A 72089-nucleotide genomic window follows, 5' to 3' on the forward strand; every position below is an offset into this window, starting at 1 on the left:
AAACACGGTCTCAGGCTTCCTTAATCCTCCAGTTTTGCAAGAAATTCAGAAATATCAAGTATGCTGTGAAATCTCTCAATTTCAAAATCTCAGTATTTTTCAACATTGGATTTTGGAGTTATGGGGCCCAATAAATTGTATATCTCTTTCCTACTTGAGTTTGGAACAAATTAAGAGACAAGAAAAAAAAGGATACAATCAAAACATCACCTTTCTGTTGGAGAATAGGACTTACCTGAGGACAACTGGTCTTTTTAATATTGAACCTCAGAATTTGAATTACCCCCGAGTCCCAAGCAGAAACATACTCTCTCCTGGGAATCGGCTGCAAAGAGGAAGGTAAGAAGCAGCTACTCCACTTCCCAAGGCAGGAATGAGTAAGGGAGCAAAGAAAAAATCAGTAATGTTATATGAACTGATGATTCCACACATGGGGAACCATATGAAAGGAAACATCATGAGTGGAAATTCAGCTCCGCTCCCTTAACACTTGGCACTGATTCTTAGGTTTTTAAAGATTTATTCATTTATTTTAGGGGGGGAGCAGAGAGAGAGGTAGAGAGAATCTCAAGCAGGCTCCCTGCTCAGCACAGAGCCCAACGAGGGGCTTGATCCCACAACCCTGAGATCATGACCTGAGTGGAAACCAAGAGTGGGGCGCTCAACTGAGCCACCCACACGCCCGTATTCTGAGGTTTTTAAACACTGTGTAGCCTGACATTGTCCAGGCCAAAGAAAGCATGTCTGTAGGTCAATATGGCCCATGGGTCATTAGCTTTGTCTCTGTTTCATGGCCTACCAGGCCCTACCTTCCCCTTCCACGCTATCCCAGTCTCTTCCACTGTTTGGCTAATGGCCAGACTCTGCACTTGCTCCACAATGGTCAACAGGCAAGGGGAGAAAATTAAGTCAGCCATTGTCTAGACTTAAGGCCAAGTCAGTATGTCTGGGAGCAGCTGCTATTACTGCAACGTTGACGACGTGAGCTGCAGAGTTACTGCAGAGCCACTGTTCTAGGAATTGTTAGTATGCTCTCTTCAGAGGGCGGTTCGGCAGCATCTCTCCAATGTCTAAGTGTTACATCCCATGAGTACATTTCTTAGAATCTATACAACAGAAATAATAACATTAATGGATTAAGAAAAAAAACCCAAGAATTTTCCTTGCCATACTGTTTGTACAAGTAAATTTACAAAAAGAAAACAACTAAAACGTTCACCACGAGGACAAGAAATAAGTTATGGAGAAGGAAAGAGGAGGTATCACGTTGGACTTTTTGGATTATAGGTTAAAAACAAACAGTTACATATTAATTTTTAAAACTTAATTTAAATCACACATGAATACATTTTTATGTGAAGCCCTTGCAATATAACAAAAGCTTAACAAGCCCCTTGCCCTCCATCTTGTCCCCTTTCGATTCCCCACCTTGTCATCGACTCTCAAGGGTAATAAGAGGTAATAATTGCTGTAATTTTGATGTATATAACTCCAGGCTTTTTTCCACATTTATATACGTATGTGCACGTACCACTGGAAAATTGCATATAATAGATATGATTCTCCGGACTGCTCCTTTTAGGCAACAGTATATTGTGGGGATTTTTTTTCATGTTAACACACACACAGCCACCTTGTTAAGTTTAGCTGCTATATTGCATCATATGGTATGGGTAGGCCAGAGTTTATTCCTTTCCCTCCTGGTGGGCAACTGGCTAATTTCCAGTGTCCCGCTCTTACAAACAATACTGACCTGAATATCTTTGCCCAAACGGTTTTGTGTCTGTGTGCAAATATTTCTCTAAAAATATCTTAGAAATAGTTATTGGGTTTTAACATGTACACCTTTTAAATATTAATATATTGCATTTCTTCTGTAATTTAAAAATAGTCTGTCTTAAGACAGAAAACAATTCAGACTCTTGAAAATAGCAAGCAAATATATTTGCACATGGGAGGAAACTTTCCCTCCCGTGGACATCCATACAATGTACACAAATATAGTTAAAGAGATCCTGGGCCAGCTCTTAAAAGAAACTCAGTAGCAAAAAAGAAAAAAAAAAGTGTGTTACTAGGCAGAAGTAAGAAGCACATGGTGAAGAAGCCATCCAGGGGATGTAGATGGCTCCAGCAAGGGGAAGCTGGCAGTGGAGAAGTTAGGAACGCCCAGACTCATGGACTAGAAGGGAATGGGGTGAGAAGCGTTCATCATAAAGTCGTAGAATCCTAGAATTGGAGGGGACTTTGAGGTTGCCTGTGCTAACCTCCCGGCCACAACAGAAATTCTTTCTACAAACACATTTGGCAGATGGCTTATGAGGGACACTGTGTAGGACCTGGATTAGGGGGTGTCCCCTTTGAAACTGAAGTCACACGAGTAAGGAAGAGTTGGTTGGATTTCATGGAGGAAAAACCCTGGGAGGTCTTTCTCCTGAGCAAATACACACGTGCACACACTTAGGGTTGGTACAGTCTTTGGCAGATATAACATTGAAATTCTTGTTTTGCCTTTTCTTCTCGGAGGAATTTAGCTCCCTGTGCAGGTTAGCGGTGCTGCCACCAGGGGACAGAAAGATGCCACGGTTTCTGTCCTGATTATGAACATGAAAGTTCCTGCTCTCCCCGAGATTCAAACAATGGCTCTGCTAGCTTTGATCTCTCACCCAAGATGTCTAGCCACAGAGCTCCAGCTTTGCCTGGAAAACGTATCCCTTCGTTCCAATGATTAAAATCTGTCAAGTTTTAAACGTTTCACCCTGGAACTCACATTTTCCAGGCCTCCGAGTATAGAAGCAGGAGAAAGAGTGGCAGTCTGATTTGTAACAACTCTTCCTCAGAGAAGTCACTGGAATTCCAAATCCTGCTGTTCCATTGGAGGTTTCTGGACCGTGTCTCGTTTGTTTTCCTCGGTGGCCCTTCCAAGCCTCCTCTTGCCAGCCTCCCAACGCCTGTTCTCCTTCCCCTTCTCTTCCCCCAACGCATCACGGGGAGAGGTCAGTAACTCCTGCGGTAAAGGTTTGCTTAGCGTTCCCTACGTGCCAGACACTGTTCCAGGCTCTGGGGGAAACAAACGACCACAACCCTTCCCGCGTGGAGCTGACGTGCCAGGGGAGAGGCAAACAGTAAACGCCGTCTTCGGACAGTAGTAAGTGCTACACAGAAGTCATAATAAATAAGAAGGAATGCAGGTCTTACCAGAGCACTGGTTCCACACGCAGATTCTGCGGCTCGCCGCCCGAAGGTCAACACTGGAGAGAAGAGTGATGCTCGGAAAGGAAAGGTTGCTTTACTCAGGAAGGGGGCAGCCGAGAAAGATGGCGGACTGATGCCCGAGAGCTTGTCCCGAACAGCAGGAGGCGTTTAAAGGGGAAGGCGCGGGAAATGGGGACGGCGCTGCGCGCAGGACAAGCTGGTGCTCAGCAGTTAATCATTTGTCTTTGCGAGGCTTCCAGATTCTTCCACTCTGCCAGTGATCGAGGCTCCCAGGTATCTCTTATTGAGGATACCATGGTCAGCGACAGCTGTTTTTGAGGGCAGTCAGGTCTTATCTTCCAGAAAGTCTGGTCCTCTATTCCTCAAGGCCAGCGGCCAGCAGGAGGACCTCAAGGGAAGGAGGCTTGTTCTGCTACAAACTACGGAGTTTAGGCCAGCATGCAAGGAGTGCATAAGCTTACCTCACACAGGGGAGAGGGATAGGGAGGGATTCAAGGGGGGGACGGTGGCAGGGCTGCTATTTTCGATGGGGTGGTCAGAGCAGACCTCTCTACTACAGGGAATATTTGAGCTGAGATCTGGAGGTAAGTGGGTGAGTCATAAAGATTTGTGAGACAAGATGCATTCCGGGCAGAGGGAAACACAAGTGTAAAGATCTTGAAGTGAAACCAATCTCGGTATGTTTGCGGGACAGCAAAATGGCCAGTGTGGTTGGAGCTGAGTGAGAAAGGGAGAGAGCAATGGGAAATAAGACCAAATAGATAATAGAGGACTCGATCACACAGGACCATTTCTGCGTGAGATGATACAACCCTGATGTGATGTGGTCTCTGTGGCTGCTGTGCTGAGAGGACACTGTGGGTGGACAAAGACAGAAGCAACGAGCCCAGTGAGGAGGCCATTGCCATAGGTCTGGTGAGAGACGGTGGCTCAGAGGAAGGTGGTAGCAGCGGAGGGGATGGGAAGTGGTCAGATTCTGGAAACGTTTTAAAGGTAGGGTTGACAGGATTTGATAATAAATTGCCTGTGGCACTTCGAAGAAAGAGGACTAGGGGTAGGTTATGGTTTTGGACAAAGCAAAAGTTTTCCGTTTACTGCAATAGGAAAGACTGTGAGATAGACGTCGAAGTAAGAAAAACACTACAAGAATGCGGGTTCCTGAAAGGTCAAGGAAAGAAAGTTTTGTAAGAAGGAAAGTGTGATCAACCGTGTCACACACGAATGGGGGGGGGGGGTGACATTTCTTTTGTAGCTGTGGCTACAGTTGTTGCCTGACTCACGGTCTCCCTGACATCAGTGGACATTTCTACCGCGTCCAATGCTTGCTGGGTTGGAAGATGGTCCTCCTTTCCTGAGAGTTGGAGACAATTCTCATACTTGACCTCAAAAGATGATGGTCCTCTGTGTTTCGTTCTCAGTTCCTAGTCTCTTGGAGCTCCACTAGAGATGGACAACGGAACTCTCATCTTGCATCAGGAGACAAAGGGACACACCATGAAGAGTCACATTCAAAAGGCTCCTCCCCAGCACAACCTGTTCAGCTCTTGGAGCAAGTCTAATAAGAAGAATCCAGCTCTCTCCATTCAGAGTGGTTTTTTCCCACCTAGAATGCTGCTTCAGCTTGACCATCTACCTCAGCTCCCCCTCCATGGCCGTGACACCCTCATGGCCAGTCTTCCTAGAGAATCTCAAGCCCTCCAGGGCTCACAGTGGCCCTAGTTCTGGAAACCATACTGTACTTAATTTAATGATTATGCTTTAAATATTTTGTTGAAGTAAATGGACTTACTAAAATAGATGTACATTTTTCTCAATTACTAACTATTTAACGTCATAACCTAATTTTGACTTTGTATACTGTCACTAATTAAAATTCTGGGTTTGAAAGTGGAATTCTCTTGCAAGATCGTCTTTTGAGGTAAACTCCTACCCTGCATCCCAGTGAATTTCAGTATGTCTGTCCATTCACCTTGATCACCACTGCTCTATGAAGATAGAGGGTCGTACTTAAGTTTCGTGGGAAACATACCGTCCAGAATCAAATCCTCATTCCTTTGTTTCCTAGATGTGTAATTCTGGGAAAATTGCTTATTACCTCTATGCCTCCGATCCCTCCTCTGAGAAGCAGGAATAATAACTATGAGGATTAAAGGAGATGAAGCATATAAAGTCTTCTGCACATAGTGGAAGCAGAGAGCTGGAGCCTGCCCCAGCCTGGGTCTGTAAAGAAGGAAAATGTTGAACAGAACCTCTTCTTACCCCCAACCAACATACAATGGTCATGTAGCATAGCAAGAAGTGAACTTTTATTGCTTTAAGACACTGAGATTGGGAGTTGTTACTGCAGCATAACCTAATCCTGACTGACTGACAGAAATTGAGATTGGAAGTAGGGCATACTGTACCAAAACCTAAAATTAGTGACTTTCTGCATAGTGTGGGTGGCAAAGAAAGAGATATCAAAGGTTGAAAAAGTGACGATCTCTGTTGTGCAGAGGCAAAACATGGGTTAAGAATGTTGCCTGTAGTCACTTGGGAAGAAACTCATATATCTATGAATCCTGTCCAGGTGGGAAAGATGGAAAGCTTAACGCTAATAGTGTGTTGTTGGCTGTTAGCTGAGAATTGACTGGCTTGCAAGTAGAAATTACAGTAACTCCTGAGTTTCAGCTAACGTTCCTGGACTTTGAGCTTAATGCTGTGACAGGATGGGAGGTCTTTGGGGTTGTCAACCTTGGGCAAGGACTGAGTGTATTTCGCATACAAAAAGGATGGTGAACTAGTGCTGTTTTCTAAAACTGTCCAGTATTACTTATAGGCACATGGCAGGATGGCACTTTCTAGGACCCTTAATATTAGGTATAGGGAAGGCACAGAAGTAGACACAGTCCCTTTTAAGTCTTGTTAAAAACTTGGGGCTCTAGGGGTGCCTGGGTGGCTCAGTTGGCTAAGCATCTGCCTTCAGCTCAGGTCATGATCCCAGGGTCCTGGGATCGAGCCCCACATCGGGCTCCCCGCTCAGTGGGGAGCCTGCTTCTCCTTCTCCCTCTGCCCCTCCATCTACTTGCTCTCTCTCTCTCAAATAAATAAAATCTTTTTAAAAATTGGGGTTCTATCCTGAAGCAGTAGGAAACTTTGAAGGGTTTTTAAGAGAGGGAAGACAGAAGATGGGCTGGCCAGAATTGCATTCCCCACCAAAACTTAGAATAGGCAACGTTTTGTCAACAATAAATATGCACAAATCTGATCATGTGAAAAAGCATTAAAATACTCAAAACCTAACACAACATAATGTAACATAATATAACATAACAAATATAACAAAACATAATATAGAGTAAAAGTGAGAATTCCCTTTCACCTAACCCCAAATCCCTCTCTTCTCCACACTATTATATCAATATTTTGGTGTGCACCTCTCCAGACCTTTGCCATGCGCCTAAACACACACACACACACACACACACACACACACACACACACACACACAGAGGCTTCTTTTTTTTTTTTACCTTAATGGAATCATACATATAGATCTAACTAGATGACTGTATTATAGGTATTCCAGCGTGTGGATACACTATAATTTCTTACCGTTGTCCAATTATGATGTTTCCAATACTGCATAAATACCCTTCTATACATCTAGTGTAGTTGTAAAGTCTGACTCCAAACCAAAGTGTACGCCATGTATGACTCCCTTTAAAGTATGTATGACTCCCCCTAACAAAACTTAATTTCTCTTTTAAGCCCCTTATATTATATAGAAGTAAGATTAACCAGTCTTTTAAGGGTTATGACTTTACTGCCACCTATGGAATTTGGGTTCCAGAACCTTACACAAGCCAAGAGGCCTGCAGCATTTGGACATTTTCCCCCATCATCTGTCCATTTCTCCCATCAGATCTGGTATCTCTGAGCTATTCCTGTCCCACGTCTGGGAACATGAAATACTTTCCAGGAGATTTTCCATGGGCATATCCACATATCTGGATGGCATATCCCTTTTCTCTGTCAGGTCTTGCCAATACTCCACCCCTTCTGTTGTACCTGTAATTTTATATTGTGAAGGTTGACAACTTTTCTTTCCCTTTTTTAAGCACAGCTAGTTCTTCTGTGCTTTGTCTATTAATTAATTCTAAAATTTAAAAACAATTAGACAATATTTACATCATTATGACACATATTATGTAACAATAATAATATGTATATTTTTAAACTATGAGCTGAGTTGTGTGCTAGGATTATTTTTCCTTCTCTATGGATCTAAGCTCATAATTATACCACAAAAAAGGGCATATTCCTAGACCGATGTTTGAATGCATTCCTTTTTTGAAACTCCTTTCAAATGCTCTACCACGTGCTCAAGAAGCCCAACTCTCCAACCCTGCTTATTCCATCACGTTTCTTTATTTCCCGGAGATCACGTTGGAGTGTTCTTTTCTCCTGCTTCTATCTGAAATAGCTGCTCAGCCTGAAAAACTGCATGGCCGTAATCCTGAGGCATTCTTGCCCTGCTTCCTTGGGTTAGAGACATTTCGCTCTAGATCTTATTTCCTCATTTGTTTTAGATTACTTCCTCATTTTTCAAAAATACAGCCTCAAGTGACTGCTCATGAAAGAGTTATGGGAGGTTAATTTTAGTAAACCTAAAAATCTGAAAACATCTGAGAGTTTCAACGGCTCCACGTCCTCACCGACACCAAAACTTTTCCATTTAAGTGATATTAGTGCATATGAGGTGGTATTGCCTCGTGATCTTAATGTGCATTTTCCTGATGGCTAATGTTACTGAGAATTTTTCATGTTTATTGGTTATTTGGATATGTCTTTTTGTGAAGTGGCTGCCCAAGTGGTTCTTCCATTTTTAGGTTTTTTTTTGTCTTTTTGTTATAGATTTGTACAAGTTCTTCATATATTCAGACTATGAATCCTTTATGGACATATTTATTACAAACATCTTCTCCCAGTCTGTGACTTGTCTTTTCATTTTCAATATTTTTTGATGAACAGTAGTTCCTAATTTTATTAAGTCTGATTTTAATTTTTTTCTTTATGGTTAGTGACCATTGTATACTGTTTATTAAATCTTTGCCTATCCCCAAGATCATAAATGTAGTCTCCTCTGCTCTATTCTAGAAGTTTTGTTTGTTACCTTTTCAATTTAGGTCACTTAGGTCTATTACTTCTCTAATTTTGGGGTGTGGTATGAAATAGTGATCAAGGTTTATATTATTCTATATGGATATGTAATTGCTCCAGCACCATTTATAAAAAAAGACCATCCTTTCCCTTGACTTAATTGTAACAGCACATTAATATATGCTTATATAATATTAACTTGAATATATGTAAATTTAAATATATATATATGCCGACTTTTCTATTTTTGCCCCAATACCACACTATCTTAATTGCTATACCTTCATAGTGCTAGCAGGAATATAAATTGGGACAACCACTTTGGAAAAGTCTGGCAGTGTCTAGTAAAGCTAAATATACACTTACCCTATCTATGATCTAGGAATTTGACTCCTACATATTTGCCCAAGAGAAATAAATGCATATGTTTACCAAAAGACATAGAAGAATGTTTGTACAGCTTTATTCATGATAGCCAAAAATTGAGAATAAACCAAATGTTATTAATGGAGAGCGGATAAATAAATTTTAGTGGAGTCATACAATTGAAGATTACACCACAATAAAAAAGAACAAATTCCTGCTTCCCATGACACGGATGAATCTCAGGAATCTTTTTGGGCAAAAGACACAAAACTGCATATCCTACAAGATTCTATTTCTATGAAATTCAAGAGCTTGCAAAACCAAACATATGATATTAGAAGGCAAGAACAGTGGTTACCTCTAGGGGGCAGGGTATTGACTGTCAAGGGGCATGATGGAAATCGGGTTCCAGAAATGCTCTATATATTGATCTGGGCGGTGTTACACAGGTACCTATGTATGCACAAATTTCTTGAGTTATACATTTAAGATCAGTGTTCATTATACACTTCACTTTACATAATGTCATATCTCAAATTTAAAAAAGGAAATGGAAGTCTGAAAATATTTTTGTTCTGCCTCATAGTTGAGTGTTTAGCTGGGTTAAAGGACACAAACCGTGCTTCCTCTCCGGTTGCCTCAAATGCCTCCTTAATGGCCCTCTTGGGCAGAGCCCCATCTGTGTGGGATCGCTCCTTTTCTTCCAGACCTCAATGAAATGTCCCAACACAGCACAGGAGGTCTAGTTTCTGACCTGCCACTGAGGCTGGATGAGGCAACCCAAAAGTGTGTGTGTGTGTGTGTGTGTGTGTGTGTGTGTGTTGGTGGGGGGAGTGATGAAAAGGAAGAACTGTTTTTCCTCTCAACACTGCTTCACTTCTGGTCACCAAATGTGTAGACATTTTCCCATACTGACCAAATTTCCAACGTCAGCTGGGTGTCCTACAATTCACTTCAGTTCCGACACCATCTACCTGGAGTTAACTCAGATCTCACAAGTTCAGAGCTCAGTCCCACAACACTGCTCCCATATCAGATGCCAGTCACGAGTCTCCGGTTGTCATCTGTACTTCGGACTGATTGGTTGTGAGTCAGAGTTCCCATGACCCCCTCTTCAGGTTTGGTCATTTGTTAGAGGGGCTCACAGAACTCAGGAAAACCATTTATCTATCAGATCCCCAGCTCATTACAAAAGGATACAAGGCAGGAACAGCCAGGTGGAGGAAGCACAGAAGGCCAGGCGTGTGGGAGGGGCTGAGTTTTTCTGCCCTCTGGGGCTGTGTCACCCTCTGAGCACCTTGATGAGTCCAACAACCTGGAAGCTCTCCAAACTCTGTAGCTCAGAGATTTTTATAGAGGCTTCATCACATACCCTGGATCAATTATTAACTTAGTCTCCAGCCCCTCTCCCCTCCCTGGAGAATGGGGAGTAGGACTGAAAGTTCCAAGTTTCTAATCATGGCGCGGTCTTTCAGGTGACCAGCCTCCATCCTGAAGCCACCCAGGAGCCCATCAAGAGTCATGTCATTAGAACCAAACATGTTCTTATCACTCAGGAAATTCCAAAAGATTTGGGAGTTCTCTGTCAGGAATTGGGTCAAAGACCAATGTTAGAACCAAAGATGTTTCTAGCACCTTTATTGCTTAGGAAATTACAAAGGTTTTAAGAGCTCTGGCCAGAAGCCTGGAACAAAAAACAAAGTATGTATATTTCTTATTATATCCCAATATCACAAAGGCTTATATTCCCTTGAAGTGAACTTGACCAATGGAAAACAGACAAGAATACGATGGGAAGATTAAAAAAAAAAGGAATCTATTTAAATATCACTCTAGGAATATTCCCTTTTCAGAGTTATAGTCATGACATTAGATCCATAAAGAAGGAAAAATAATCCTAGCACACAACTCAGCCCCCAAATTAAAAATAGTAACATATTATTAATATATATGTACATATATGTCATGTCTACTAGTTACTCAATGGACCCTATCAACATGATGATGTGTGTTATTTAGCTCAGATAAATTATCTTTTATTTTCTTTGTTACTTTTCTTGCACCTGCTATCTCTGTACTGTCTTTCTGGAACTTCTGTTGGTTGAATAATGAACTCCACTCTTTTCAGTTCCACGTCACTCTTCTCCTCCTTTATATCTGGCATTCCCATGTCCCTAAACTCCCTGGCATTCTTCAGGATAAGTAGGGCATCTTTCTAAGCTTTGGCCTCCTCTTCAGATACTTCTGGGTTTGGTTTCCTTCCTCCTAATTCATGAATTATCATTTCTCTACCAATTATTCAGCTTCTAGGAATATGTTGAAACCTTTTAACCCTTGAGGTCCTCACCTAGTCTCTTGCATGGGAAGTTATACTATTATCTCTTTTTAAAATGCACTTTAAGAACCTTGGGGGAGATAGAAGGAAAATTGCTTAGGGTTAGTTCGCCACCTTGAACTGGAAGCCTCTAAATGTTTATTACGTAGTTGAATCTGTGTTTGCCATGTGACTTGTGTGTTTCATGACTGCTTTACAGGACTATCTTTTTCTAAATGTTAGGCATGTTTTTGATTCATTTGGCCAGTGTAAACTTCTAGAGTCAAGTTAATAGTTATCTGCCATCTCAAAGCAGTCAGCACCACCTGCAGCCAAACTTTATCCAGCAGGTCAACACATCTCCATTTATGAAAATAACTAATTGCGTTTTTAAAATACCGTAAAGAAAAGGGCAAGTGAAAAAGTTGTTAATATATTCTGTATTTTTCACTTCCAGCAGAAGATTTAAGGACTTACTTTTAGAAAAATAAAACTCTATTTTTCTTCTTTTAATGCCTTAAACATCATATATTTTTTATTTTCCCTCCCTGATTTTAAAGCAACCTAGTTCTTTATTTTTACCTTTAATTTATAAACAAATGTTACTTATTTTTTAAAAAGATTTTCTGTATTTATTCATGAGAGACAGATAGAGGGAGGCAGAGGCAGAGGGAGAAGTAGGCTCCCTGCTGAGCAGAGACCCCCCCCCCCAAATTTGCGGCTGGATCCCAGAACCCTGGGATCATGACCTGAGCCAAAGGCAGACGCTTAAGCCACTGGGCCACCCAGGCACCCAACAAATTTTACTTATTTAGGCAGAATCTACACAAGTTCTCTTTTCCTCTTCCCCAGAAATCTGGACATTACTGTACTGGAGATGGCCATACTAATGATACGAAACTTAAGCCATCTGGGAACACCTGACACAAGTCATTCTCAATGTGTGCACTTTCCGGATGACTAAAGATTTACCTTTTAAACATGGGCGTGGGCAAAAATCTTAAGCATTATGTATGACTATTTTAGCTGACTTACCATGCTTTGTCAGTGGACTGTTCAAAACATGATAGCCATTACACGTATTCTTGTACCAAATTGTAAGTTCTAATTAATATTCTCAGTCCTTTAGGTCCTGGACAGTACACTGACCAGAGAAAAAGCTCAGTATACATAGCATTTGTTGAATAAATGTATGAATGAATGAAGCATTTGTTGAATAAATGTATGAATGAATGAATGAACGATTGAATGAATGAGTGAAGAAAGAAAGAAATGCAGTGTGATGATGCTCTTCGGTTCCGTTGAGGTAGGAGACGCTTTCCTGTTATAATGACCCCAGACTGCTGTGCTTCTGAGTCTCTGAGTCTGCTTGTAGTGTTCCTTCTTTGCCCTTCCTTTAGGTTCTCTTGTCTCTGTGTCTCTTGTTATCATTGCGTGTATACCTTCCTCTAAAACCCCTTCTCTCTTCTTTTAACTCACCACTTCTCATTAAGCACGGATTTGGGACCAAGATCACTAAGCTCGTTATGGCAAGTTGAAAAAGCTCTGAGTGAGCTTCTGACTGGTTTTGCCAGAGTTTAAGGTACTGTTTGTGGATTTTAGTTCCATTTTGGTTGCCCAGACACTTCCTCCTGTCCTCATCCCCAGTTTTTACTTCTATTTCAGATAGTAAGATTGCCAGCTAGCTTATTTCTACATGGATGAAACAATGTGCTAGCTATGGGGATAGAATTGTCTAATAAAAATTACCTCTATTTTTAGATGGCAAAGCCCTTAGGCTCTATGAGCACTGGGATTTTCAAAGCAAGTGTAACTCCATGTAAGTCACGACGATTTAGAAGATATACTGTTTTTCTCCAAATAAAGTCAATATGTTGCTTACGGTAATCCGCAGAGAAGTGTGCCACGCAATGTAAGCATGGGTATGATCACCTAAACTCTCAAACGCTGGACCTGTCCGTCTCTTTCGTCAATTTTTGATGCCATTTATATCAGTGGCTTTGTTGCATGACAAATTACCCCAAAGTTAGAGGCTTTAAACAACACTTATTTACATTTTCTACGCGTCTGCAGGTCATCTGGGCGGTTCTGGTGATGTGAGCTGGGCTTACTTATGCATCTGCAGTCAGCTGTAGGTTGCCTAGAAAATTCTCTTAATCTTGGGCTCTCTCTCAGATGTCTGGTGTCTTGGTGGGTGCTACTAGGCTGAAAATGCTCTGCCCTACACATTTCACCCCCAAGCAAGCTAGCTCGGACACACCATCATGGAAAAGGTAAAAGAGCAAAACATAGAGCAGAAGCATGCCAGGTTTCTTGAGGCCTAGCCTCTGGAACTCGCATATCAATTCTGCTGCATCCTACTGGTCAGTGCGAGTCACAAGAATAGGCCAGCTTCAAGGGGTGAGCAAACAGTCTGCTCCTCTTGATGGAAGGAACTGCAAAGTCACATTACAGAGGACATGGATACAGAGGGAAGTAGAAAACTGGGGCCAAACGGAAATCAGTTTAAGCATTATTTACTTTTTTAAAAGCAAGGAAAAATAACCGCTCCATTTTATTTTAATATTCCCTACTTTGTGTCACTCCCTGTAGTTAATGCTGATACCAGACTTATGTTTGATTTTTTTCCCTGTTCCCATCTCCATACCTTCTGGTATGTAATACCTTAAAGAAGATGTCTCAAAATGCATTTTTATATACACCAAATGGAAAGTAAAGTCTGCTGAACATTCGCTACAAAAGAGAAAAGTGCAAAAACTCCTATTCTTAAAGGGTGTTGGACAGCCTGCATCCACTGTGCGTTGGACGGAGCCAAACTTGCTGTTGCCTTTGATCTCAGTAAAGGCCCAGGCACCTCTGCCCTAGCAGAACGAAACACCAGGTGACAGAGGCAGCGCGAAGTTGACAACGCGGATATCTGAGTCTAATGTTTTAGTTGTGGGTGATGCAGAACCTCCAACTGGGAAACAGGATACGGTCAGAGAGCTCTGCGGACCTTCAGTAGCTGGACCTGGAACAGCCACCATGTGAATGGTCCGCCCTGCGTGCCAGGTGCAGTAATTTACCTCGGGAGCTGTTTAGAGAGCATGGTGGGGGTTTTTCTTATCAACCAATGCAAGGAGCTCTGAAATTTGCTCTAAAATCCCTCAGGAAGGACAAAGGTGACTCATTTCTTATGCCCAGAATTTCCCCCCATCTGACCCGAAAGAGTGATGTTTAGCTGTTTCCATGTGAGTGGGAGCTTAGAGAATTTATTGTTACTTAATTGGGAAATGCATGACTGAAAAGAGGAAGCAATGTTTAGCAATCGAGTGATCTAACATAATGGTAAACAGTGATTACTTAATCTGTTAATGCAATTCTAAAATTTATGAAGAACTTTCGAGCCCGATTTTTTAAAATATAAATCAGGTTTACTGTATTTGCAGTAGTCTTCTCTGAAGGATACATTTCAGGATAGAATCCTTTGGGCTGCTTGCAAAAGTCAGAGAGGCACAGTCTCCGGGATCGTTTAGTTCTCAGAGTAAGATGTGAAAATAAACTCACAGTGACTGCTTTTCCTGTCCAGTCTTTCTTAGTACTTCCTTTTACCACAACGCAGTATACATCAAAATTTAGTTTCTTCTTTAACTATGGTACCCCGATTCCTTGAAAACTGATACTCTGTTAGCAAGAATTAGGATTAACTGCAATATCCAATTGCTGACACCACCTCATTCCTCATCACGGTGATAAAGACGACAGTTTTAAGAAAATCTCAGGCCAGCTGGTTGCTCTTTCGTCGAATTTTTTAGAAATCTCTAGGGGCCCGACATCCTAGCCTTCATCAGCAATTTGTTTTTTACCCAACAACACACACAGCTGTGAAATTCTTTCCTTTTATAACTTAGCCTCTTCCTCATGCAATTTTATTTCATAATACCCGCACGCACACACCACATGACACGGACAATAACTGGCCATTCTCTGCCAGATAGAAACACATGATAAACAAAATACATATCAAAAAGTAAATGTCATAAATATTATTGAAGCTTCTTTTCTCCAAGCAAAATAATTTCATTGCTTGATAGGTGCGATCTTAATTTAAAGTAAAAATTAGGTTACACGGAACAAACGGTGACCTAGGAGAACCCGGCTGCCCAGTCTCCCTCCCCACAAAGATTGATAATTAGACACATGGATACCTGAACCAAAACAGCTCTGCGAGAGCTCTAGAGTCCACGTGGGACAATTTGGAAACACAGTGGAACAAACACTGAGAGTAGTCACACAAAGAGAGAAGGAAAACAGATTCTTTTTGCCTACATCACCCCATCTCCCCGGCCAGCGTTGTTTAACACCAAGAGGGAACTTCCCAGCTAGAAAGTTCCTCTCACCCGAAAAGAGCGGGCTGACTGACCAGTTTCCCCAGCCTCTTGGGACACTGCACGAAGGTTCCGCTTCAGTTTCACCCCACCCAGACCTGCAAAGAGCAGATGTGTTGAGCCAGCTAAGAATAAGGAAGAAAAGCAGAGGCTGTTATTAGCAAACGTGTAGCAGCAGCAATCAGTGTTCATAGAGACCTGCTGTGCAGAAAAACTCAGCAGATTTTGCCACTGATGAAGCCGAGGGTCAGCACAGCTGCCACGGACCCCGTGCACGTCTCCGCAGCTTCTACCCCACGGGTATTCACTTGCTGATGCCAGCTGCTTGAGTCTCTCCTGCCCCTCGCTGCCCCACGGGGGCCCGGGACCAGCACCCGCAGCCATTGAAGTCTCTGTGGCTGGGCAACTGGAAGACGCCACCCATTAGAGTCCCTGCCCACCCCCGCCAGAGCCCAGGAGCCACGCTCACAGCCAGCTTTAGCTTCTGCAGCTGCACAAATGCAACACATCAGTCTAGGTCCCCCTAGCTGACCTCCCTACCGTGCCTGCTCTGAGGGCTAGCCCCTTCAGCTGTGTACCTGCCCACCCCTGGCCTGACACCAGTCATCGGCCTCTACTGTAGAGCACAGGGGGGAGTGTACCCAGCCATGGGTGATTGCACCAACAACTGGGGCCTTTGCAGCTGCTTGCGGGCCCAGATCAAGCCCTGTCTCCCATCACTGGCCGGGACCCCCATGCCTACCTACAACTAGCCCCACCAGCTTTGTAGATGTACACCCCAGCCTGAACCTGTCACCAGCGTGCACTCCTGCGGGGAGAGTATGCAGCCACAGGACAGCACGGCGACAGTCAGGTCCTCTGCAGCTGCTAGTGAGCCCATAGTTAGCCCCAGCCCTTGCTACCTGCCCTGGTGCCCATCACTACGAGTGTGTCTGCCACTGGCCCCAGCCATGGCAAAGCGTCTGCAGCTGGCCCCCATAGTTCAGTGGGTGTATGCCACCAGCTCTGTACACCACCACTGCCTGCCCTGATCCATAACTACTAGAACTGGAGGTGCCATTTAAGACCCCAACAGCACTTGCAGCCACTGCAGACTCATAGTGCCCACAAGGACCACATAGTTATTGATGCTGTGGGTCCCCGTGGCCTGAGCCAAAGAGACAGCACACTTCCCCAGACCTGGTGCTGCCACATACCCCCACACTTGGCACCTTGCCCCCCCAGACCTAGTGGATTACATGATCCAATGTGCCCCCTCCCACAGGCGAAAGGTTTCCTTTACTGAACTCAGTCCATAAAGTCTAAGAGAGGTGACTGCTTCTTCAAATGTGCAGACACCAATGCAAAGCTACAGGGATCACAAAGAATCAGGGAAACATGACACCACAAAGGAACAGAGTAAAACCCCAGCAGCTGGCCCCAAAGATATGGAGATCCAGGAATTGCCTGACAAACTATTCTGCAGATGCTCAGATCACTACAAGAGAACTCAGATAAGCAATTTAATATCAGGAAAACAATACAAGAACAAAATGAAGAGTGCTACAAAGAGATTAAAAAAATTAAAAAGAACCGAACAGAAATTTTGGGGCTAAAGAATACAATGACTGAATCGAAGAATACAATTGAGAGCTCCAGCAGCAGACTTGAGCAAGCAGAAGAGTCAGTGAGCTAGGAGGAAAGCCAATGGAAATTCTCTAGTCCAGGAGCAAAAAAGGAAAAAAAAGAGTAAGTGATAGGACACCATAAAAAGAAATAATGTATATGTCATCGGAGGCTCAGAAAGGGAAGAGATGGGGAAAGGGGTAGAAAGCTTATTTAAAGAAATAAGGGCTGAGAACTTCTCAACTCTGGGAAGAGATTTGAACATCCAAGTTCATAAAGCTAATAGGTCACCTAAAAATTTTAATCCAAAACAACTTTCTTCAAGACACATAATAACAAAACCGTCTAAAAAAACAAACAAACAAACAAACAAACAAACAATAAGACGATTTTAAAAGCAGCAAGAGAAGGAAAACTATCTCATACTAGGAAACCCACATAAGGCTATTAACTGATTTCTCAGCAGAGAACTTACAGGCCAGGAGAGAATGGAATGATATATTCAAAGTGCTGAAAGAAAGTGCAAACCAAGAATACTTTACCCAGCGACACTTCTTTTCAGAGCTGAAGGCCAAATAAGGACTTTCCCTAATAAACAAAGCCAAAGGAATTCATCACCAATAAATCTACCCTACAAGAAACGCTGAAAAGAATCCTTCAAGCTGAAACAAAAGGATGCTGATTAACAACATGAAAACATGTGAAGATATACAACACACAAGGTAAGCACAGAGTCAGATATAGAATCTTCTAATACTGTAGTATAGTGATATGGTAACTACTTAACTCTAGAGTAAAGGTTAAAGGAAAAAGTATTAAAAATAGCTATAGCTTCAACAATTTATTAATGACTACACAATATAAAAAGCTGTAAATGATGACATCGAAAACAAAAGGAGTAAAAGCATATAGTTTTGTATGTGATCAAAATTAAATTCTTATCAGTATAAAATAGACTGATATGTATGTATATATATCATGTTTATGTAAACCTCATGGGATTCATAAAGCAAAAATTTATAATACATTCACAAAAGATAAAGAGAAGGGAATCAAAGCATAGCACTATGGAAAATCATTAATTTACAAAGGAAGGCAGTACAAAGGAGGCAAAGAAAAATGGAACTACAAAATGTCTGGAAAACAATTTCAGAGGTGGCATTAGTACATCGTTGACTATCAATAATTATGCTAAATGTTAGAGGACCGAATCTCCAATCCAGAGGCAGAGTGGCTGGATAGATAAAAAATAAGATCCAACTGTATGCTGCCTACAAGCGACTCTTCAGGTTTAAGAACACACATAGGCTGAAAGAGATGGCAAAATATATTCCACACAAGTGGAAACCAAAAGAAAACAGGTAACTATAGTTACATCAGAAGAAAGACTTTAAGCCAAAAATGGTAATAAGAGACAAAGATGGTCATATAACAATAAAGGGATCAATTAGTCAAGAAGATATAATAATCATAAATATATATGCAGACAACATTAGAGTCTCTAAATTTATTAAGCAAATGCTAACAGATCTGAAAGGAGAAATAGAAAATACAATAATAGTAGGGGACTTCAATACCCCACTCTCAACAATGGATAGACCATCTAGAAAGAAAATCAAGGAAACGTTGGATTTGAACCATACTTTAGACCAGATGGAAATAACAGACACATACAGAACACTCCATCCAAAAGCAGCAGAATAAATATTCTTCTCAAATGCACACAAAACATTCTCCAGGATAGATCAAATGGTAGGTCATAAAACAAGTCTTAGCAAATTTAAGAAGATTGAAATCCTAAGTGTCTTTTCTGACCATAATGGTACAAAACTGGAAATCAATAGCAGGAGGAAACTGGGAAATTTACAAATATGTGTACATTAAGTAAATACTCCTGAATAACCAATGGGTCAAAGAAGAAATCAAAGGTAATCTAGGAAATATCCCTAAAATGACAAAAATGGAAGCCCAACATGTTAAAATCTATGGGATGCTGCAAAATCAGTTCTAAGAGGGAGGTTTACAGCAGTAAATGCCTACAGAAACAACTCAAATAAACAACCTCACTTTAATTCTCAAGGAACTAGAAATAGAAAAACAAACTAGACCCAAAGTTAGCAGAAGGAAGGAAATGAAGACCAGAGCAAAAATAAATAAAACAAATACCAGAGAAATAACAAAATATCAATGAAACTAAGAGCTGGTATTTTTGTAAAGATAAACAAAATTGACAAAAGTTTAGCTAGACTAACTCAGAATAAAAGAGATAGGACTCAAACAAACGAAATCATAAATGAAACAGACATTACGACTGATACCACAGAAATACAAAGGATCATGAGAGAACACCATGAATAATTATACACCAACAAACTGGACAACCTAGAAGAAATGGACACATTCCTAGAAATATACAATCTACCAAGACTGAATCATGAAGAAATACAAATCTGAAGAAACCAATAAAAAGTAAGGAGATTGAATCAGTAATCAAAGACCTCCTAACACAGAAAACTCTAGGACCAAACTGAGGGCTTCAGAGGGGAGGGGGGTGGGGGAATGGGATAGACTGGTGATGGGTAGTAAGGAGGACACGTATTGCATGGTGCACTGGGTGTTATACGCAACTAATGAATCATCGAACTTTACATCAGAAACCGGGGATGTACTGTACGGTGACTAACATAATATAATAAAAAAACATTAAAATAAAAAAATATAAAAATAAAATAAAAAAAGAGAAAACTCTAGGACCAAACATTTAAAGAAGAATTAACCCTGGGGTGCCTGGGTGGCTCGTCTGTTGAGAGTCTGACTCTTGGTTTCGGCTCAGATCATGATATGAGGGTCTTGAGATCAAGCCCCCTCCGGCTCCTGGCTCAGCAGGGAGTCTGCTTAATGATTCTCTTCCTCTGCCCCTCCCTCCTCATGCATGCACACTCTCCCTCTCTAATAAATAAATAAATCTTAAAAAAAAAAGAAGAATTAACCCCAATCCTTCCCAAATTCTTCCAAAAAAGTGGGAAGGAGGGAATACTCCCAAAGTCATTTTACAAAGCCAGCATTACCCTGATACCAAGGCCAGATAAGGACATCACAAGAAAAATAAAATTATAGGCTAATAACCCTAAAGAACACAGATGCAAAAATTCTCAACAAAATATTAACAGACCAAATTCAACAGCACATTAAAAGGATCATACACCCTGATCAAGTGGGATTTGTCCCTGAGATTCAAAGATTATTCAACATACACAAATCAATAAATGTAATATACCACATTAATAGAAAAATAAAAATCATATGACCATCTCAACAGATGTAGAAAAAGCATTTGACAAAATACACAATCCTTTCATGATAGAAATTCTCACAAATTGGCTATAGAATGAAGATACCTCAACACAGTAAGGACATAACATGACAAGCCCACAGCTAACATCATACTCAATGGTGAAAGGTTGAAAGCTTTTTCTCTAACATTAGGAACAGGACAAGGGTGCCTACTCTCTTCACTTCTATTCAACAAAGTACTGGGAGTCCTGGCCAGAGCAATCAGGCAAGAAAAGTAAATAAAAGACATCCAAATAGTAAAGGGAAAAGTAAAGCTGTCTTTGTTCGTAGATGATATGATCTTGCATAGAAAGAATTGTCAAGACTCCACCAAACTACTGCCAGAACTAATCAATGAATTCAGTAAAGGTGCAGGATACAAAAATCAACCTCCACTAACAACAAAACATCTAAAAAAGAGCCCGGTGTGCTGCAGAGGAACGGCTGTTGCTCTGCAGTGGGTTCAGGCCCCCGGCTCGTTGGTGGCTCCTGCGCTCCTCTTCTCCCCACTGAGCTGCTGCCTGGTGAAGAGGAAGCCATGGTGCTCGGGTCACCAGGAACACGAAAGTTAATGTTGAAAATAAGGTGAAGATCGGTATGGCAGGAGCAAAGCATGTGCCACAGTAGTGGCCTCCAAGTCCGGACTGAGGCCTAGAACAGCTCTCAGAGACGTGGGTAACAAAGTCAGTGAACAACCACAGGCCAAACTGCCTCTGAAAAAGGAAGCAAAAACTTTGGTTCCTGGAAAAGTTATTGCTTAAAAAAAAATCCCTAAACCTCTGGAAAAGGCCCCCGAGACTGTGCTAGAACCAGAGCCAGAAGCAAACCTTTTGCCTGAGCCGATTTTGGTTGATACTCCCTCTCCAAGCCCAGTGGAGACATCTGGATGTGCCCCTGCAGAAGAATATCTGTCAGGCATTCTCTGATGTGTTCTTGCAGTGAATGATGTGGATGCAGAAGATGGAGCTCATCCAAACCTTTGTAGTGAATACGCGAAAGATATTTATGCTGATCTGAGACAACTTGAGGAAGAGCAAGCAGTCAGACCAAAATACCTACTGTGTCGTGAAGTCACTGGACACACGAGAGTCATCCTTATTGACTGGCTAGAACAGGTTCAAATGAAATTCAGGTTGCTGCAGGAGACGGTGTACCTGTTTCCGTTATCGATCAGTTCATGCAGAATATTTGTGTGCCCAAGAAGATGCCGCAGCTGGTTGGTGTCACTGCCATATTTATCGCAAGCCAATATGAAGAAATGTACCCTCCAGAAATTGGTGACTTTGCCTTTGTGACTGACAACACTTACGCTAAGCACCAAATCAGACAGATGGAAATGAAGATTCTAAGATCTTTAAATGTTGGTCTGGGCCGGCCCCGTACCCCTGCATTTCCTTCAGAGAGCATCTAAGATTGGAGAGGGTTGATGATGAGAAACATTCTTTGGCCAAATACCTGATGGAACTAACTATATTGGACTACGATATGGTGCACTTTCCTCCTTCTCAGATTGCGGCAGGAGTTTTGTGCCTAGCATTGAAAATTCTCAATAATCATGAATGGACACCAACTTGACAGCATTATCTGTCATACACTGAAGAATCCCTTCTAAATGTTATGCAACACCTGGCTAAGAATATAGTCATGGTGAATCGCGGGCTTACGAAGCCCATGACTATAAGAACAAGTATGCCGCATCTAAGCATGCTAAGATCAGCACTCCGGCACAGCTAAATTCTGCACTAGTTCAAGATTAAGCCAAGGCTGTGGCAAAGGTGCAACTTGTAAACATGAGTTGGAGTATTATAGTAACTGCAAATAAAATTGGCACCATGTGCCATCTGTACATATTATATGTTACCTTTACTTACTTTTAGTAAAGTTTGTGGTCCTTTTTACTTCTTATACCTAAAAAAAACCATCTAAAAAAGAAATAAAACAATCCCATTCACGATAGCATCAAAAATAATAAAATACTTAGGAATAAATTTAAGCGAGGTAGTGAAATATCTGTACACTGACAACTACAAGAATTGGATGAAAGAAATTGAAAAAGATAAAAACAAATGGAAAGATATCTCATGTTATGCATCAAGAGAATTAATATTGTTAAAATGTCCATATTACCCAAAGCCATCTATATGTTCAATGCAATCCCTACCAAAATGCAGATGACAGTTCTCATAGAAATAGAATAAAAAATTCTAAAATTTGTATGGAGCCACAAAAGACCCCGAATAGCCAAAGCAATCCTAAGAAAGAACAAAGCCAGAGGCAAACTATACTACCAAGTTATAGTAGTCAAAACAGTATGGTGCTGGCATAAAAACGGACACATGGACCAATGGAACAGAATTGAGAGCCCAGAGAAAAATCCCCACATATGTGGTCAACTAATACTTGACGAGGGATCCGAGAATACTCAATGGGGGGAAAGGATGGTCTCTTCAATAAGTCATGCTAGAAAAACTGGATAACCACATGAAAAGAATGAAATTCTTCTATATTACATTACTCACGAAGACGAACTTGAAATGGATTAAAGACTTAAACATAAGATCTGAAACCATAAAACTCCCACAGAAAAACATAAGAAGAAAACTCCTGGATACTGGTCTTGGCAGTGATTTCCTGGATATGATACCAAAACCACAAACAACAAAAGCAAAAATTAAGCAGAACTACAAACCAAAAAGCTTCTGCACAGTGAAGGAAACAACAAACAAAATGAAAGGGCAACCTATTGAATGGGGTAAAATGTTTGCAAATCATACATTGGGTGAGGGGTTAATATACAAAACACATAAAGAACTCCTATAATTCAAAAGCAAAATCAAGCAATCCCATTAAAAATTGGGCAGAGGAATTACATAGACAGCTTTCCAAAGGAGACATAGAAGTGGCCAACAGGTACATGAAAAGGTGTTCACCATCCCTCATCATCAGGGAAATGCAAATTAAAACCACAATGAGCTATCATCCCACACCTGTTAGAATGGCTAGTATCAAAAAGATGAGAGAGAGCAAGTGCTGGCAAGAATGTGGAGAAAAGGGACTCCTTGTGTAGTGTTGGTGGAAATGTAAATTGGTGCAGCCACTGTGGAAAACAATATGCAGATTCCTCAAAAAATTAAAAATTAAAAATAGAACTACCCTATGATCCAGCAATCCCACTTCTGGGTATATATCCAAAAGAATTGAAATTAGTACCTCATGGAAATATCTGCATGCCCATGTTTACTGCAGCATTATTTCACAAGAGCCAAGAAGTGGAACAACCTAAGTGCCCAGCAACAGGGGAATGGATAAAGAAGACGATTTATAAATACACAATGGAATATTGTTCAGCCATGAGAAAGAAGGAAATTCTGCCATTTGCAACAACCTGGATAATACTTGAGGGCATAATGCTAACTGAAATAAGTCAGACAAAGAAAGACAAATACCGTATGATCCCACATACATGTGGGGTCTATAAAAGCTGAACTCAGAGAAACAGAGTAACGTGGTGGTTACCAGGTGCTGGTGTGTGGGGGCCATTGAGAGATATTTGTCAAAGTATACAAATTTACAGTTACAAGATGAACAAGTTCTGGGGATCTAAGGTACAGAATGAGATTATGGCTAATAATACTGTATTATATACTTGAATGTTGCTAAGAGACTAACTCTTATATGTTCTCATCCCCAAAAATCAATGGTAATTAAGTAACGGGACAGTTAGCTAAGGATATGGTGGTAATCATTTTGCAATATATGAATGTATTAAATCAACCTTTTGTATATTGTACAGATTATTGAGGTTTAAGAATCCGGATATTTTGTAACCATCATTAGAAAAATGGATTCAGTGAAATGTCATTACTTTATGCTAAAATGACTGGGCAAAAGGCTATCGGAGAAAATGAGATTCATATGGTCACAGAGTATTACCCAAATGTGACTTCCTAGTTACAAAAGTAAAATGAAACCTTTACATTTGTAACAGAGAAATCTGGTGATCAAACTTAATACCACCAATACCAGGACAAACTGACAGTACCTATACCCTAAGGCGATGCACGGAGGATACAAATTCTCCTGTCCATAGACGCTAGAATAAATGATAGTTTTGTATCAGTGTTAAATTTCTTGGATTTGTTCATTGTCTTGTGGTTATATAGGTAAAAGTTGTTCTTTGGAAAATCATTATTTGATGAATCATCACGTTGTAATGCTTTAAATATCTTACAATTTTATTGGTCAATTCCACCTCAATAAAGCTGAAGAAACATTATAAATAAATATAAATCAATGAAAGTAAAAATGGGCATAAATTGGGTTAGCCAGCGCTTCTAAACTAAGATGCCAAGATATTTAGACGGCATAAACTAGAGGTTTATACCGCCACTGTTACCCATCTGTTCTTAGTGCATAACCTGTACCTAGCGCGATAGCTTTGGATATATCCTTGGTCACTTAGACCTTGACTCATCTGCTAATGTAGTGTAAAGAACATGGACTTTTTCACCGGAAAGGTGTGCATTAACGTTGACACAGTTACACAGTAGTTGTGAGGTGGCTTGTGCCTATTGTTTGCCCTCGTTCCTCGGCCTCATTCTCATCAACAAAATTGGGATAAAATGGCTACCTTGCAGTGTCCTAAGGGATTAGCTGAAGTGTATGGAAAATGTTTGGCTTACTCGAAGGTGTTTTGCTAAATGTTAGCTGTTTCTCCCACTGACATTAGTTTCAGGTGCTGTCCTCTCCCCTTGTGGCAGCTCTTGCCAACTCCCCAGAAGAACACATGCCCACACGTCTACCCATTTCCTAGACCGTGCAGATCATAACTGAGGGACTCATTCAGAGCAGCGGCCAAGACAGAACCGTGAGCGTATGTAAATATTCACAATCTGACTTGACGACACCTAACTGCAAAGTTAGAGCCTACAAAACGAGTGGGAGTGAAAAAAAGAGGTCTCATACTAGGGCTTCTTTGCCTCTGAGATTGTGTCCACACCGTGAGGTGACACTCTTGTCTCCTACCAGTGCCGTGAGGGTCACCAGGACGTGGGCACCGGACTCGGTACTCCGCTTTCCCTTCCCAACCCATAAATCGTGACGGGTTTGGCCCGTCACATGCAAAAACACAGAGAATCTCCGCCCCACTGGGGCAGAGCACACCTTCGCTGTGTGAATCCACCCTTTAATACGAAGAAGATCGATAACACAGACGCCAAGAGAGCTCATTTGTTTTAATAGTCAAGCACAGTTTTATTAATTCTTCCTAGGAATTATCTCCCAGGGTCCCGCCCTCCCCACAAACTATTCAAATACAACAGCTACAAGTACTCAAATTTCATAAATGCAATATTGCAAAAGCAGGGGAACTAAGAAAAGCCTTCATAGCCTTGAGATTAAAAACAATGCTTAATCATGCTCTCAGTCCCTGATACTAAGCGCTAAGTACTAGAAGCCAGAAGAGCTGTGCTGGCAGCTGGCAGCCGGCGGCTTGGGAGAAGAATGGAGTAATGACGAGCACTCTTACACTCATTTTTCATCTCAGAACCAGGGTAACACAGGGCAGGGCTCTCTGTCCTGGTAACTACGTTGGTATCAAGGTAAAAAAAAATCCTGGAGACACATGTTCAGAGTAACAAATGGAGTTGGTTTTACTTGTGCCACGGAGGTTAGAGAGGGCCAAGGTTCTCAGACTCCTTAGAACTGTGGTTCTGCCTCCCGCTCACACTCTGGTGGGAAGAACTGAGACTGTGAGCACCAGAGCCTGAAGTCAGAGTAATAGCACAATAAAAATTTGGTGAATGAATGAACAGATACCTAGGGAGCAGCGTGGACAGGCCAGACCCAAGTTTCTCTGAGAAAAAGCCTTGCTGGGACATTTTGGGGACACAACATGCCCACGGCAAGCCTGGCTTGTCAGGACGGACCTGCAGTGACCTGCGAATCCCGGGAGCCCAAAGGAACAACCGAGTTCTTACTACTGCATCCCGGTCCTCTGAATGTGCCCAGCCAGCATCAAAATTTGCAGCCAGAATCTGAGATTCATTGCCACATGGAATCAACAGAAAATGAGTAGGCGTAAGCCCCCTTCAATGACATTCAGTACATACAAGACTAAGGAATCTGGGGCAGAAAGTGACCAGGGTGAGACCCTCACCTCTCCCCTTCCCTTTTGCCTTTTTTGCTTTCTCTCACTCTCCTCCTGTTCTATTTCCCCCTGCTCTTCCCTTTTCTCCTAACCCAGTCTTGTGCCCTGCCTCCGGCTTTCTTCTCTTTCTTAATCATTACCAAAGTTAAGTAGTTCTCAATATCTGTGGCTCCACGGGGTGGGGCAAATAAAGCTATTTTTAGTTTCCAGAAATAAGAGCGATTCTAAGAAAAAAAACCCAAACCCTGTTTCTGGCCACACTAACAGTGATTTAGAGACTCTCTCTTGAACTCATGGGTATCTAGAACGTTCTACTGGGTGTGAATTCAATACCTACACAGTAAGCTGGGGATTTTGGTTTCTAGGACATCAATTTGATGATGATGATGAGGATGATGTAACAATAAACCAGTAGTCACACAAATAAGAGCCATTTTGTGTGTGTATTTAAATAAAACAAGGGGTAGATGCTATTTAAAGCAGCTGGGCATATCAGATACATATTTGTCACAATTCTTAGTTTAAGGCTTTAAAGTATTTCTATCCGGGCCTTGTATGGTTCTAAATGTCTTTTCATTCATTCATTCAACAAACTTTCACTGAGTATCCACTCTACCAAGCATCATTGTAAATGCTGACTAATACATAAATTAGCAAAGCTAAGCTGGAGTCTGCCCCATGGCCATCCTGTCACTCTTAAGTGTTTGCTCTTCTCAGCATATATTATCTCCTAAGTATTTGGAAGATTTCATTCACTATGACAGTAATGATACAAAGATAACACAAAACGGAAAATGAATGGCCACTCCCTGGACTGTTGCTTCTTATTGGGAGTATATGAACCCTATTTCTGGTGGCCTGGTATCACAGAAAGACCACCAAACCTGGGGCCACACGAACTAGATCTGGTCCACGCTTCATAATCTTCAGGAAGTTACTTCACCATTTTGAGTCCCTATGTTTTTCTTTTTTTATCCTAAATGCTGAGTCCAGGAACCCTGGTCCTACCTTCCTCTGGCAATATTGTGAGTGAAACATGAAATCACGTTTGTAAAAGTGCTCTGAAAACCATAAAGCCCATACAAATGCAAATTATCACTATCAAACAATCTTTAACACATCTTTCAGGGAAAACCTTCCCCTTATAGATTCATTTTCTCTCTCTTTTTTTTTAAGGCGGGAACTTACATGATCAACTAGCATTATTGGGTTAGGTATTTGGCGGCATAACCTGCATTGATCTCATGGGAAGAGACCAGTTAGAAGTTTTCCTTGTTGAAAATGAAATGCACTCCCCGGGGGCCAGACTCAGAGTTGGAGATGCACTGTTTACTGAGGGTTTCAGCCAAGGCTTCAGGTCCGCAGAGGAAGACTCCTATTCTGGTACTTTGGGGGGGAAGAAAGGAAAAATAAAACCGTTTCAGGCTTTTGGATGAGACAGACTACACAGCACGTGAGGGTATTTCCTCTTGACTTTAGGCTCTAGGGCAGCATCCCCCCTGCTCCTCTGTCTTTTCCACTATGGGCCCTGTTCAGATTACCCTGTGGGAGAGTGGTTCAGCCCTGTTGTGGGGACAGTTGCAAAAGGCAGTTGACTTCCCTTGGAAATAGCCCTCGAGGAGAGTTTCTAGAAACCTCTGCCACACAGAAAATGGTGGTGAAGTGGTGAGTCTGTGGACTAGTTCCTTTCAGGGCTCTATATCCCCAAACCCTCTCCAGCGTCTAGAAATCAGGAACAAACCTGCTTTCGGTTCGAGGACTCTGCCAACGGCTGGGCGGGGCTTCATCCCTTTCTGTTTTAGAAGCTAAAGCCTACTTCCTCAAGGTGTGGTCCCAGACCAGTGGCCTCCTAGTCAGCTTTTTAAGAAGTAGATTCTCAGGGGCGCCCGGGTGGCTCAGTCAGTGAAGCGTCTGCCCTCGGCTCAGGTCATGATCTCAGGGTCCTGGGACCGAGCCCTGTTCAGCGGGGAGCCTGCTTCTCCCTCTCCCTCTGCCCTCCCCCTGCTCATGTGCTCTCTCTCTCTCCTTCTCAAATAAATAAATAAAATCTTTAAAAAAAGAGAATGAAGGTTCTCAGGTCCCGCTCCAAACCTACTAAGGCAGCATCTGCTCTGTGAAAGGACCCCCGAGTGATTCGTATGCTCGCTAAAGGATAAAAAGCAAAGGTGTGAAGGGTACATTTGTGGTGATTTCTTAAGTTTATCACGTGTTCTAGCAAGATAGAGGGACCCCTCAACCTTCCAGAATGGGTAAAGCTTTAATGAAGGCAGAGAGGACCCTAGGATGTCTGGCAACTTAACGATTTTAGACCCAAAAACTAAAACTGAAAGTGGGGACTGTATCTCCTTAATGATAAAAGTCTAAATCGTATTGAATTAAAAGAAGTAGCTATGCCAGTGAGATTTAGGAGCTGAAAGGAAAGAACTGAGTTACGGCCCCACTTGGGAGAAGCAGGGTTCAGAAAGGCCCCCCCACCCCCAGCATCTTTCTATAGAATCACTGTCCAGGTAATTTTGGTGTGATCTAAAGCCTCCCTCGTAAAGTGATACGTATCTAGAAGCTTTTATTGGGTGTGAATATAGTAATCTGGGTATTTTTAGTTTTCAGAATACACAAATCTAGCTGTGCTTGGGAGCTGTTGCTTTCAGCAGACCGCGAGCCTTAAGAACCCCTTGGTGGGGGATGGGGGACTCCTTACTTTGGGTGTTGACCTGCAATTGTCTTGAATTCATTATCCCAGTTGGGCCGTCCATACAAGGTCTTCTGTTTCAGACCCGTGATCACATCCTTCTCCTCGTCGTGGTGCACGGCAAAGTGATCGGCCTGTCGGAAAGGACATGAATTCACAAAAAAGAGACATCCTCTAAGAAAAACACAGCTATATTTCTGCATCTCACAAGCCAAGCTCTCACTACCCATTCTAACCATATATATATTTGAAGGCGAGAAGGTACACAAAGATGGACAAACTGGGTCTCCTCGGGCAATTTACAATCTAGAAGGGCAGACCTTGAAGTGCCAACATGAAAAATCCTAGTCGTAGAATCGGGTATCATGAGTGCCAGTGGGGAGGCACAAATATCTCACTGAGAGCAAAGCAGGAAGGTGAAATGCAAGGGTACAGGAGGATTGAAGGTTGGCAGCACTTGGCGTTGGGCGTTGAAGGTGTGGGTAGGATTTAATTCTCTCTCACTGCTTTTCTCTCTGTTCTACACGTGACTTTCTCCCTTTGCCTTAATAGACTCCCACTCCTTTAGGAGAATCGCTAAGAACTGAAACAACCACAGATTAAAATGCACTCATATTTTGGCAACATAATGAGACAACAAATCAAGCCTAAAGCTAGTCTGTGTGTGTGTGTGTGTGTGTGTGTGTGTGTGTGTGTGTGTGTGTGTGTATACATAGTCACATGCTGTTTTCTGCTACCATTCTAGGGGGCCTCAGTTCCAACAACAGATATTTTTCATAAAAGCGGTTAATTAAATTTATTTAAAACTTGAAACAGATTTTAAATTCACCGGACAGTGGATGGATCATGGAGGACATTAAGAAGGGTGACCACGCTGGTTTAATAATCCTGTAGGAACCAGTTTTGCAAAGCAAAATAGTTATTCTTCAATGCAAGTAAATTTCCCATTTAAAAAACTGTGTCTGGCTTTTTAAATAATAAAACTGCAAAGTAACTTATATATTATAGATTTTTTCCCCCTGGGTTTCTTTTTTAATCAAATATCTGTTGTTGTTTTGTTTTTAAATTGCAGAAATGGAATCTTGAAATCCCTTTTCTTGGAGCAGCAATGTTCACGGTCATGTGTTCCTGGATCTGCATTTGCAACAAGACTCATTCTAAGACTCGGAGGATCTGTGATGAACAATACACCAAAACCCAAATGAAGAGTCAGTTTTCACAATCCAAGGTGCGTGTGAAAGATGCTGAGGATGGAGGAGGCAATGTGTGGCCATGACCAGCTGAGACACCGGCCAGGGATAGGCAGAGACTCTTGCCTTAGCTCCTCACGCAGGGGGAGCTCATGCTGCGTCTGCTGCTTCCAAGCCAAGTCATTGATGTTTGCTTATTTAAAAAGATTTAGGGGCTCCTGGGTGGCTCAGTTGGTTAAGCGGCTGCCTTTGGCTCAGGTCATGATCCCAGGGTCCTGGGATCGAGCTCCACCACATCAGGCTCCCTGCTTGGCGGGGACCCTGCTTCTCCCTCTGCCTCTCCCCTGGGCTTGTGCTTTCTCTCTCTCTCTCTCAAATAAATAAATAAAATCTTTTAAAAACAGGAAAGAAAGATCTTATCCCCTGGGAATCATTAACTTGTTTCAGAGTTTCTCATCCCCAGCACTTTTGACATTTGAGGCCAGATAATTCTTTGTTGGGGGGGCTGTCTTATAAATTGTAGAATGTTTTCATTGTTCCATGTCCCTGGAGGGAGGGGGGTGACACACACACACACACACATATATAATGTGTTATGTATTATGCATTATATGTTATATCACACACACATATATACACATACATATATGCTATATACACATATACATACACACATATGCACACATATATCATCTTCATTAAATACATTTTGATTTATTTATAAATGATAATCATGAACTAATGGGAATTGCTAAGAGTGTAGGCTCTGGAACATTCTGCCTCTGCCTCTTACTACTTGGGTGCCCTTGGACAAATGACCTAACCTGTTCTGGGCTTTGGTTTCCTCATCAGTAAAGTGTGGATAATAGTAGTAGCTACTTCATAGGGCTGTTGTAAGGATTGAATTAGACAATCTATGTGAACACTAATAAAAATACCCAGCACATGGTATACGCTTAATAACTATGAGCAGTTATTATTACTACTCACTAAAAGTATTGTGCATGTTGTTAAATACACATAAACATAAAATTAAAGGAATATGTATGTGTGTAAAGATGTAAAGATAAGAGGTAGAGATAGAGAGAGAGGCATAAAGAGAGGGAGAACGACTACTAATATTTTCTTCCCATTACCCCGTGGATTGTCTTGTCCAGCTGGTTCGAGACCCCTGGTACGAACACGACTCTAATAAGGTCAAAGGCATGGCTCTTATTCCCCTGTGACTCCTTAGGTTCCACAAATACCAGCTTTGAATCTAGTTTCAGGAGTCTGAACATGTGGGGATACTGACTGAGCGTGAACGGGCCGGGTCACCCACCTCCATCAACGGTTCTTGGTAAAAACAGTACACAAAACACTCCAATAACCAAAGGGAAATCAGTCAGCTCCGGGCACTGTGGGAAGGACCCGAGAGCTGGGATCTCGCCCTCACCTGAGACTCATCCCAGCCCGTGAGATAGATGTTATAGCTGAGGAAGCCGGCGTTGTTCCTCTCCTGCATCTGGGTTTCTAGAAGCTGCAGCAAGTCCGCAAACCACTCAAAGGCGTGCGTGTCCCGGCACAGCCAGTAGAAGTATATCTGTAAGAGCAAGAGATCATGAGGCAGATTATAAGTAAATAGGCCTCATCAGAATTGACATATGGATTTCTACCCCACCCCCCAACTTTTTCCTGCTGCTCAGGACACCTAGAAGCACAGGTTTTTAGAAAGCTCTGGACGCTTCACAAGCTAGCTCACATGAATCCGCACAAGCCTTCACCCTGTGGGCAGTAAACAAAGAGCTTGGTCTCAGAAATGCATGGCTGAGGAAAACAGCATTAGCTCGCCATTTTCCCTCGGGGTCTGCTCTTGCCCACCTCAAATCCCTGGCTTCCTCTGTACCTCCTGTCAGAAAAACCAATGAGATCCAGGCTAGCGGGGGTGGCCACAGCACTACTTCGCTGCCTGCTAATGCCAGATATTGCTGAGTTCCTAGGAAAAGAAGCCGCTCTCCCCATACCTCCTCCATATAGTAAGGAGAGAAATGGGGAGAATAAAAAGTCAACGTACGCTCAATGTCCCTATTCGAGGTTATCTCTAAAGTTATTCGGACGACTCATGTTTTATTCAAGATGTCCTTTATCGGGCAATGAAACCAAATTTACCTGTGGCAAAAAAATGTCCTGGGAATTTATGCTGGGGAGATACCCATAAGAAAGTAAGTAAAAGTTTCATGAAAGGACGTGTCTCCTGCCCTCCCCTTGCAAAAAAAAAAAAGGTATTGGGGGGACTGGGTAAGGAATCAATATCTAATACAGGATGATAGAAAAATTATTCTGTATCCTCTCAATGGGACATAAAGAGATCATTAAAAAGGATCATTATAAAGCCTGTGACAACACTGCAAAAACACTATGTTTTGCATGCATACTCAATATTTACAACTTTCTAAGAGTATGTAAACATGTGGGAAAATACTGGAAGAGAATCCACAAAAAGAGTAGCTACTGCATTGGGGCTGTGAACACTTTCTGTCCCCACTTCCTTTCTTCCCAATTTCTCCTAACGCTATACAAGTGCAGTATATTCCTTGTAATAATAGACCTGCTTATCTCCAAGCACATTTGACTTGTCCAAGAGCCCTTTTATGAGAAGTCTGTCTCTCTGGAAGCACCCGGAACTGGTCTTCACTTCCTTTGGTCTCCGCCAGGCTCTGCCCGGAAGGCTCTCTCTCGCCTCACTCGGCAGAGTGTGTGGACACCCCAAGCCCTCTGAAAAAACGAAGAGACTTACCTTTTTGAGCCTCAGATTGGTGGCGTTATTGCAATATTTGTACCAGACGGACTTGAGAATGGATGCAAAGGGTGTGACCCCGATCCCTGCTCCCACTAACATCACCACCTCGTAACTGAACACGTCTTCACTGGCTGTGCCAAAGGGCCCATCCACAGCTATCCTGGGGGGAAGCGTGTGAGGAGGCGGTTACAGAGCTGCCTTGCACTTCAGACTAGGATGGGGTACAGCTTCTTACTGGGGGTGTGCAATATGTCACATCAAACTGGGACATATCTTCTACGAAATGGCTTTCAAGTAACCAACTTAGTGTCAACATTGTGGTTGGAAGTAAGAAGAAGAAGTTTTAGCTAACTGAAAACAGTTGGTAACTCTCAGCGGTATTTTTTTCATCTCTCCACGCTTTCACCTACCACACACACACACACACACACACACACACACACACACACACACCAGGGCATCCCACAGTTAAAATTCCTGCTTACATTGCACACTGAAGTAAAGCGAGAATCTTCTGTCATGGCATCTTGTAAATTTAATATCTCCACTTTTCATTTGTCTATTCATTGAGTCAACCAACAAGCTTTTCTTTAGCATCGACTAAGTGCCTGGCACCATCTCAGGCATGTGGGAAGAAGGCGGCGAAGCGAATAATATACGGCATTTACCCTCAAATAACATACATCAATTAAATTTTAAGAATATCTTTGATACACTATAACTTTGTTTGTTAGAAAAGTTAATGTACCTTGGCCTTGACCCTTACATATTTAAAGGATTTTGGAAATATTCATTATTAATATTTGATTCAAGTATTTTATATTTCACACAAGATTTATAAGTATATGCCTAAACGCACCACACACATAAAATGGGAAACACCGAGATAGCCACCTATATTTGTAGAACTTGGGTGTTCGCTCAGACCCAGGAGACAGTGTAGTGAGAAAGGGGAGCTATTTGGTGACATTTTTCCTGAACTCGTACACTTCTGTAAATATGAGCTTCACACTTACTTAGGTAGTTTCCAAGCATCCTGAAACTCCTGCTTATCACAGCCACAAGCATTGAAAAGTCCTTCCGTCCAGTCCCCAACGATACGAATATGGATGCTAAAGAAGTCTTCCTCAGGGGCGGAGGTCAGTGTGAAAGGGTGCCACTCCAGCCTGGACACCTTGGGGCACTTGACAAAAATGTATTGTCCCACCTCCATCTTGAATCCCTTCTTCTTCATCTGTAGCTCAATGGTTTTGAAAGGGTGAGTGACCACCTATGGAACAAAACATGTCTCTGGAAACTACAATTTCCCCAAATACTTACTTGCCTTTTCAGTGTCCGTATGGACAAAAGGCTGAGCTAAGATGCCCCACCCACATCCCTTCCTCAGGCCCAACGTGGCATTTCCTCGAGCACACGCGTCTCTCTCGTTGCGACTTGCCCTCAGCTGGAGTGCATGGCCTGCGATGAGCAGGGATACAAAGGCCTGGCCCCTCTCCTCAACTTGAGACAACTCCCAGACGTCATCCCAACGCCCCCACTCCCTGTGGGATCAGCCGAGGCTGCAGGGGCCACCAATGGAGGGTCATTCATTTCCTCCCTGATCCTGACTGTTCTTCCTTTTACAGGTTCATCTCCTGAGAACACGCCCCAGTCAACCTTCTGTCTGCAGTTCTCTGTCTCAGAGTCTTTGCCAGGGAGTCCAGCCTAAGACACCAGCAACTGTGATATTTTTTTCTCCAAGAAGTCAAGGCATGTGCTATAAACAGGAAGAAGAGATGGCTGCCTACTCAGCCGTCCTGTCTCCCCAGGGCATGATTGAGAGCCTTGGCAGCTGCATAGAAGAAGGAGACCCATTGGCTGGGTATATAGCAACATCCCCCAAACCAAGTCAAATGTACTGGTTGATCTTTGTCCTGAGTCACACCTTGAATTTGCCTGGTCGCGTGCTTTGTGTTTACATTTCTACCCACCTGGGAAGTGCACCATCCATGTCTCCCAAAGCCAGGCCCCACCCACCCACTGCCATCCTCACTGTCCGTGTGTACAAGTGTTGATGACAGCTTTGTTTATAACAGCAAACAGCTGGAAACAGTCCAAACATCCATCAGCTGGTGAGGTGGTAAATAATTTTAAAAAACAAAGCAGCACAATGAAAAGCTGTCATTACAATACAGAGAGCAATACAGCGTTTCTGGGACGATCTCTGAGATACCCAGGACTTTCTATGTACAACTGAAAAACAAACCAACGGACATCAAGGAAAAGAAAAATCAATAGAAACAACATAGCAGCTCCCTCCATGTTGACTGAGAGTGCCAAGCTTTTCTTTCCGCGAGTGAGGAGGGGTAAGATGGGAAATCCTTTCGATAAGTATTGCCAAGCATTTGCAAAACTTGTGATTTCACTCCGTCTTAAATGATAAAGCAGTACACAACATCCTTTCATCACTGAAATAAAGAAACTTAAAGCCTCATTTTGAAAACAGAAAATAAAATTGACGAAAATTCTTTTGAAAATGATGTTCACCATGTTGCAATTTTGTATGGTGAAAATACTTTCTTCCCCTATTGTAATTTTGCTGCCACGGGTGAAATTGGGATTAAACTAAATAAAATGCACTTGCAGAACTGACCTTGGCATACTTTTGGATGACACCTTGTTTCTTTTCTTTTCTTTTTTTTTTTTTTGAGAAGAAAATGAATATCTGTTTTTATGAGAAGAAAACGAGTATCTATTTTCTCCACAGGAACACAAATTTGCCTTTAAAATATGTTCAAGGGAAATACTTGCCTGCCTAGTCAGGTCTAGCCTAGTAAGGGAAATTTTGTGGCAGCCTTTTTTGCTCTTCTGTGGGCCTTTTCTTCTAATACAGTCTAAGTATCATAAAAGGAGAAGTGCGGTAGCTTCCTATATTTCAAGATTTCCAGTGCCAGCTGGCCTAACTTTACTCTGGCCTTCCACGGATGCCAAGACAGAAAAGCTAGGGTGGCTGGCAGGAAGAATTCCTGTGTTTTGCAAGAACAGCCCGTAGTAGGCTTCTAGTAAACACTTTCTGAACTGTATTGAGTTGAATTCAATTTTATTTCATAAAACTAGTTTTGTCTCTTGTTTCCTGAAACGATAACCAGGAGTTTCTATTTCTATTTATTGAGTTGGATATTTATTTAGTTAGTAATGAGAAGCAGCATAGAAGCGTGGGGGTTGAGGGGGGGGGAAGCCGCCATATACCTGGAGTCGACAGACTCACGTCTAGATGCATTTTAGTTACTAACCTCCTTGAGACTTTGGGTCCTTCAACTCTAATATTCTGTGATTACATACACAGCACAGAAAAGGAGGTAGAGGGAGACCTGGAAAACGACCTCAGCCTCAATCGGACCTGCCCTTGGCTCTCTGGTTCTTTTCCCATCTGAGTATTTAAGGCTCAGTGCGTACCCTTTTGAACTCATGTGTCTTGCTTCTTCACTCTTACCTGCTCACATCATCACTATATGCTCCCCTCCTCCTCCTCTCTCTCTCTCTTCACACACACACGCACATACACACAGAGAGAGAGAGAGATAGAAAGAGAGAGAGATTGATTCGTGCATACAAAACAGTCAGCTTTATTTTTCAACAGAAAATGTTAATTTGTACTTCCCCCAGTTAAAAGGTCCAACCATTTGATTATCAAGCTAAGTATACTGACTGAATTCAATTGTAGGGCTTCTCTCTACGTTTAATCAAAAGAAACCAAGTGAAAGAACAGCTCTGACCAATGCTACAGAGAACTTGGGTAAACTTGTCCATGATATAGTTAGATGCTATTAGTAATTCTTAAACCAGACAATACCTTGGTGATGACCACCTTCTGTTGAGATCGCCAAAACCGTACCAATCTCTCACAGAGATATAGAAACATGGGAGCCACTATCCATTTCCACGTCTGTAATCAGAGCAGAAAGTGAAAACAGGATGTATTAAGGGGTAATAGCTAATATAAGATTAATGGGAACAAAACATTTTAGAAGTCAAGTTAATCTTTGTAGGCTTATTTAAATATTTGATATCCAATTTGTAAATTTCTTATACAATAGAATGCATGAAAAATATTGAAAATTAAAATAAATTTTTTAAAGATTTTATTTATTTATTTGAGAGAGAGAACAGAGAGAGAGTGAGAGGGAGAAGCAGATTCCCTGTGAGCAGGGAGCCCGATGTGGGACTCGATCCCAGGACCCCGACATCATGATCTGAGCAGTAGGCAGTTGCTTAACCAACTGAGCCACCCAGGCGCCCCGAAAATTAAAATAAATTTTTGAACCAATAGAAATGAGCATTCTCCTTGGCCACATTGGGGAACTCTACCTATAGTTTAAAACTTTCCCAAGAGGAACTGCCCACAGGAATGGGATTTCCTCCTGGTGTTGCAACAGCAGTTGCAGTAACCCCACAGCAGAGCAAGATTAGTTTCAGAATTAACATTTCTCTTGTTGCATTTCAGCAACACCATATTTTTTTTAAAGATTTTTTATTTATTTATTCGACAGAGATAGAGACAGCCAGCGAGAGAGGGAACACAAGCAGAGGGAGTGGGAGAGGAAGAAGCAGGCTCATAGCAGAGGAGCCTGACGTGGGGCTCGATCCCATAACGCCAGGATCATGCCCTGAGCCGAAGGCAGACGCTTAACCGTTGTGCCACCCAGGCGCCCCTGCAACACCATATTTTTTAATGCAACATTGCAGCTGCTTTCGCTCAACCATGTAGTCAAAATTTAATCTTTTGCAAGATAAGAAATTTTGTGCAAGAATTTACTGTTTCTCCAATATGCTGGTAAGTGCTAGAACCTATGCAATGCACCTGCCGAAGAGGGACAAGCCCAAAGATTTTCAGATTTCTTTAGATTCCTCTCTCTCGTCAGAATCTTCAGTGTTTCACAACACTGGAATTACCCTGTAGTATTACTGGCTATATGAAAACCTTTAGGATTAAACAGATCCATCCAGGGACTCAGTCAGTTAGGTCCCTAGTTTGATACCTGAAGTAGTAAGGAGCTTTAGGAAGTGATACCGTTTAAAAGATGGCGTTTCAGAATAGAGTCCAAGAAAGAAAAAGAAACCACAAAGGGCTTCCTACAGTCTCACGTATGATCTTTCCTATTAAATGTTCTGAAGAAACTTCTGATTGGAAGTTGAGAGCACGTGAATGTCCCCACCTCTAGCCAAAGTTGAAGGCTATCTGCCTCAAAAGTCAGAAATATTCCACTGCTGGCCATTGTTTTCACAGGGCAGGTTTTTAAAATAGGCTGGCAGCATCCATCTCTTTCCTGGGTGCCGCAATGGGGCTCCATTGAATGGAGTGAGGTGTTGGACATCGTCTCTAATCCCAGAAATCCAGAAGCTTTGAGGTAGGTGCCTGTTAAGATAGTAGTACCCCGATTCCAGCTGTCTTCAAGGAAATGTGCCTTCCCCTAACCCATAAGAGGACCTGCAATGTAGTTCCTTCTTCATCTTCTCTATCGATGTGTGCATGTCGTGGGGGCAGTTTGTTGATACATCTGGTTGCTTTCACTAATGAGCAAGGACGCTTAAAGATGTTAAGTCCCTGGATAGCAGACTGTATCTTAGAGGAAGAAAACTCCTATGTTAAGAGAGTAGGAAAAAAGAAAGGAGAAAATGGGGTGGGGCATTTGCCTTTACATTATACCATGCTTAAAAAAATAATAATCCTGTTCAGAAGCCCTGTACCAACGTTGATTTTTGCCTAGCTTTATACCAGTGGTTAGCACGGTAACCAATAAGGTACACTGCTTGCCAATAGAGGAAAGGATATGAAGAACACAGGGCCCACATCTCACTCAATGGAGCGGAGTTACTGAGAACATACAGAACGGAATTTGCAGAGCACGCAACAGGAGCTCTCAACAGAAGGTGAATATTTACCATGTTTTCCCGTGGTCATCCTTGCCATACTCTTGCGTTGGTATAAACCTGGCTGTCCAGCATCATTTATGTGGTGTAGACACAGCCTCCTGATGCTTAAAGGCAGCCCGATGTGTTACTTCATCAATTTCCTTCCCAGCTTTGAAAGCTGTATAGAAAATCTTACTTCCTGGTGTCTGAAGAGGCCCTTAGCTCCTTAGAAGTGATTATCTGAGCTATCCAACTCAGCTCAGAATGGAATCCCTCTGAAATTATTAACTGATATAATTGTGGCTCTCACATTCAGAAGAGAAGAGATGGGATTTCTTGAACCCCAATAGCACTTTCAAAAACAATGCTTTTCCAAGTTTTACATCAGGATGTTCATAATAGACCAATGCAATCCTTACCTTTCAAGAAATAATTCTAGACCATAAGTATAGCAGAAAAAAGTAGATACTTATAACATTCTAACAGTTCCATGGCATTCATAATGGACAGCTCTATGACATTTGTACATATTTCTTAGACACGGTTGGAAGATTGTTGGTAATGAAATTGTAATAGTAACAATGAACTGTACCTACCATAGGAGGGTTCCCAGAGAACTGTGGGATTGGGCATCCTTCTGGTTTTCCCCAAGCTGAGGGGTCTTTGCCACATATTTCAGGGTTGTGTACCTTTAAACTCTCTGCTGTCTGTCCGCGAACAATTTTCCTAGGGAGGAAATATAAGTCCAGACCATTTAGTAGCAAGATATTAAGTTCTTAGTTTTTTGAGATTCTGGGCATATTTCAAGTATTCTAGTACAGATCCTCCACTTTCCACTTAACAGGAATATCTTATTGACCCCTCTGAGTAGATTTGAGGAGGGGAAAGAAGATATGTCTTCTTCAGCAATAGAAAAAAAAATATGTACAATGGCACAAAGAATATGTAAGTTTTGGATCACCAATTCATGTTTTCTTTTTTTTATAAAGATTTTATTTATTCATTTGACAGAGAGAGAGACAGGCAGCGAGAGAGGGAACACAAGCAGGGGGAGTGGGAGAGGAAGAAGCAGGCCCCTAGCTGAAGAGCCTGACGTGGGGCTCGATCCCACAACGCCGGGATCACGCCCCGAGCCGAAGGCAGACGCTTAATGACTGCGCCACCCAGGCGCCCCTCCAATACATGTTTTCTTAAAGGGAGCATTTGTGCTTCTGTTTCGAGTATCATTTTCATTTATAAACAAACAAAAACAGGAAAACTGCAGATCTAACAGAGCAGCCGCGCACCCATACGGTGGTTTTGTGCAAATTACAAAAAGTTGCTCTCTCTGAGAGGACAGTCCTAGAAGCAAAGAGCTTGGCCAGCAAAGCATGGGCTCATTTTACAGCCTATGGACAGGCACCGCTGTGTGGTTGACAGCCCATACCATCACACACAGTAACTCCGAGGCTTAGTCCAAGTGCTTCAATTGTTGTTCCAAAATTGTCTAAATTAAACCAAAAGGGTTGAAATCAATTTAAGGAGACTTTGTGGAGATTACAACATTCTCACAGATACCAACACTAACGGTGTGTCCTTTGAAGCGCTCAGAGCCCATTCATTTCAATTCTATACATTTCAATTGAGCAACTGCTGACACACACAAGACAATGTGGGTTTAGTAGGAACAGAGGAAGCGGGGCACAAAGTCAGGTAAGTCATGGTCCTGACCTCAAAGAACATAAATGGCAGGGTCTTCAAAAAATACACTAAGAAGAGACACAGAAGGCCCCCTTTGTAAGAGTTGTATGGGGGACCTAAAATTTCTTGTGCCACTTGGCATGTTCTGTGAATGCTTTAATTCGTGGCTGTTAACCGTCCTTTTCTATCCCTAGGTCTTGAGGCAGAGAGTTACCAGATATTGAGCATCTATTATGTGCCAGGCCTGGGGAAAGTTACTCTACACAAATTATCTCGGTGGACGTTCATAACAAGCCTGAATGGTAAGTATTGGCAACCCCATCTGACATATGAGAACACCGAGACTTAGAGAAACTAGTAACTTAGAAGCAGAATGATTTGGAGAAAACAATTTTGAGCCTGTGTCAGACAGCCTTGGTTTCAAATCCCAGGTCCACCCCTTGCTAGTTTGGTGGCCTTGGGCAAGTTATTTAACTTCTTCTAAGCCCTGGTTTCTTCAGCTGTAAAATAAGTATAATAATACCTAATTAAAGGCCTATTTTAGTGACCAATTGGCCTGATGCATAAAATATGCCAACACAAAGTAAGAGTCCAACAAATGATAATTGTCAAAATTCCTAAGGCCCAAGTTCACTTGGGGAGTAAGGGAGAGAAAACAAAATTGGATTCTCCCCTCTACTCACAGCCAGGACCAGAAGTCAGAAAACCTGGATTTTAATCCCAGTTCAGCTGCTGCCTTGGCCATGAGAGTGTGGGCCATCAGCCAAGCAGTGTAAGTAGCAGATTCTCTTCAGATGGAGAGTGGGGCAAAGCTGTGAAACTGTACAAGCATAAAGTGGTGGGATTACTAAGCTAGAGAGGGGAAGAGATTCAGTTTTTGTCTCTAGGATCCTCTGAAACACCTGGGTTATGACCAAATACCACTTAAAGACACTCAATTGCTTTAAGAGAGTCAAGAGATTCTTTGTCTACACAGATTTTTTTCAGTGCTTAGAAAGAGTCGATCAGGGGTCAGAGCCAGCAAGTCGATCAAGAATGCATATAAGTAGTTGCCCAACGCTGCTTCTTCCCACCCTTCCCCTTTTCACACTCAGGCCTTAGTCATCTCTAGGCCAACTTGGCTCCCAGCAGACTCATCGAGCTTTGAGCATGCGCTCTCTTCAGGCTTAGTTATGTGGAGTCCCAAACCCACCAGGGAACTTCCCCAGGCCTCCTTTTGTGTGCAGGTGGGAGAATCAGCTGGTGTGAAACAGCATAAAAAGGAAATCTGGTATTCAACAGGATTCCCCGTAAGACGAGCTGTCCCGACTACATATGCAGGCACTCTGAGTCTCTAGGGGAGTCTTTGCCACAGCCTGGCTTAGATCACCTGGGCCCCAATCCCAGCTATGCCACTCACGAACTCGGTGACTTGGGCTGCATGGTTTACCTTTGTTAGCTTGTTTCCTTGTCTACAATTTCCCCAGGAAATGGGAATGTAAGAGTATCTCTACCTAAAAGAGACATTTCATGTCTATAACGAGTGCTCAATAGAATTGAGCTCTTACCTTTATTGTATTAGAAGGCTGGAAGGCAATAACCATGTGTTTTTCCTTCCAGGATTCCCCACCATGCCGGAGATCAGTCCTCATACACAGTAGGAAATCAATAAATATCCAGCTTGAATCAAAGCTTACTGAACTACAGCAAACCCTTTCACCTGATTAATCATTAGCCCCTCTAGTTTGGAAGTTTGTCTAATTTACTAGTGATTAAGCCAAGAGAAACACCACTGCAGACATCCGTAACCTCTCCAGCACCCTTAACATGGTTTACACACTTACAGAGGTGCTCAAAAGTTGGTGTATTTTTCAAGCTTGCTAGAATTAACTGCATTAATCATAGCTATTGTTAAATTACTGCAGAAATCATAGCTATGAATCGGGTGCAAGAAACTAAAATGCTGCTGAGTGGTCTCTATCCAGCTGGCCTCTGATGTCTCTTCATATTCCTTCCGCAGACAGGCTGACCACACACAGACAAGGAGGTCACTGTGCCTCTAACAGCATCACGCCTGGAGACGAAAGGATTTAAAATACTTGCCCTCAGAGATTAAACACTCACTCAGCTCCGTGGATGGCGAGACCGATGAAGAAGATCACAAAAAGATGGTGTGTGTACCAAAACACTTCAAAGTAAGACCTCCGGATGGTTTTGGTGGAGGAAGTGATAATTAATATGAGGCACAGGGTGATCACGATACCGGTGATGCCCGCCAACCGGGTCACGGCCACATACAGGCCTCCTTCAGGATTCTGCAAAACACACACACACATTACTCGTAGGCTCTCAAATGCAAGACTACCTATTTATAAAGTGTCTGGCATATAGGCCAAGAGGTATTTTCATTCCCCTTTTCGATAACCCTAACCATCCCTCACAGAGTGAGGTAAACTTGGAACAGATATTTCTCAATTTAAAACTGTCTTACATGGTCGAGAGGTCATAGGAAGTACTAACTAATACATTGAAATAGTTCTAAGGGAGTACCAATTTTTTTAAAGATTTTATTTATTTATTTGACAGAGAGGGAGAGACGGCCAGCGAGAGAGGGAACACAGGCAGGGCGAGTGGGAGAGGAAGAAGCAGGCTCCCAGCAGAGCAGGGAGCCCGACGCGGGGCTCGATCCCAGAACTCCGGGATCACTCCCTGAGCCGAAGGCAGACGCTTGATGACTGCGCCACCCAGGCGCCCCAAAGGGAGTATCAATTAAAGCACATGAGCCAACTATAAGATGTCCTAAAAAGGTCTGAGGCTCCTTCTCCCTTCGGTTTGGAAAGGGCCACGGTGTTTAGTCGGCAAATGTATTCTGGACATGCCTCCTATCTTAGGCTGGGCTCCCCTGAAGCAGACAGACCTTGAGATAAGCATTCATGAGCAAGTGATTTTAAAAAGGTGTGCTGCAGAAGAACCTGGTAAGAAGATGGGCAATAGGACAGGAAAGAACAAGTCAAACAAGAGGGCGAACTCAGGTCAAGTCTTTAGAGAAGGTAGCTTCCGCCTGATGCGGCGAAGGAACTGTGGAGGATAGGTCACACCTCACAGTTCATCCTGACTCAAGGCAAGGAAGCTGGGCTTTCATGGCCTGCACCCATCAGCTATTGCCTCACGGCTGCCCACAAAGAGGTAGGCATCCAGGCCCTTCCAGATCTCTGAGCTTGTGGGCAAAGGGACTCCGATAGCCCCAGGGTGGTCCTCTGAGGAAGAAACGCAGGTACCAGAAATTGAAAGTGAAAACACAGAAAGGTGGAGTGGGGAGCACAGACAGGGTACAAGGGGTCCAAAGAGATCCAGGCAGAGCATGACAGCGTCGGCTCACCTGGTATGTTCACATTGCCTTCCTTCGATCATTGTACGAACAATGAACAACATGAAAGAAAAATTATCCCAGAAGTTACAGAAAATGAATTTCTGTTTTCTTTTATGCGAATTGTTTCCATGTTAGTCTGAGGAGAATTATTTCTGCAACGTTAAGGGGCTTTTCTTCTCATCTTTTCTAAACACGAGGAAACACGTTTGGAATTCAGTGTATACTTATGTGACTTAGCCATGCTCGCAAGCTATTGGGCACATGAAGATGACTCGAAGCTTCTCCCTGTGAGTGTAGGAAGCTCTAACAACTTCTGGAAGGGAAGCAGTCTTTGTTGTGGCTACCCCAAACAGCTGCCCCCGGAAGCCCACGGAGTTACTCCCAGTGCACGGGGCTTCCCATGGGATGATAATCAGCAGACAGAGGCCACCCCTCAGATGTTGTAGGCAAGAAAGAAGAAAAACACCTCTGTCAGCTGTCAGCTGGTGGCTGGCCTGGTACTAACACCGAGGCTGGAGTGTTCCCTAATTCACATAAACAATTTCATAGAACACTCACATCAGACGAGGTCGTTCCATGACTGTGAGGGAGTGAGACAAAAACAAGACCACTCCGGAATTATGTCAGAGCCAAGACAACAACACAGGTGACTGCTGCTAAGATACCCAATCCTAGAAAGACCTCCAATTCCTGATCATACCTGATGCAGAGCAAATCCTTGCTTCCTTAAACCCCTCCAAAACCACCTAATGCAGGTCCATGTCCTATAATGCGCCTCTGTGAACACCTTCCTGGAACGTCCCAGACTTTCTCATGGTGCTTGGCCTCTTTTGCTGCAGTAAGTAAGAAACTCAACTTTGTTTGACTAGATGTGTGTTCTTGTCTTTCTTTGATGGTGGGCATTGTCATGGGTGAGCCTGAGTTACTCCAGATTTCACAGGTGAGCCTAAGGAACTGAAAAACATCTAGAGACCCTCCACACATAGGATCAGAAGTGTGGAAGACTTTTTCTCTGTACCCACATTCTTAGAAACTACAGACTTGGCCCACTGATCGTCACCTTTTACCATTGTTGGTGTTCTGCCCAAGTAGAGTTTTTCACTCACTGAAATCTAGTCCTCAGTTTTAACGGCCTAGGGACCATCTGAATCTGGAAATAGACTTACCGGGATTTTTGCTCGAGCAAAGTTGAGGTAAGTTTCACCAGGTTTGTCTTCAAGGTTAGAGAGTGCTACTGAAAGGTTATCAGAACTATTGACTCGCGCGTTCACACACCACTCCACATTAAACAGATGGGCAATGGTATGAATCGCTAAAAAGGACAGAGAAGAGAAACAAACAAGGTGAAGGGTGTGGACAATTTTCGTGTAAGCTGGGTTTCTGCCTATAGCCCCTGACTCTGTGATAAGATACAGGGAGACACAGGATGGCCCAGGACACTTGGAAACAAGAACTGGGTCTCCAGCCCAGAGGGACAAGATTAGAACTCTAGTAGGTAAGCTATTCTCTACTCGTGTGATCATATGCAAATCACTTGACCCCTCTGGTCTTGGTTTCCTCATTTATAAAATGAAGATGTTAAACGACACTGTCCTAAAGATCCAGTCAAGTTCTGAGATTCTACAAAACAACCATGGGCTCGGAGGATATTTTGGTGTGCTCCCATTGTCTCTCTCCCCCTGATATATTTATGTTCAAACAAGAAGACTCTCATGTAATGTATGCCTTTGGCTGGCCCATTCACTGGACTCTGACATGACTCTACAGAGATAACAACATTTTATCGAGCTGATATAAACCAAGGGCCATAAGAGTGAATATCTTCTTGAAAATTGCATTCCTTACTTAACAAGCACTTACGTACAACTTACTGGGTGCCAAGAACTGTTATAAGTGCTTTGTAATTACGTAATGCTTATATGGAGGCAATGATGCAGGTACTATTCACATCATCTATCCTGCAGATGAGGAAACTGAGGCATAGATTGCTTTAATATCCTGTCCAAGATCACCAGTCTAGGAAGCAGCAGAGTTCAAAATCAAATCCAAGCAATCTGGTACTCGAATCTTTGCTCCTAACCATTATGCCATGTTGCTTTCTAATAAGATTTTGTCATGCATTTTCCTTTTGAACCATTTTGCTCGCCACGGCTCAGAAAGCCTGCATAGAAGAGAAACCCAGTTAAACACCTGTAATCTAAGCCTATTTTACTCAAATTATGGGGAAACTCTTTAAGGGCAGAATAAAAGTCTCTTTTGTTCATCACTGTGCATGTGTGCATGCCTATTACCCAGCACATCACTTACTTGTTAAGTGAATTAGTGAAGATTTGATAAGGGTCCCAGATACACGCCTTGTGCCAACACCACCACTTTAATAATTATAATAATAACACATAATATAGAATACATATATACATATATATACCTATTAGATATATAATAGCAATCATAATAAAGAAGATGCTTAGCTGATAAAGGCTATCTTACCCTTAAGATATCTTCTCAACTTATGGGTTGTGGCCCCCATAGGGTTACTGCAAGAAATTCACAAATCTACATGTTCAACCCTAGTATTTTTTTTAATGGATAAATAAAAGCTCTTAGTTGTGGACTAACTTTTTTTTATATTAAAAAGCGTGGAAAACGGTGAAGACACTGGGATTTTGTCCGAAAAGCCCAAGATAAAAAAGTTTTAAGACTTGAAGGAATAAATGCTAATATTGGGATGGAAGAAAGTGTGGTGAATATTTTTTTAACATAATTCATTCAAAAAGTACAACATATCTCGGTGGGAATGTAAATTGGTGCAGCCACTATGGAAAACACTATGGAGTTGCCTCAAAAAACTAAAAAACGAAATACCATATGATTCAGTAATTCTACCCAAAGAAAATGAAAACGCTAATTTGAAAAAAAGATATATGCACCCCCATGTTTATAGCAGCATTATTTACAATGGCCAAGATATGGAAGCAACCTAAGTGTCCATCCATAGGTGAATGGATAAAGAAAAAGTGGTATATATATATATATATACACACACACACATATACATATATATACACACACATATAATTGGGTATTACTCAGCCATAAAAAAGAATGAAACCTTGCCATTTGCAACAACATGGATGGACTTAGAGGGTATTATGCTACATGAAAAAAAGAAAGACAAATACCATATGGTTTCACTTATATGTAGAATCTAAAAACCAAACCAACCAAACCAAACAAAACAGAAACAGACTCATAAATACAGAGAACAAACTGATGGCTGTTAGAGGGGTTGGGGGTGAGGGGATGGGCAAAATAGCTAAAGGAGATTAAGAGATATAAACTTCCAGCTATAAAACAAATAACTCATAGGGATGTAAAGTACAGCATAGGGAAGATAGCCAATAATACTGTACTGACTTTGTGTGGTGACAGCTGACAACTACATTTATTGTGGTGAGCATTTTATAATGTATGTCATTGTCGAATCACTATGTCGTACACCTGAAATCAATATAATATTGTATGTTAAGTATACTTCAGTTAAAAAAATAAATTAAAAAAATACAACATATCCAATCACCACCTAATCTACCTAAAAAGGCTGATCTCTTCTAAAAATAAAAGGTATCTAGGAATAGAGGGAACTCTCTGGTTCCAAGTTTTCTTTGCAATCTCAAGTCTCTTAATAAACGTACCGGTGTGAAGTGCAATCATCCATGCCACCATTTTATGAAAGGTGAGGTTCCTGTCCAGTTGTCTTCGAATTCTTGTAGAACAGCACTTTGGATTAAAGGGAAAAGAACAAAATAGTAATTGTTAACAAGAAGGTTTTCTGTGTGCTAGGCAGTAGAAACGTATCATCTTACTTGTCATAACCACCCTAAAAACAGTGTCATTCTATGCATTCGATAGGTGAGAACACCGAGGCTCAGATACTTGTAGTCATCTTCCCAAGGTCAAACAGCCAGTGAGTGGCCTACCTGACAGGTTCCTGCAGTAACCACATGCACGCACAACCAGCCAGCTCAGCCCAAGAAGCCCGAGGAAGTTTGTTGAACAATAAGTGTTAGGTCCCTACAACCAGTTTCTGCATATTTTACCTGGACCTGAATGAAGGAGGAAAGCTCTGTCTCTGTGTCTTCTCCATCACTTTTCCCTGCCCCAGAATGTATGTGAGCTCCCCCACAGCTCCACGCTGGGCGGTTAGCAAAGGCTCATCCTTGTGAAGATGGCAACCCGTAAGTTAAGTGTTAGTCAGGTGAGAGATTCAAGAGTCAGCTCTCCTAGGAATACTGGCCGTGTAACGGGAAAGGTCTATGCATTTCACACGACCCTGAAAGTCTAATGGGGACACAGACAAGTGAAGAGTTCTAGAACAAGTGAATAGTTTTAGAACAACACCCTTCTAAGACATACACTGTGGGAGGAGAAAAAATTGTCCACTGGCCTCTGTTGACAGAGACAACATCACGAGGAGATATCATTAACCAAATATTAATAGCAAAAAGAACAATAGCTAATATTTACAAAGAGCTTGTGCAAGGAGCTGTTTTAAGTGTTTTACATGCATTCTGACTCTTCATTTTTGCATCAGTCCTAGCAGGGAGGTACCATTATTATCACTGTGCAACAGGTTAGGGAAAAACGTGTGGAGAGTTTACCTTGCCTTAGGTCACATAGTTAATAAGTGGCAGAGTTGGGATTTAAACCCAGGCTATCTGATGCCAGAATGTCAATATTATGATATTTTCATACCTTGTATGATTACCTTGACATTAAAAATAGTCTTTTGGTCAGTACTCAAGTGTGACTGTCCTACTGATACATGTTAGAAGGTGTGGATTTTGCTGGCTAATTGAACATAAAAATAAAAATAAATAAATGAATAAATGGGAAAAAAATGTGGATTTGAATCTTGATTCAGGTCAATGCCCAAAGTAGAAAAAAAAAACAAACTCTGCTTTATGGTTGAATCAAAGCTTTGTCCTCCTGAAAACTGGTCAAATGCTTGCCCTGGCTACCTTGTTCCCAAGTCTAAACGTACTGCCATAGAGACACAGAGAGCTGTTAAGGAGAACCAAGTGCCCCCCAGAAAAATCTTAGGTATTACAAGTATCTGGCTCTAAACATATTCAACTTAATCTAGGGGTGTTTAATATCTGACTTACTTATTTTTTAAGTAGGCTCCACACCCAGCATGGAGCCCAACATGGGGCTTGAACTCACGACCCTGAGATCGAGACCTGAACTGGTATCAAGAATCAGATGCTTAACCGATTGAGCCACCTAGGCGCCCTGTGGCTTAGTTATTTTTAATAAAATATTCTGATTTTATAGGGAAAAAATGTAGTTGTGTGGGAAATTGTGCTTACTTCACTATCTCTCAGTCAGCTACATCTACAGAGAGCATAGGACCATGAGAGCAGATTCCCGGGACTGCAGAACTACTAGTAAGGAATACACAGAGGATTCCAGACAAAGGAAGAAAGAATTAGGCTTTATTGAATGCTTTCTGTGAGCCAGGCAGTCTACCCATAATCATTACCTCATTCAGTGGCAACAAGATAAGGATTGTTGAACTCATTCTACAGATTAAAAAAAAATTAAAGCTAAATCTCATATTGGCTGGGATCCAAGTCTATTTGTCTTTAAGGTACATACCCTTTTCCACCAAACCAAATACGAAGATATAGTCACTATTATTCTACATGTCTAAAAAAACCCAAGACAAGAGTTTAAGTGTTAAGTACTCAACTGCAAGGTGATCACAGAAAACAAGGTTAGGGGAAGTGAGACTGGGAAGAGAAGGCAATCAATGAAGGGTGTATTATCAGATCAGCTACCACTATCATATATCATATCATATCATATATCATATCATATCATATGTCATATCATACCGTGGTCTCTTTGATTAGAAGACTCTGAGAGAGAGAGAAAGTGCTCCAGAGGCTTTCTTTTCTTTTCTCATCTTTTTACCTGAGGGGTTAGAAAGCTTAGGAATTCATCCCTCGACTCCCATCAGGCACAGGTCAAGGGCTGGTCCCAGGGCATCAACTCCCTGGCATTTCAGGCTTGCCCCAGGAGAGGGCTGAAGGAAAATTCTCGGGCAGAGAATGAGTGGGGCTTGCAGAAGGCAGCTACCCCATGTGCTGTGGAACCATAAGTGTGGAAGGAACATGAGTGAAACACCAACAGCATCAGCTACAACTAAGTGTCCATTGGTGGAGGTGGGCAGTGACTCAGGCTCTCAAAATAAGGGTTTCCTGTTTGAAATCACTTAGTTTACATTTCTGTTGGTGAAAAATTTTCTTTGGATTCTTATATAGCTTTGTCGTCTTTTCTGTTTATTTCAAATGCTGTACATTGTTCTACTTTGTATTCTTTACAATTTTAAGGAAATATCTTTTTCCTGCTTCCCAATTGCTAGGTTCCTCCATAGTTTCTCGGAGTCCTTGTGGTAGGCAGAATTCAAAGGTGATCCCTAATAATCTTATATAATCTCCTCCCTTTGAGTGCGGGTGGGACCTGAACTGTGAATATAATGGGATGTCATTCCTATGAGTTTGTTACATTATATGGCAAAAGGAACTTTGCAGAGGTAATGAAAGTCCCAAGCTGACCTTAAGAGAAAGATTATCTGGGTGGGCCTGAGCCAATCACATAGCCCTTTAAATCTGGGTACAGAACTCAGAAAATGAAGAACTCAGAGATTCAAGGCACAAGAAGTATTTGGTGCAATGTTGCCAGCTTGAACATGGAGGAGGCCACATGGAAGGAATACAGGGACTTTCAGGATCTGAGAGCAGCCCCTGAATGGCTGTCAGCAAGGAGACAGGACCCTCAGTCCCACAACTGCAAGGAACTGAATTTTGCCAACAAGACTGAGTTTGGAACGTTTTTACCCAGAGTTTTCATTTGAGAATTCAGCCCACCTAGCACCTTGATTTCAGCCTTGTAATCTGCTGAGCAGAGAACCCAACCAAACACAGGATGCTGGACTTCTCACTGGCAGAACTGTGAGCTCATAAACTGGGGTTGTTTTTAAGCCACTGAATTTGTGGAAATTTCATACACAGCCACAGATAATTAATATAGTCCTTATTGGAGTGATGGAACACAGTTGGAGTCCTAAGACTGAGAGAATGGGAACAGTAGGATCAGAAATCAGTACTGAATTACATTTTGGAGGGAAAGTTCTGCCAAACTTGCCATCAGTTATACATGTGTTGGATCTCAGCCCTACCACCTAGCTGTGTGACTTCGAGCAGTATGCTCCGTTTCTAACTTGCTCACCTATGTGTTTATCATTGTTCTTCTCTCATAGGTCTGTTTCCTAGATTCACTAAGAAGTGTTTAATAAATATTTGAGGGTTTTTTGTATCATTATTCAACTTTTCAGCTAGTATGGCTTGGCTCCCCAGCTAGAAAGTAAGCTTCCTATATGCAGAGCAATATATCATATGCTTAAAAAAAATATCTCCTGGGGCACCTGCGTGGTACAGTCGGTTAGGTGTCCAACTCTTGGTGTGGTTCAGGCCCTGCTCTCAGGGACGTGAGATCGAGCCCCACATCAGGCTCCATGCTTAATGTGGAGTCTGCTCAAGTTTCTCTTGCCCTCTCCCTCTGCCCTTCCCCCACTCCATGCACTCTCTCTCTTTTTCTCTCTCTCTAAAATAAGTAAATAAATCTTTTTAAAAAAAAAATCCCTTCACAATTATCTGGTTAAATGAATTACATTTTCACTGTTCTAGAACCTAAGATGATTATTCTAAACCTATAGAGATGTATTTACCCATATATCTATACTTGCCACACTGTTTTCTTTTCTACTTCTGACAAACTGTTTTGAAATTTCGGGGGAAAATACACTGCCTCCTGCATGCTGAATTTGAAGAAAAGGAATATGGTTTTGATGTGGCCTCTACAGTGTCTCCATAGCTCTACCCTTACCATCATCAATATAGATCATCAAAAATATGGAACAGATTCTGATGCTCCCATCAGCTTGAGCAGCAGAGAGAGAAAAAGAAATCGAATGCCAGAACAATGGAGAGATGTGCTTGAGAAATAATACTGTGATCTTAATAGGTAATTTTTTTAAAAGCTAGTTAATATGAAACATGTACATCTCGCAAAAAGGAAAAACAGAGGCCATTAGTCACCATTGGGTCATTGGAATGGATCTCACCAAGGCACCAATCCCTAATTTTCCCCAGCTGCCCTCTATGCTATGCTCAGGATGCCCCCCCCACAAAAAAAAATCCAAAGAGAAGTCAAAGTCATGTTTATATGGGGTTTCCAAGTACAATTTCCTCACCATTTCCTGAAATGGGAGCAAGGCAGCTGGTTGGTGGGGTGGGAAGGAAGGGCTTTGCTGCCTGTGACTGCCTAGGGCTTGTTTGTTCCTCCTCATCACACAGAGACCATTTTTATGCTTTTAAATTGCTTCTGAGTTATTGCCAGCTACCTCCTAATTACCCAAGCTGCCATCATGCCCCATGGTTTCTTCACTGAACTACCCCTTTTGCCATTGACTCCTAAAGGGAAGTTTCTCTGTTACTGTCATCTAGAACCTAGCCCGATCTCACTAAGCTAAGCTTCAAATGTAAGGGAGATTATTGAGTCATCTCAGCAAATTTCTATGCTGCATTCAAACTGCAAGAGAAAAAAAATTTTTTTAAGATTTTATTTATTTGGGAAAGAGAGAGAGAGGGAGAGCAGGGGGAGGTGCAGAGGGAAAGGGACAAGAAGACTCCTTGCTGAGCGGGGAGCCCAATGTGGGGCTTGATCCCAGGACCCTGGGATCATGATCTGAGTCGAAATCAAGAGTTGGATGCTCAACCCACTGAGCCACCCAGGTGCCCTAAAAAAAATTTGTTTTTCAAGTGAGAAATGGAACTAAAAAGGAGTGTATATTTAATGGGGTATAACATGAGTTTCTGTAACATGACTGTTACAGAAACTTAAAAAGTTCTATTTTATGTACACCTGGCCTCACCACACATGCTATGAATTCACTTAAATTAGATGTTTATATGCAAGTTGGGAGAAATTACAAAAGCCACCCTTGGATCTATAAAACTCAGGCAAAGAAGTTGACAGTAATGTCCAAACCTGGTGGCTGTAGGACATGTGATAAGTGAGAACCTCACCCTATTTGTACAGCATTGTTTATAACTTTGAAGTCTCATGTTTCTTCTCCATCTTTTCCACAAAACTCTAAGCTCCTTGAGCTCATGGCCCATCCATATGTTACTCTTTACTCACCATGCGTCCCCAGTACTTAACATATAGTTGGCACTCAACAAATGTTTGTTGACTGACAACTCAGCAGTTGACAGCTTAGTCAATTAATATACTTTGAAAATGTTATATTCATTCTTACAGTTGCATTGTCTCACCTGCTTTTCAGCTACAAAGAAAAAAAACCACATGAGACAGGAAGTCCAAGAGACTTCCCTAGACCATGTGGTTAGACATAGAGCCACACTGAGGGCCTCTGACTCTCAGACTATATAAGGTTACAGATAAGAGCTGACTCTCTCACCTTACTTTTTCTTTCTGATCTGAAGACTAGGCCTCCCATCCAATTAGAATTTAGTTTCTGCATGGCAAGGTGGGGTTATTAAGTCTTCCTTAGGGACTTCTGCATGCTAGGCCCCATCCTTCCCCATTCCCCTGGGGTGGGCCAATACTGGGGCTTCATTTCTCCAAATAATCAGATGGATTATAAAGCAAAGTCTAACTGATTAAGACTACTAGAAAGTGAATGAAAGTTCTACGACTGTGTAGTTTGCACGACATCGTACTAACAAATCCTTGAAGTTATAGCAATCATGTCCCAACATTCACATATATGATAGACTTTTTAAGACCGTCATATGACAAGAAGACAGTTTTGAGTTTAGGTGGCATGTAGGAAAGTGAATGGGCTCTGGGGGCACAAAGAGCTGGGTTTGAATTCCAACATTGCCATTTCATTTCAGCCCCATCTGACTGACTTGACGTGCAGCTTTTATGAGGTGAGCTCTATGAAGACTCAGTAGGGGGCAGCTATTTGGATTTCCAGCCTTGGTCACAGCATGGTCACTCATTTTAATCCCAGTCAGAAAAGAAGTTTCGTTTGCCAAGTTCACATTTCAGGTTGGGAAATCCGGAAGGAGGGACACTCCCCGTCTCTAAAAGAATGTTGCTTGCTGCTAATTAAAAAATATATATATTCTCTTACATACAGATCTCTCCGATTAGCAGAACCTCTCTGCAATGTGAAGAGCAGCCTTATTTCGTCCCTATCTTTAAAGACCCTCATGAAGATCTTCCCTCCTGGGCCACAGGAAGCCCGAAAGCGGCCATTACAACATGTGCTCTTCACGGGGCATGGCCGCTCAACGGCAGTGCAATTTGGGCCTGGGCGGTAACAAGGATTTCTTAACCAGCCATCCTGGTGAAAACGCTGCCTGTTTCTCAGGGTTTACTTCCTCTAAATAGAAAGTATTCAAACAGGGCATAGAGGGGAAGGCTTAAAAAAAAAATCGTGCCTTCCTAAAAACAAAAAGCTACCATACATGAGCTTCGTTTAGCAAATGTTTGTTGGGCACCTACCATATGCCAGGCCTTGTACTTTACATGTGGCTCATTGCTAAAACTTTAAATCAAATGGAATTTTACCTCTGCGGTTTCTTAGATTGAGAAGGTGATTTAGAAACCCTTGTCATCAGTGTTCTACTGTTAGTTGTATCCCGCTAATCCTATATTCATAAATCAACTGGTAAATTTAATGAGAGTAGGAAAAGTAAGGCAGAGTTCAAGGCGAATTCTACTTGTGATTGACAGTTAAGATCACTTTCCTTCCCCCAAATATTCCACAACTGCCAAATTAAGTATTAACTTCTCAGCTATACATTTAAGGTCCTAGTTTACTAGCCAAGTTCCAGCTGTCCTCTGCAGCTTTACCTCAGACACCTGCCCTTGACAATCCCTACATCCCCCATCAAGGTAGATTGCTCACGGCTGTCGTCTATAAACTATCTCTACTTAATTGATTTTTTTAAAGCTAGTTAATATAAAACATATACATTTTATTAAGAAGGAAAACAGAAGATAGTAGTTACTCGTGATCCACTAGAATGGGTCTCACCAAGACATCAATCTCTAACTTTTCCAAGCTACCCTCTTTGGTGGGATGAGGAACGGCAAACAAATCCAAAGAGAAGCCACATCTCACACTTCCATGGGGCTTTCAAGAATATAATTTCCTCACTATTTTCTTTGTGTTGGCCCATCCCATTTTCTCCATGTAGAATATCTTTCTCTCTTATTTACATTGCCTAGCGGCTTGTTTGATCCTTATATGCCCATAATTCATGCCACCTTTTCGAAGAAGCCTTTCTTCATTCCCTGCCCTACCTTCATTCCCAATCCCCCCTTCTTTGGTTCCTCATAGCCCCTTATTTCTAATGTTTTGTGGGACCCATCAGATTTTGCTTTGCATAGTATTTATTTGAGTACACAGATCTAAGTAGGTTCTAAGTTCCTTGTTTCTCATCTTTGTAAGATAACAGCAATAAGAAATTCATATGCCATTTTATAGATTACAAAGTTTCTTCTTACATAATATTTTCTTTCTTCTAGCACAGTACATTTAGTGGTTCACCAAATTGTTGAAATGAAGGTAAAAAAAAAAAAAGCCCTGGGCATTTAGAAAGCTCCGAACTCCTCAATTCCATGGACTCAATACCTCTTAGTCACCCTCATTATACTATGACTCATCGCTCATTGATTCCACCTGTTTGGGATGTTATCCACGAAGAGATTTTCTCTGACTGAAACATTTTGAAAAACATGGTGCTGTAGGATTAATTCCCAAATCCCATGTCAGCCTAATAAAGTCCATTAATACATTATATTATGTATGTCTGATGTGTGTGTGCACGCGTGTGCGTGCACACAAGTGTTTTATGGCTCTTCTTGAGGTGTAGGTTGATCGGTTTTTTTAAAAAAATATCTGTTCCAAGTTAAATGGTTGCCCCAAGGAGCTCCATCAACAACTAATATAGAAATAAAATGGAGAATTGGACATTGCTTGGTTCACAAATATTGGACAGAGGTTGGAATCCTCACAAACCATTAGTCTGCTTTTCCTTAGGAAGGACATTTAGTTTGATGACCTTTGACAATTTTGAGAAGTGTCAACTTTGTACATGTTTGCTCTTACCGCGCTGGAACCCCTGAGGAAGGAGAGCAGATTTCGACAGACTGGCAGCAGAATCAGCATGCAGTTGAAATTCAGGCAGGCTGCAGGGGCCCTGGCCAATGGCAGCGCAAACTGGAAGATGCGAGATAGGAAGCAGGTAACTCCTGTGAGCACAGAACACCCTTCCACCACTTCTCCAAGGTTCCCAGCATGAGGCCCACCAGAGACATCAAATTATCTGAGAAGGAAGGGCCTTCAGAACCAAGAGTCTGCCTTGAGGGCCTGCTGGGATCCTTTGTTTTAATCTGGCCCTTCTCTCCCACCCCCACATTTTACTATGAAAATTTTCAAATGTAAAGACAATTTGAAATAATTTCTCAATGAACAACTGTCTTCCCATCTCCCAGATTCTGCCATCACATATCTGTCCATCCATCTACCCATCCCTCCAGCCATCCATCTGTACATCTTATTTTTGATGCATTGCAGACCTCAGTTCACTTCCCCCTAAATACGTAAGCATGTGTATCATTAAATAGAGTTCAGTATAGAAACTGGGGCTTTCTAAAGAAGACTTTCTTAGTTCTTAGACTCACTTCAGCAGTAACTTAAGTTGGTCTGATGTAATGCTTTGGCATTATAATTATTCTTTCTAACACCTGAAGAAGTTGCATATTTTGGAAGGGAAAGCCAAGGGAAATCATCCTTCTCAGTAATTATAATAGTGCAGTATTATTGTGTATTATAACTATTTATACATATGATATATAATACATATTATAATTAGTGTTAAGCCATGAATTCACGGTTTCAGCATGATGTAACAAACGATATCCTGTGGGGGCAGGTGTCATTGTAATTATTTTCATTTGTCATGAAGAAGAGTCTTGGCAGCTCAAGGAAATCAAGAACGCTAATGGACCCAAGAAAAGTTGGGGGCCTTCATTCTGCTGGCCCAGTCAATGAATGTGACCCTGGGGCAAGTTCCTCAAAGGCTTCATCTGGAGGGAGAGGCTTATTTCCTGAAGGTTGTTTCACAACATGTCACTAGGAGCAGGGCTCTCCATGCGCCAAAGTTGTCAGGAACCAGATGATTTAAAGAATACAGAAAGTCTCACTTGTCCCACCTGTGTCACCCTTAGATCGATCTCTCCAACTTTGCCTGCCACTCCAGGGTTGGCATTAGATTTCTTCTTTAAGTTAAACAGTGGCACAGTAGTTCTTGGGAGGGGACAGATGCTGCTGGGACTCTCTGACACACTTTCGTTTGTCTCACACCGGAAGGCCTAAAGACTCTTGCCCAGGTGGTTGCAACGGAGGGAACGAGGCTAATGGTGGTGTGTGGGTTGGTCAGAATATTTATTTAAAGGGTTGAAAGGAATATGAACCAGAATCTTTGATTAGAAATGTAAGCCAGAAAAAAAAAAAAGAAAAGAAAAAAAAAGAAATGTAAGCCAGTCAGTATTGTAAGAGATGGAACTTATACTTACCCCAAGAAGTTTCTGACTGTACATGTACCTAGGCTTATGGTTATAGACATCGTAGAACTTGATAAAGAGGAAGACATTCAACCCCAGCCATACCAGCTGCAAAAAGAGAAATAGTTGCGTGAAGTTTCCACATTTCAATGGGTAGATTTCACATAAGATTGGAGTCAGACTAGGGTCAGGACTTCCCCAGTCGAGCCTTCAACAAAGGTGGTTACACATCTGGGTGTAACTGGCTGCAAGTCAGCTCTTTCTTACAACAGTGCCACTACACTTTGTGTCTCACCTTTCTACCTTGCCTTGTCCCCCATGATTGTTCTACTACTGGCAGGATGCCAGGTTATTATCTATCTATCTCCCCTCTGTTGTTTTCCTCCCCTTTTCTTCTTAACCTTAGATAGATGGATAGTAGCAGGTGAGTCTTCTCAAAAAGTGAAGGGAAAGGAATAGGTTACTGTGCAGTCCCCTGCGCCCATAAGACACTGTGTTTTACTCTCACGGGTGCCATCACCTCCCTCCAGCACACAGCATTCCCCTCCCCCAGCTAGTGGGAGTCACATCAGCTAAAACGTCAAGCCTTTAACTCTATTTGGTAAGTTTCGCTTAACTTCTGAAAGAGGGACTATTGAACATGAACGAGGGGGTGAGGGGCATGGGATTTTTTTTTTAAAGTGACCCTTCTACCTTTTGACTGCTCATTTCATCCCAAGCACTGACTGCATCAAGTGGTGGCACTGCCCAGTCTCGAACCTTCAGCTCCATAGTGATCTTTTCTTACCTGTGCCTTAACACCATTAAAGGTTCATAGGTGCTCGAGAACGATCTCTTTATGAAGAAGAAGGTATTAAAGCAACTTCTCCATTCCCTAACCTTGTTACTCTTACTCTTGCTTTCCAGACTGTGTCTTTACTGTCAAGCATATGTGTGTGCAATTTAGGAGGGGGTCATCTCCTGGGGAAAACTGTGGTAGGAGCCAAAAGTATAATATGAACTTGTTTTCTATAGGAGTAATCTGTTTTCAAAATTGTGATAAGAAATCAAGCTAACAGCTCTGAGTCCTCAGAAGAATCCTATATTGCATTAGAATGTTGGTTTGGCATAATTTTTTAATGACACAATATTTCTTGTTTTTCCTTTATTTGTGCCCCCAATTCCTCTCCATGTCTACACCTCAAAGACTCAATATTTACTTCATGATAAAATCTTTCAAAAATTTTACTCACAAGTGTTCTTTTTAACATCAGTACAATACTTTCATTGGCTATTTGGAAAGGCTATTTATAAATCACATTTCTATCTTCCCAATTGTCCGTGATTGCTTTCCTGAGACTGCCATCTTAAAATAATAGTTGATCCTTGTTATGGTTAAAAAACTAAAGAGATTAACATGAAAATTAGCCCATCTTTACTTCCAAAAATTGTTTCTCAAGATAGATTAGATTGATTTATATATATAGTCACATATAATATATATAATATATCCACTGTATCTATGAGTCTAGTCAATTTCCTTCCCTTGAATTTTTATAAACCTTGTAAACAACTCAAGTTACCTCAGAGAAAAAAAAGGTACTTTTTCAATTATTTTTGGTGTAATCACTGAAATAAAGGCCATTTCCCATACATAAGCCAGTCTTGTACCTGTTATTTGGACAATGGTGTAAAATTACGAATGCCCATTTTTAAATGGTATAAGCACATAAAAGGTAGAGAATTTACCTCTGAGTAAATATTAATAAACAACTTAGAGGTCATTAGCATGAAATGTCTTCTACCCACTCTGTGAAATGCTGGCTGATTTAGTACTCCCAAAGACTCAAGAAATAAAGCAGGTGAAGTGAGCCCCCAGATACATTCTTTCCATTAATAAGTTTGGAAGAGTGCACTCAGTCCCACTTACAGATAGACGTATGTTCACACAGTAAATCAGTTTCAATACAATTTCTCAAAGAAACAAAACAAACAAACAAACAAACAGTTTTGCCATATTTTAGTTTCCCGGAGAACCCAGACAAGTTTGAAAATTTATCATTTCTCTCTCATTGGTACTTACAACGACAAAGATGGAGAGCCCCTCATTCTCAATCCAGTTCCCCATGGTGACAGAGGTTCAGTGCCTTGTGTCTGCCTTTCTTCTCTGCTCTGCTTCTTCTTCCCATGAGGAAATGAAAACAGCAGGCTTGGGGCAATCAGTTTCCTTTTCTATTATCAGAAATTGGCTAATCATTGGTCAACTGAAAATCTTATTTCCATAAGAACTTTAAATCTTTAAACCACAAAAAAAGCTGCAGAAAAAGGGTCTGTTTTCTACAACTGAGAGACAAATAACAGTCCAATGATGGGATATATTTTACACATGGACTTAACTTTTTGACTAATCAGTTATTAAGTAGCAATTTTTTTAAAAGTCACTCAACTAGCCATGACTTTGTGCTGGATAAAAATCACTAAATATCTTTTGCCAGGCTGAGCAGCATTTTATAGTCTTGCTGAGAAGAATAATAACAGTAATGATGGTTGATATTTATAGCATGCTTACATCGTGCCAATTTTCTAAGATACATATGTGTGTGTGCATACACATATATACATATGCATACATATACAAACATATTTCCATAAGAATTGATACATATCTGTGTAAACACATACACACATATATTAAATTAAGTGTACAAATAAATTCACTTGATTCTAACAATTCAACCCTTATAAAGTAGTTTTTTTAATAAGATTTTTTAATTTTTTATTTAAATTTTGTCAGTTAACAGTGCAATATTGGTTTCTGGAGTAGAATTCAGTGATTCATAAAGATTTTATTTTTAAATAATCTCTACACCCACCGTGGGGTTTGAACTCACAACCCCGAGATCAAGGGTCACACACTCTACCAACTGAGCCAGCCAGGTGCCCTGAAAGTAGTTTTTATTACTATGATTACACTTACGGATGAGGAAATTGAGACCCAGAGTATTTAAGTTACTTGGCCACCGTCATGCAATTAGGAAATAGTAAAGTTGGGATTTGAAATCCAAGCACTTTGGCTATACTTCTAACCAGATACCAGAAAAAAACCAAAAAACCAAAAGGCCTAACTGTGTCAACCTCATCCAAAATCACTTCAAATACAACTACAGGAAATAAAAATATAACAAATATAGCAAAATGTTTGGATGACTATAGTATTCCTAGGAAGACATGACATCCTCTAGGCTAGGTACGTACACAGGCTCAAAACAGACGTCCATCAGATGTGGCCGATGCCAAAGCCAGATTTCACATTTTTTTCCCCTGACTACTACTCTGTCTTCAGGACACAAAAGAGACAGGAGGCTAGGATGGTAACTCCAGGATGAGATGAAAGCTGACTAATCACACACGGGTGGTTGTACAACCGCTGTAGTTAATGAAGAGGTGAAAGCAGAAATAGCAGGGCCAAGCGGGAGTGAGAGCACCGACACGAGGAGAAGCGTGGCCCGTTTTGGTGGCTGTTTATTTCGGAACTACTTGAGACAGCCCACGGAATTAGGACAATTTGTCAAGTAATATTATTTTTCACTTAATATTTAAGGAAAGGTATTAAACCGTGACCTTCTCCATTGCTCTTGGATCATGAGTAACCCACATAAAGGCCGGACGGCTTCATGGTTCCATTCCACACGGAGGTGAGTTCAAAGAAGCAGACAATGAAAACGTGCGCCTGTTATCTGCCCCTTTGCTCGGAGATCTACTCCCCACCTTTCCTTGCTCTGCTCCGTTTCAGCGAGAATTGCATTTGCCGGGCTCCTTGGCCCTCCGGCTTCTGGTATGGTCAGCCAAATGGGACGATGAGGAGCAGGAGAGAAGCCAGGGTGTTTCTCTCCCCAGCTCTCTGCTTCAAGCAGCATCTCTGAAGTGGCTGCCTTTCCACGAAGCCTCCAGCTCCCACCAGTCAGCCTCTCCCTCTAGAGCTTGAGCTCCTGGGGACCATGGCCCCCGCGGCAGTTCTGGCTCCTGCCAGATGGCCCTGCCTTCTGGGTGTGAGTCTTACCACCTCCTCCCCTGCCCCTGCAACCCAGAGGGCGGCAACCACTTCCTGTAGTTGTTCATCTTTCTGTTGCCTCCACACCCGTGTGGGGGATTCTGCACTTTCCCGTCATCCATGCAGCAAATTCCTAGGATGAAATTCCCTGTGTTAAAATGGAGTGCTTTGGGGGCGCCTGGGTGGCTCAGCCTGTGAAGCGTCTGCCTTCGGCTTCGGTCATGATCCCGGGGTCCTGGGATCGAGCCCTGCATAAGGCTCCCTGCTCCGCGGGGAGTCTGCTTCTCCCTCTCCCTCTGCCCTTCCCTGCCATTCCCTCTGCTTGTGCTCGCTGGCTCTATCTCTCTGTCAAATAAATTAAAAAAAATTTTTTTTAATAAAATAAATAAAATGTAGTTTGTTTTCCTGCCTGGACTTTGCCTGATACACAAAATATAATTGAGGCATGTACTCATTTTCTCACGTAATTAAAGAAGTGAGGCAAGGAGGAATAAATCAGCTTAAACATCTGCTCTCCCCCTCTCTGCCCCGCTCAGGCTCCTCCACGGGGGTGAGGGGCGAGGGTTCTGCAAACTGCAGCTCCATGGAGCTCTGTGAAACTTGCCGAAATCTTCTCCTCTCTACTCCTCCGCTTCATCTTCCTTTATCCCATGGACATCTTCAAGCCTCTCCCACATTTTCTCATCGACGTCCTGATGCCTGTGCTCTGCTGGGGAGGCACTGCCAAGGGGACCATGAATATTCATATGCTAAGAAATAATGCTCTTTGTTTCACATAAACCTGTTTCTTGACCGTTTTCCAACTCCCTTCCCCTCCCTCCCTGAGTTGAGAGAAAACGCAAAAGAGAAAGAATATTTTCCGTGGGTAATCAACCATTCCCTCCCATTGTTTTTATCCCCCCTTTGTAAAAGTAATCACAGGGCTGTGAGTAGTGATTTCCTGAGAGCCTTAAGGACCTCAATCAATTTCACAGCTGGAAGAAGAGAGATCAGTTGCAAAAAAGAGTAAAAGCTTTCTTTTACGGAAATACCTTCCATTTTGAGAACACTGTTCAAGCACTTGGAAAGACAGAGGGCTTGATAAAAAAGCAAAAGGTAATGGTTGACTGGGATTGACTGGACATGGAGAATAAAGAAAATTGAACCTCTGTATCTTCTCCCAGCCGCTTTGGCTTCCACAGTTTGCTAAGCTCTTAGTGTCAAGCCAGACTGTGGTGAACAGAAGGCAGTACTCACCCTCCCAGTAGGCAGTCATGAGTAACACCCTCAGATGTAACTGAAATCCTAGACACCTCTGGCTGAGAAAAAAAGGGAGATAAGCAGACCCAAGTCTCCAGGAAATTTCCTGACTGTGCATCCCAAGTATAATTCCTTCTTGATTTTTCAAATTAAATTAGCCTCCTAATTTATTCCCAGAAATATGTGTGAAATTGCTGAAGAAAGGGAGGTGTGTTACCACACCAAGATTTCCAATGTGTTTTGTTCCTGGTGATGAGCAGAAATGGATTTCTGTTCCTTTTTTTTTTTTTTTTTTTTGAGAGAGAGTGACAGCATGGAGGGGGTGGCAGGGGTGGAGGGGCACAGGGTGGAGACGGGCAGAGGGAGACAGAGAGAGAGAGAATCTTAAGCAGATTGGACGCCCAGTGTGGAGCTAGAGGCAGGGCTCGATTTCACAACCCTGAGATCATGACCTGAGCCAAAATCCGGTGTTTAACCGACTGAGCCACCCAGGCACCTTGATTTCTGTTCCTTTTTTCTCAGCTGTGTATGCTGTTCTTTCAAGAACTGCCATGCTCCCTCTCTGTATGCTTCTATGAGTGATGTGGCCCCACTTTCTTTGCCTAAGGATGACCAGTGAGAGGATTTCATCTCCCTGGACACAGTGTTTGTCCCAGGGGTGGGTTCTCCATCCAAAGAAGGCCATTTAGAGTTCTTTGCCTGAGGAAAGAGTCATTAGGGACTCTGGAGTACAGAGGGTGAAACTTTTCTATCTTTGTGAATGATGTATGCTGGCTGCTGCCATAGACTCTCTCTACTGTCTTGTGCTAAGAAGTTGCATGAGAATTATGCCGACACAAACAAAATCGAATCAGAAGCTAGGGAAGAGTGGAGAGGTCTGGAGACAGATACGACGACAATGTTTGAATTCTCAGGTCTGATCTGCCTGGGACACTTGGACATCTTAGTTACTCTTACAGAGTGGGTTTCCTAGGCTGGAGATTAGCGTTCAGGACTTTTATTAGAGAGTGCCTTTGGAGGTAAACACCTGTGGAAAGGAAGGAAAAATAAGAAAGCAGGGGTGGGCAGAAGGGGAAGTTGAATTATCAGTGTGTGGTCACAGCAAAGCCTCAGCAACCCTGTGGGGAGATCTGAAGCCCGGATGACCCTGAATGCTCTGCCACAAGATGGCCGTCTTCACTGAAACAATTGGTGCTGTAGGTGCTGACAGCAGGGGAGTAAAGCTTTTGTTCCTGACGTTCGACCTGGTGGCCACATTATAGTATCAAACCCAGTTACATAAGCCATTAATTCCCACCGCTACCACTTCCTGCTTTTAAAAAACAGCGTGAGTTGACTTTCCACCACTTCTACCTAGAAGGGTTCCTACTAAAGCATGGCATAATGAAACCCACTTCTGCTCCGCAACCACAGGTTAGTGAAAGTTGAATACAGCTGCTAGAAGGGGATTCACATGTTCTAGCCCCTGTTCGAGGGAGAAAATAAGAGACATTTAGTCAGATAAGTAATTGAAGGCATTAAGGACATGATTTCTAACTGGCATTTCATTTAATAGAAAGCTAGTGTGTCTGGTGATGAAGATTTAAATTTTTAACTCTTTAAGTTAAATGTGACTTGCATACATTAATTGATCAGAATAAGGAAGAAAATGAGGGAAGCTCACATAGCTTCTCTCACTAATCATTGATCTGAATTTGAAACTTTTCAGTATGCCTCCTATAGTCAATTGGCTATTTTCTTTGTCTTTCTTGAAAAAAATCAATGTTTACAGATTTATCTTGGTCTTCATAATAGCTTTGTAAAGCATTTTATACATGCCAAGTGCCTTATGTGATTTACCTCATTTATTTTTCATAAACACCCTGCAGGTATGTAAAATTATCATATCCATTTGTAGTATGATGAATATGGGTCCCCCCCCACCAAAGATGTTTAGGTACTTGTAGGTTCACAACCCTCTCTCGGAGTGTTCTTGGTGTAATCTGAAACCGGCCCCTGTAGGCAGAGGTCAGGGAGAGGCAGAAGAGGCAGCCACACAGTGTCGGTGTCAGTAAGTGGTCATTTTAATAATAGCAAAAGGAACTTACATACGGGGCTTGCCTTGGGTGGCAGCGAGAGGAATAGGTTCCCACACTTGACCTCCAAATCTTAAAAGTGTATAGAAAGATACCTTAACTGGGCTCACTCACGTATACTGTGCAAGTGTTTTCAACATCGCATCACCATCTCAAGGCTCTGTCCTTGGAGCAGCCGCTGGGAGCGGGCAAGGCAACTAGAACCCACAGTCCAAGGACAGAGCAAGGGGTGAGGAGCCCTCAAGTGCTCAGGAACAACTCACGGGTCGATTAGCGGTCACGTCTGTTTTGATCACGTTCCCCAACAGTACTAATCCCCGGAACCTGTGACTACATTACCTTATGTGGTTCAAAGGACTTTGTAGATGTGATTAAAGACTTTGAGATGGGGACATTAGCATGGATTATTCTGGGTGGGCCCAATGTAATCACAAAGGTCCCTTACAGGAGGCTCAGAGGCATAGAGAGAGGATGTGAGGAATGGAGCAGAGATCAGAGAAGAGAAGATGCTATGCTGCTGACTTTGAAGATGGAGGAAGGGGCCATCAGCCAAGGAATGCTGCTCTAGAATCTGCAAAAGACAGGGAAATGGATTCTCTCCTAGAGTTTCTAGAAGAAATACAAACCCGTTGATAACCTTGCTTTTCACCCACTGAAACTGATTTCAGACTTTTTTTTTTTTAAAGATTTTATTTATTTATTCGACAGGATAGAGACAGCCAGCGAGAGAGGGAACACAAGCAGGGGGAGTGGGAGAGGAAGAAGCAGGCTCATAGAGGAAGAGCCTGATGTGGGGCTCGATCCCAGAACGCCGGGATCACGCCCTGAGCCGAAGGCAGATGCTTAACCGCTGTGCCACCCAGGCGCCCCTGATTTCAGACTTCTGACCTCCAGAACTATAAAAAAAACAAATTTGCGCTCTCGTGAGCCAGTTGGCTTTGGGTAATTTGTTACAGCAGCAATAGGAAACTCATACACCATTTTACAGATGAGAGATGAGAGCCCCAGGGAGATAAAGTAGCTTGCCCAGAGTCGCATGGCTGCTTGATGCCAGAGCCGAGATTGAAATCGGGGAAGTCTGTGGCACTGCTGCTTATTTGAGCCACCAGAACCATTTTGTAATGCTAGGGCTTCATCAGAAATAATAAAATCATTTCATGAGTACCAGCTGCCACCCAAGGCCCCGACTTGAACACTGCTATCCTGCTTTTGTTTGCAACATGTAATATAATTCTTTGTCACAAGACCGATAGACTCGTCCTTGGTCTCCTGTCCCCTTTTGACAGCCTAAGTGTCACTGACAGGTTCCTGCAGTAACCACACGCACGCACAACCAGCCAGCTCAGCCCAAGAAGCCCGAGGAAGTTTGTTGAACAATAAGTGTTAGGTCCCTACAACCAGTTTCTGCATATTTTACCTGGACCTGAATGAAGGAGGAAAGCTCTGTCTCTGTGTCTTCTCCATCACTTTTCCCTGCCCCAGAATGTATGTGAGCTCCCCCACAGTTCCACGCTGGGCGGTTAGCAAAGGCTCATCCTTGTGAAGATGGCAACCTGTAAGTTAAGTGTTAGCTGAGGGATTCAAGAGTCAGCTCTCCTAGGAGTACCGGCCATGTAACAGGAAAGGTGTATGCATTTCACATGACCCTGGGGTCTAGCTCCCTCAATACTTTCAGCAAATAATGTTTGGCCTAACAAAACTAACTAATAGGGTCTACCTGCTTGCTAGTGAGAAACTGAAGATGTTTTTCGCAAAACACATGTAGTCACATGCAAAGATCTGTTAGCACACAAAACCACAGTACAAGTACCAACATTTTCTTTTTGTTCTAGCCCAGGATCCAATCAAAGATCATGCATGGGATCCAGTTGTCATGTATCTTCCATGTCTTTTAATCTGGACTAGTTTCTCCCCTTTTCTTTTCTTTCATGACATTGATACATTGGAAGAATGCAGACTGGTTATCTTGTAGGAGGTCTGTCATTGGAGGTGTGTCTGATGTTTGTTCATGACTAGATTCAGGTTATGCATTTTGGGCAGGAATCTCCTAGAAGTGGTGTGTGCACGTGACATTGGTTTGTCGTATTCCTGGTGATGGCCTTGCTCTTAGGAAATGCACACAAAAGTGTTTAAGACTAAATGTAGGCAATTTAGGCCGAAGTGGTTCAGAAAAAAATAATATGGAGAGACAAGAATACTGTAAATGTGATAAAATACAAATAGTTGATAAATTTGGGTCAAGTACATACTGGATTTCTTTGTACTATCCTGGTCATTCTTCTGCATGCTTGAAATTATTTTAAGATAAAAAGTTTTTTAAAGCCCGACATTCGAAGCTGTCTTCAGCGTGTACAGATTTCTCTGGTGGTTGGGGGCAGAATACATTTTGGCAAGATGCTGCTCTTTTGCTGGGGAAGACACTTTGATGGGCTTTTTGGTAACTCAAAGGCACTGCTTGGTCTAGGTGTCAGAGGTGTAGTCGGGAAAGAGCTGAACTGCTCAGCACAGTAAAATGAAAGGGTGACATTCTTGCGTGGAGAAACTTACAGTGTTAGGTGATTTCAAGTTTACACTGGAGATTATGAAAGAGAAAGTCTTGGTGGATACAAGTGGTTCTCACCGAAATGATGACTAGGCCCCAGAACAGGACAAAATGTCTGGCCCAAGAGAGAACATGGCCAATGAGGGGCTTTCCTGCTCATGGTGACGATCTTAGAGAACAGGGGCACACAATAATGACGGCTGGTTTTCCCTTTCCTATACTGTAATTCTTTCGTGCTGTTTGTGTGATTAACAGCACAACATAGCATCAGCTTGAATTAATGGTCATCCCGGAGGATAAGGCAGATGCTGGCCATGGCTGAAGCAGGCTAGAAGGGGCTGAGACAGCAGGGAGAAGTTCTGATGAGATGATCAGAGATGACCCCCCAGGAGCAGCAGGAGACAAGCAGGAGGTTACCAACAGCTGAAAAATCCCCAGAAATATTTGGGAAAACACACTGGACTCGCAGGCATTCTCTGGGGTTTGGTTTGTAGTGATTTGCATATTAAAGAGAAGACGACTGCAGAACCCTGGAGAACTTGATTGCACACAGGAAAGCAGCGTTCTTTTGCCACTTATGGAATCACATACAGTAAATGGTAAATATATATATGCATGTTTCAAAGGTTTATTCAAGTCCAAAGGAGAGGGTTGGTGTGCCACCCCTTACTGCAACAATCATTGAGAGAAGAACTTCTCATTTAGCGAGGTAAAGTCATCCATTGCAGATGAGGCAGATTAAGAACGAGAATTTTCCTGTGTGTGCACTTTCAAACTCTGCTAATTTAGGGACCACGTGTAAAAAAAAATTAAGCAGATAATAAATACATTTATTTTAATTTAATGCAGTGAGATTATTAATTTGTGGTCATTTGTGAAATTTACCAAAATTCTTTCTTGAGTCTGAGACCTCAGTAATTAAAGAAGTCTACAAAACTCAACCAACAAGGGCTCAAATGAATCATAAGATTTTATTTTCTCACCAACATGGGAAGACATCTGCACGCACTGAACTTGAAACTACAGGCTAAAAATGTGAATATTGCTGTCGGTTCAAGGAAGTGAAGATATTCAGACTGAAGACAGACTTTAATATAAATCAGAGACCACACTCATTTCCCGTTCTAAACCTCCCTGGGTTCAGTGGATTAACAATTTTGAACAAAGGCAGACAGTTTGGTGGAAACGAAACCACAATTTTAAAAATGGATTTGAAGACTAGGAATGACATTTAAAATTTCTTCAATTGCCTTTGAAATTTAAATATCTATATCCATATGTATATAATTGGATAACTCAGTCCTGTGAGTGTGATTCAAATTTATAACTATTGATCTGGCTTAATAACGAAACTTGCTCTTCAAAAACAGCAGTGTCCATGGAAATATGGTACACATATGAATATAGATGCCAAAACTCTCATAAACTCTCTAGCAATACGGCCCAATGATAAGCAATGCTTGGGTCTCAGGTGACTGCGTAAAATTGTTATCGTTAATGAAACAGCTGAAATCAAAGGGGCACCATGAGTAATGCAAGCTCAGAGTCAAAATGAGGTACTCCCTGGCTGTATCCACTTCACATTTCTGCAGGGTGATTTAGTCTGTTAAATACCAGCATTAACAGGCATTGTTTTTGACTACCCCAAAGATTTGCTCAACTTCCTTCTCTGCTGCCTTCCAATACAGAGGATGAAAACAACAAATACTAGGTCTCCCAAACTTCCCCAAACTCCTTGCAAGTAGCCTTAAAATAAAATTTTCCAGGGGGCAGGGAACAAATCATTACCAGAAAAGCTTTTTTAAAAACAAAATAAAAAGAAAGATTTATTTATTTATTTGAGGTGGGGGAGGAGCACAGGGAGAGGGAGAGAGTCTCAGCAGACTCTGTGCTGTGCACAGAGCCCGACGTGGGGCTCGATCTCATGACCCCAAGACCACCACCTGAGCCGAACCAAGAGTTCGATGCTTAACCAGCTGAGCCACCCAGCACCCCAAAAAGCTTTTTATTTTATTGAAAAACAATAATAAAGTCAGGGATGAACTCAGCAAAAATGATGGTATTATGGACTGAATTGTGTCCCTCCAAAATTCGTATGTTGAAGTCCTAACCCCCAATGCGACCATATTCGGAGATAGAGCCATTAGGGAGGCCATTAAGGTTAAAAGAGTTTGTAAGGGTAGGGCCCTAATCTGATAGGACCGTGTCCTCGTAAAAAGAGGAAGAGACACCAGAGACTTCTTTCTTTCTCTGCATGGGCACAGAGAAGAGGCCACGGGAGGGCAGAGCTAGAAAGCAGCCATCTACAAGCCAGGAAAAGAGGCTTCACTAGAAATCAACCATGATGGCCCCTTGATCTGAGACTTCTAGCCTTGAGAACTGCGACAAGATACATTTCAATTATTTTAGCCATTCGGTCTGGAATGTTTTCTTATGGCAGCCTGAGAAGATTAATATAGGCAAGTAAGTAAATCCAGGGGCTTGTCCATGCCCAGAATCATTGGAAAATCTGGGAAAACCGGACAGGATAAACCTTATCTGAACTCTGGAAGATAATGAAAGATTTCTAGCAATGGAGCAAATGCTTAACTAAGAGAACGGCCACTAAAACATAGGAGGAGAGCTTTGTGGCATATTCACTTTCCCTTGTCCAATCCACTTCCCCCGTGTGGCAGTGGTCTTGAGGACAGCAGGCTGCATTCCCTTTGCAGGTACTTGTTTGTAGTGGGACGAGAGCAGACCTTGCTCCTGAGGAAGAACGTTTGTCTGTTTTGACCTATCTGGGGGTTCCTTGAGGGACATAAGCACTTTGTTTCCCCTAAATCGGAGCTCTTTCAAGGTGAGGTGCCTAAGCAAAGGTCCTCCCTCAAAGACATTGGAAGGAAATCCACTGTCACCTGGGGCAAAAACATAAGACTTAGGGCAAACAAAAGATACACTGACAGCCTGGCAGAAGAAGCTGGAGTGTGAGATTCTTTGGGGAATAAGGGTTTTGACAACCTGCTGTGTAGACTGGGGAAACTAGAAGGCCATGCATGCACGCATCCAGGGCAGGATACATGCTCAGAAAAGACCTAAGAGAACCATAAGCTTCCACCTCTGGCTGATCTTTAGGCTGTGAGCAAGTAGGAAGTGAAGGCCAAGGCAGAGCTGGAAATGGCCTGGCTAAGGATTGAAGGACTGCCCCGACACAGAGCCAATCTTAAGGGACCTGGAGAGTATATTTTTCTCTCTCTCTCTCTCTCTTCCTTCCTTCCTTCCTTCCTTCCTTCCTTCCTTCCTTCCTTCCTTCTTTCCTTCCTTCCTTCCTTCCTTCCTTCCTTCCTTCCTTCCTTCCTTCCTTTTTTTCTTTCTTTTTCAATTCGGCTTCAGGTATTTAAGGAAAACTCAGTCAAATAACGAGCTGACCAGTGTGTTAAAGGAAAGAGAAGTTATATACCACTCATGGCAAAGAATACATTCTTTACAAAGGCAGTCTAGGAAAGTCACTAAACAAACAACTGTGACCCATAGCAAGCAACAAATCCTGGAATAAGGGAGAATCTAAGTCACCATACCATAATTCTCAAAATATCCAGTTTTCAATGAAAAATTACAAGGCACGCATAGAAACAAGAAGGTATGAAGAAAGTATGGCCCAGATGAATAGATAAAGAAAACGTATTCATCCATAAAAAAAGAAAGAAATCTTACAACTTGCAACAACATGGATGAATCTGGAAGGCATTACGCTAAGTGAAATAAACCAGACACAGAAAGACCAATACTGTCTAATCTTACTTATACGTGAAATCACAAAAAGTCTAGCTCACAGAAAGAGTAAAATGGTGGTTGCCAGAGACTAGGGGTTGGGAGAAATGAGAAGATGTTGGTCAAAGGGTACAAACTTCCAGATGTAAGATGAGTAAATTCTGGGGATCTAATGTGAAGCACAGTGACTGTAGTTAATGATACTGTGTTGTATGCTTGAAAGTTGCTACAAAACTAGATCTTTAATGTTCTTACCACAAAAAAGAAACGTTAGTTATGTGAAGTGACGGAGGTGTTAACCAACTTTATCGTAGTAATCATTTGGCAATATATACGTGTCTCAAATCATCATGTTGTATACCTTAAACTTACACGATGTTATTTGGCAATTATATCTCAATAAAGCTACAGAAAAGGAAAAATAAGGTCATACAGGTGTGGGATGGACGCTTCATCCAATATGACTGGTATGTGAAGACATGAGGGGAGAAGAAGTGTTAACAGCTGCAAACCAAGGAATGCCAAGAATTGCCAGCAACTACTAAAAGCTAGGAAGAGGCAAGGAAGGATTCTCCTCCAGGTTTCAGAGGTAGCAGGGACTTGCTGACAACTTGTTTTAGAATTCTACCTACCAGTGAGACAATACATTCTTGTTGTTTAAACCACTTGATCTGTGGCATTTTGTGATGGAAGTTCTAAGAAACTAATATAT

At 42.1% G+C, this 72089-nt stretch overlaps 1 protein-coding gene and 1 pseudogene across 1 annotated transcript; one reads left to right on the forward strand and one right to left on the reverse strand.

The window, feature by feature from the left end:
* The first annotated feature begins 17697 nt into the window (after window positions 1–17697).
* Window positions 17698–25434, forward strand: LOC123787647 (G2/mitotic-specific cyclin-B1-like; annotated as a pseudogene).
* A 1222-nt stretch (window positions 25435–26656) lies between these two features.
* On the reverse strand, window positions 26657–59943 carry CYBB (cytochrome b-245 beta chain). Its single transcript, XM_045790469.2, has 13 exons — window positions 59804–59943; window positions 57754–57849; window positions 56285–56395; window positions 47763–47847; window positions 45234–45379; window positions 42822–43012; window positions 39635–39764; window positions 36979–37071; window positions 34163–34416; window positions 33144–33306; window positions 31803–31949; window positions 29187–29311; window positions 26657–27874 (listed from the first exon to the last, which is right to left on the reverse strand). Exons 1-13 carry the CDS (start codon window positions 59846–59848, stop codon window positions 27748–27750), a joined length of 1713 nt encoding a protein of 570 aa, XP_045646425.1. The 5' UTR covers window positions 59849–59943; the 3' UTR covers window positions 26657–27747.
* Between the last annotated feature and the right edge of the window lie 12146 nt (window positions 59944–72089).

Source organism: Ursus americanus, chromosome X, assembly GCF_024610735.1.
Source record: "Ursus americanus isolate L20-20 chromosome X, mUrsAme1.1.p, whole genome shotgun sequence".
Lineage (NCBI taxonomy): Eukaryota > Metazoa > Chordata > Mammalia > Carnivora > Ursidae > Ursus > Ursus americanus.

Excerpts from the sequence above, each read along its gene's own strand:
- CYBB (XM_045790469.2), bottom strand. The coding sequence starts at position 59,848 with ATGGGGAACTGGATTGAGAATGAGGGGCTCTCCATCTTTGTCGTT. Across the intron at positions 39,765-42,821 it reads CTCGCCATCCACGGAGCTGA|GAAAATTGTTCGCGGACAGA; the intron begins GTGAGTGTTTAA and ends TTTCCTCCCTAG. Across the intron at positions 37,072-39,634 it reads TCTCTGGGAACCCTCCTATG|ACGTGGAAATGGATAGTGGC; the intron begins GTAGGTACAGTT and ends CTCTGATTACAG.